The sequence below is a fragment of the Triticum urartu genome, chromosome 2A (genome assembly GCF_056163025.1).
Source record: "Triticum urartu cultivar PI428250 chromosome 2A, HENAU_Tu73, whole genome shotgun sequence".
Lineage (NCBI taxonomy): Eukaryota > Viridiplantae > Streptophyta > Magnoliopsida > Poales > Poaceae > Triticum > Triticum urartu.
In genome coordinates this window covers 63,931,093-64,003,181 of record NC_141874.1, presented here as the reverse complement: position 1 = coordinate 64,003,181, position 72,089 = coordinate 63,931,093, and the positions used below count along the sequence as shown (strand labels likewise).

Genomic DNA, 72,089 nt, shown 5'->3' with positions numbered 1-72,089 from the left:
CAGTTGGGTATACCTCCTGTCTCAGATCCGAAAGCAATAGGGATTGTTTCTAGAATCGGGTCCTTTCTCGAGGAAAAGTTTCTCTCGAAAGAATTGAGTGGGGGGATGGTGGAGACTTGATGAGGTTATTGAACCGTCACTTCAACTAGTGTGTAGCAGGGCACAGAAGTTGTTCCTGTGGCACCTACACCAATTGAAGTGGAAGCTTATGATAGAGATCATGAAACTTCGGATCGTCACTACCAAACCTCGTAGGACGACAAGGATGCGTACTACTTCAGAGTGGTACGTAATCCTGTCTTGGAAGTCATGTTGCTAGACAACAATGAACCTACGAGCTATGGAGAAGCGATGGTGGGCCCGGATTCCGAAAAATGGCTCGAGGCCATAAAATCCGAGAGAGGATCCATGTACGAAAACAAAGTGTAGACTTTGGAAGAACTACTTGATGGTCGTAAGGTTGTTAGGTAAATATGGATTTTAAAAGGAAGACGGACAATGATGGTAAGTGTCACCATTAAGAAAGCTCGACTTGTCGTTAAGATGTTTTCCAACAAGTTCAAGGAGTTGACTACGATGAGACTTTCTCACTCGTAGCGATGCTAAGAGTATGTTGGAATTATATTAGCAATTACTACATTATTTATGAAATCTTGCAGATAGGATGTCAAAAACATCGTTTCCTCGACGATTTTCTTGAGGAAAGGTTGTATGTGATAAAACCAGAAGTTTTTGACAATCCTAAAAGATGCTAACAAGTATGCAAAACTCCAGCAACCCTTCTAAGGACTGGAGTAAGCATCTCGGAGTTGGAATGTACGCTTTGATGAGATGATCAAAGATTTTGGGTTTATACAAAGTTTATGAGAAACTTGTATTTCCAAAGAAGTGAGTGGGAGCACTATAGAATTTTTGATGAGTATATGTTGTTAACATATTGTTGATCAGAAATGATGTAGAATTTCTGGAAAGCATGCAGGGTTATTTGAAAAGCGTTTTTCAATGGAAAACCTGGATTAAGCTACTTGAACATTAAGCATCAAGATCTATAAGGATAGATCAAAAACGCTTAATGGTACTTTCAAATAAATACATACCGTGACAAGATTTTGAAGGAGTTCAAAATAGATCAGCAAAGAAGGAGTTCTTGGCTGTGTTACAAGGTGTGAGTATTGAGTAAGACTCAAGACCTGACCATGGCAGAAGAGAGAGAAAGGATGAAGGTCGTCCCCTATGCTTTAGACGTAGGCTCGACAGTATGCTATGTTGTGTACCGCACCTGAAGTGTGCCAAGCCATGAGTCAGTCAAGGGGTACAAGTGTGATCTAGGAATGGATCACAGGACAATGGTCAAGGTTATCCTTAGTAACTAGTGGACTAAGGAATTTTCTCGATTATGGAGGTGGTAAAAGAGTTCGTCGTAAAGGGTTACGCCGATGCAATTTTTTACACTAATCTGGATGATGCTGAGTAGTAAACCGGGTGGGGCCACCTATCCCGGAGGGCCCCATGGGCTGAAGGGGCGTGGGAACCAGCCCTTGGTGGGCTGGTGCTCCCCCCTTGGGCCTCCCATGCGCCTAGGGTTGGAAACCCTAAGGGGTGGGGGCACCTCCACTTGGCTCCCACTCCCTATATGGGATCTAGAAGGGGCTGTCGCCCCCCTAGGCCCCTATATATAGTGGAGGGGAGGGACGGCAGCCGCACCTGAAGCCCTGGCGCCTCCCTCCCTCCCGTGACACCTCTTCCTCCCCGCTTGCGCTTGGCGAAGCCCTGCCGGGATCCCGCTATTTGCACCACCACGCCGTCGTGCTGCTGGATCTCCATCAACCTCTCCTTCCCTTGCTGGATCAAGAAGGAGGAGACGTCTCTCCCAACCGTACATGTGTTGAACACGGAGGTGCCGTCCGTTCGGCGCTAGGATCATCGGTGATTTGGATCACGACGAGTACGACTCCATCAACCCCGTTCACTTGAACGCTTCCGCTTAGTGATCTACAAGGGTATGTAGATGCACTCTCCTTCCCCTCGTTGCTAGATGACTCCATAGATTGATCTTGGTGATGCACAGAAAATTTTAAATTTCTGCTACGATCCCCAACAATCCCAATACAGGGGCGCCGCACACCCCCTATGTTTCACCGATGAAGTGCTGGATCATGAATTCCCAGAGGGATTCAAACCGGTGAACATAGAGGCGTACGACGGGACCACAGACCCTGGAGTCTGGATAGAGGACTTCATCCTCCATATTCATATGGCTCGTGGAGACGACCTCCATGCCATTAAATACTTGCCCCTCAAGCTTAAAGGGCCAGCTCGGCACTGGCTGAAAAGTCTCCCCGAAAACTCAATTGGAAGCTGGGAGGAGCTCGAGGACGCTTTCCGGGCCAATTTTCAAGGGACTTATGTCCGACCTCCGGATGCGGACGATTTAAGTCATATAGTCCAACGGTCCGGAGAGTCCGCCCGAAAGCTTTGGAACAGGTTCCTCACCAAGAACCAAATCGTTGACTGTTCGGACGCCAAAGCCTTAGCAGCTTTTAAACACAGCGTCCGAGAAGAATGGCTCGCCAGACACCTCGGCCAAGAAAACCCAAGAACGATGGCAGCCCTAACAAGCCTCATGGCCCTCTTTTGTGCGGGCGAGGACAGTTGGTTGGCTCGTAGCAGCACCAGCGACCCAAGCACATCCGAAGTTAGGGACGGCAATGGTAAACCACAACGCAACAAAAACAAGCGACGAAATAAAGAAGGTAGCCCAGATAACACGGCGGTAAACGCCGGATTCAGGGGCTCCCGACCAGGTCAGCGGAAAAAGCCTTTCAAAGGCAGCAGAGAAGGACAATCTGGCCTAAACAAAATTCTTGACAAACTCTGTCAGATTCACGGCACCCCAGACAAACCTGCAAATCGTACCCACAGAGAATGTTGGGTCTTCAAGCAGGTCGGTAAGCTAAACACCGAACACAAAGGGGAAGAGACACCAAGCGAAGACGAGGATGAACCTCGCCAGCAAAGCGCCGGAGGACAGAAAAAGTTCCCACCAGCGGTTAAAACAGTAAACGTGATCCATGTGACAAAGAGGAGAAGCAATCATGCACTCCGATGCACACGGGCCAAGAGCCCGTCACCCCTAGGTTCAACCCCTGGTTGGCCTGCGCGATCAATTTTGATCGTAGGGATCGCGATACAAATATTCGGCGTGAAGGACTGACGGCCTTGGTGTTAGACCCAATCATAAATGGGTACCATTTCACACGAGTCCTCATGGACGGTGGCAGTGATCTAAATCTGATATATCAGGACACAGTCCGCAAAATTGGGATAGACCCGACACAAATAAGCCACAGTAATACTACCATCAAGGGAGTAATACTAGGCCAAGAGGCCCGCTGTACGGGCTCTCTACTACTAGAGGTGGTATTCGGTTCTCCTAATAACTTCCGAAGCGAAACATTAACTTTTCACATCGCTCCATTCCGAAGTGATTATCAAGCACTACTCGGAAGGGCGGCTTTCGCCCGTTTTAATTCAATACCGCATTATGCTTTTCTCAAGCTCAAGATGCCCGGTCCACGTGGCATCATCACAGTTAGCAGAAATACCAAATGTTTTTTACGTACGGAAGAGGATGCGACAGCTCTAACAGCCGCGAACTAGACGGCCTCACTAACTAGAAAAATGGCAGGTCGTCAAGACCACGGACATGGTCAAACGAATCCGGCGTTCCACCATATATACATAAAGATTGGTTTGGTGATCAAACCCTCATAAACGATACCAGGGGCTTCCCGCATGTAATCAGGGCCAGCCCGGCTCAACTTGGCTTCTCTTGAATTTTGATAGTTCATTGATAATAACCAACTCTTCTTTTTTGGCACGGCAACTTTCACCTAAGTTCTTTCCTTTTGCAGATGACAATCGTGCTACACCCGTCCAGGACACGGCACAACGGAGACACGGGCGCAGACGTGCAGCAGGGACCCGCCCAAAGGTTTCTTTTTAGATTAAGACCCTGCGTAAACCTTTTTTACTGTCTCTTGTTGCTCACATCCTCCGGATACTCCACACAACCGAGAAGGATGCTGGCATTATTGGCATGTGGCCACACCAGGATTTTGCACGTACCTGGACACATGGGATTTCTTATTAAGGGCATTGTTTAGCCCGGTATATGTTATAAAGACCGAACACCTTAGGGAGTGTTCGGCGTCGCGAGTTTGTCCCTATATGCATCAGCTCCGAATCATGCCTTTGGTCAAATGTTGGGTTTGCCCGGCTCCCACGTTTGGGTACCTTACATTCCATTATATCGGCTAAGTTAGCATTGGGACAACTACTGTGATTGTGTCCTGGTTCATCCGGATGAGCACCTCAGTAGAGAAAGCCAAAAACTGACTGTCATGATATAGCGAGAGACTGGTCAACCACTCGATGACTCATCGGAATCTTCGGGATTCCTCCGCATTAACGAAGGGTCGTTTCCCAGTCATGTACGTACACGCCCCGTATTCGGACGAGCGCAGAAGTACCAGGGGCTATATAGTAGCCCCACTGTCAAACTCCTATGGCTAAGTGAAAGTGTTAAAGCAATATAGTCTGATTGCCTCATTCGCTACGCTATCACCTCCTTAACGGACCAAGACGTTGGATCCAGTGTGGATATGCATCTTTTGCGAACACCCCCGCATTATATGCGTGGGGGCGGAAGCCGACGACTGCAAACTTTCAGGTTATACACATATATACATAAACGGCCGTGATACGTCTCCAACATATCTATAATTTTTGATTGCTCCATGCTATATTATCTACTGTTTTGGACTATATTGGGCTTTATTTTTCCACTTTTATATTTTTTTGGGACTAACCTATTAACCGGAGGCCCAGCCCAGAATTGATGTTTTTGCCTATTTCAGTGTTTCGATGAAACGGAATATCAAACGGAGTCCAAACGGAATAAAACCTTCGGGAACGTGATTTTCTCACCGAACGTGATCCAGGAGACTTGGACCCTGCTCCAAGGAACAAAAGAGGCGGTCACGAGGGTGGGGGGCGCCCCCCCTAGGGCGCGCCCCTTGCCTCGTGGGCCCCTCGGTGCTCCTCCGGCGTACTCCTTCCTCCTATATATACCTAAGTACCCCCAAACGATCAGAACAGGAGCCAAAAACCTAATTCCACTGCCGCAACTTTCTGTATCCACGAGATCCCATCTTGGGGCCTGTTACGGAGCTCCGCCGAAAGAGGGCCGTCATCGCGGAGGGCTTCTACATCATCATAGCCTCTCCGATGAAGTGTGAGTAGTTTACCTCAGACCTTCGTGTCCATAGTTAGTAGCTAGATGGCTTCTTCTCTCTCTTTGAATCTCAATACAAAGTTCTCCCCCTCTCTTGTGGAGATCTATTCAACGTAATCTTCTTTTTGCGGTGTGTTTGTTGAGACATATGAATTGTGGGTTTATGATCAAGTCTATCTATGAATAATATTTGAATCTTCTCTGAATTCTTTTATGTATGATTGGTTATCTTTGCAAGTCTCTTCGAAATATCCGTTTGGTTTGGCCAACTAGATTGGTAGTTCTTGCCATGGGAGAAGTGCTTAGCTTTGGGTTCGATCTTGTGGTGTCCTTACCCAGTGACAGAAGGGGCAGCAAGGCACGTATTGTATCGTTGCCATCGAGGATAACAAGATGGAGTTTATTTCATATTGCATGAATTTATCTCTCTACATCATGTCATCTTGCTTAAGGCGTTACTCTATTTTTAACTTAATACTCTAGATGCATGCTGGATAGCGGTCGATGAGTGGAGTAATAGTAGTAGATGCCGAATCGTTTCGGTCTACTTGTCACGAACGTGATGCCTATATACATGACCATGCCTAGATATTCTCATAACTATGCTCAATTCTGTCAATTGCTCAACAGTAATTTGTTCACCCACCGTAGAATACTTATGCTCTTGAGAGAAGCCACTAGTGAAACCTATGGCCGCCGGGTCCTCATCATATCAACCTCCATTACTTTAATCTTGCTTTGCATTTTTACTTTGCCTTTACTTTTTACTTTGCATCTTTATACCAAAATACCAAAAATATTATATCTATCAGATCTCACTCTCATAAGTGACCTGAAGGGATTGACAACCCCTAATCGCGTTGGTTGCGAGTAGCTATCGTTTTGTGCGGGTACGAGGGACTTGAGCGTGGCCTCCTACTGGATTGATACCTTGGTTCTCAAAAACTGAGGGAAATACTTACGCTACTCTGCTGCATCATCCCTTCCTCTTCGGGGAAAACCAACGCAAGCTCAAGACGTAGCAAGAAGGATTTCTGGCGCCGTTGCCGGGGAGTCTACACAAAAAGTCAACATACCAAGTACCCATCACAATCCCTATCTCTCGCATTACATTATTTGCCATTTGCCTCTCGTTTTCCTCTCCCCCCAATTCACCCTTGCCGTTTTATTCGCCCTCTCTCTCTCTATCCTCCCTCTCTATTTGCCTCTTTTGCCCGTTTGCTCTTGTTTGCTTGGGTGCTAGTTTGTTTGGTTGTCGTCATGACTAGTCTCATATCTTCTCCGTTGTCTCCCGAGAGTGAAGTTCTAAATTTTAAAATAAAGGGAGGGAGAAAATCTAAAAGATGCTTGGTATAGAATTTGCAATGCTCAAAATAGATCTACCAGGAAGCAATCTACCTTAGTTCTTCTTCGCAATTTTTATGTAGGTGTTAATCCTTGGTATAGATATATCCTCAATACCATTACCGGAGGGAACTTCTTGGGTAGCCATACTTTTGATTCTTATAATGCTATGCTAGATTTATTTGGCTCACCACCTCTTTTGGTTAATGGAACCATGTTAACTTTGGAGCATGTTATGCAAAGACTTGAAATTATTGAAAATAAAGTTGCTACTATTGAATCAATTGAAAATCTAGATAAATGATCTGCAATCAAATTACTCAATATGGATCTAAGGTAGGAATGACTTTGAAAAATATTAAGGAAAAAGAACCCATAGTTAATGAGAAAATGAACTTAGATTCTACTAGAATTGATAAACTTGAGGGTATCATTACAAACTTGGGAACCGCTTTTTCTTCCGTAAAGAATACTCCAAGTCCTCCTACTAAAATTGCCAAGCTTATGTATGTTCCTAAAAATAAGGGTGAATCATCTAAGGAAACTGCGGATCTTAAATCTATAAGTATTCATCCCAATCTTTTTGATATCATTAAGGAACCAATTGCTACACATGAATTTTTTGATCTTGTGACTAAAAGTTTAATAATCACTAGAAAGAAACAAATTCCTAAGGGAAACATATGCCTCATCGAAGAATTGCCTACCAAAGATGGCAATACCTAGATCTATCCTCGCTTTTATGCCTAGCTAGGGGCGTTAAACGATAGCGCTTGTTGGGAGGCAACCCAATTTTATTTTTATTCCTTGCTTTTTTCTCCTGCTTAGTAATAAATAAATTATTTATCCTCTGTTTTGGTTGTGTTTTTTGTGTTTAATTAGTGTTTGTGCCAAGTAGAACAGTTCGGAAGACTTGGGGAAAGTCTTGTTGAACTTACTGTAAAAAACAGAAACTTTAGCGCTCACGAGAACTTCTGTCATTTTTTTGAAGAGTGCTATTTAGTTAATTATTTTTGCAGATGATTAATAGATAAATTCATCACGTCCAGCATTTTATTTTAGAATTTTTGGGGTTCCAGATCTTGCGCTAGCTACAGATTACTACAGACCGTTCTGTTTTTGACAGATTCTGTTTTTCGTGTGTTGTTTGCTTATTTTGATGAATCTATGGCTAGTAAAATAGTTTATAATCCATAGAGAAGTTGGAATACAGTAGGTTTAACACCAATATAAATAAAGAATGAGTTCATTACAGTACCTTGAAGTGGTCTTTTGTTTTCTTTCGCTAACGGAGCTCACGAGTTTTCTATTTTGAGTTTTGTGTTGTGAAGTTTTCAAGTTTTGGGTGAATTCTTTTGATGGATCATGGAACAAGGAGTGGAAAGAGCCTAAGCTTGGGGATGCCCATGGCACCCCCAAGATAATCCAAGGACACCAAAAAGTCAAAGCTTGGGGATGCCCCGGAAGGCATCCCCTCTTTCGTCCACTTCCATCGGTAATTTACTTGGAGCTATATTTTTATTCACCAACATGATATGTGTTTTGCTTGGAGCGTCTTGTATTATTTGTGTCTTTGTGTCTTAGTATGCCACAATCATCCTTGCTGTACACACCTTTTGAGAGAGCCATACATGAATTAAAATTTGATAGAATACTCTATGTGCTTCACTTATATCTTTTGAGCTTAGTAGTTTTGCTCTATGTGCTTCACTTATATCTTTTGAGCGTTATAATTTTGCTCTAAGTGCTTCACTTAGATCTTTTAGAGCATGGTGGTGGATTTGTTTTAAAGAAACTATTGATCTCTCGTGCTTCACTTAAATTATTTTGAGAGTCTCTTAATAGCATGGTAATTTGCTTAATAATAATATGCTCGGTATTCAAGATTTGTGAAACTTTTTTTGAGTGTGTTGAATACTTAGAAAAGATTGAAGCATGATAATTGTTTTGAGATATGGAGGTGATAATATTAAAGTCATGCTAGTTGAGTAGTTGTGAATTTAAAGAATACTTGTGTTAAAGTTTGTGATTCCCGTAGCATGCACGTATGGTGAACCGTTATGTGATGAAGTCAGAGCATGATTTATTTATTGATTGTCTTCCTTATGAGTGGCGGTCGGGGACGAGCGATGGTCTTTTCCTACCAATCTATCCCCCTAGGAGCATGCGCATAATACTTTGCTTTGATAACTTCTAGATTTTTGCAATAAGTATATGAATTCTTTATGACTAATGTTGAGTCCAAGGATTATACGCACTCTCACCCTTCCACCTTTGCTAGCCTCTCTAATACCGCGCACCTTTCGCCGGTATCATACACCTACCATATACCTTCCTCAAAACAGCCACCATACCTACCTATTATGGCATTTCCATAGCCATTCCGAGATATATTGCCATGCAACTTTCCACCATCTAGTTCATCATGACACACTCCATCATTGTCATATTGCATATCCCGGTACACCGCCGGATGCATTCATATGGAGTCATATTTTGTTCTAAGTATCGAGTTGTGTAATTGTTGAGTTGTAAGAAAAATAAAAGTGTGATGATCATCATTATTAGAGCATTGTCCCAGTGAGGAAAGAATGATGGAGACTATGATTCCCCCATAAGTCGGGACGAGACTCAGGATGAAAAAAAGAGGCCAAAGAAGCCCAAATAAAAAGAGGCCATAAAAAAGGGAAAGGCCCAAAAAATATATAAAAAATGAGAGAAAAAGAGAGAAGGGACAATGTTACTATCCTTTTACCACACTTGTGCTTCAAAGTAGCACCATGATCTTCATAGTAGAGAGTCTCTCATGTTATCACTTTCATATACTAGTGGGAATTTTTCATTATAGAACTTGGCTTGTATATTCCAATGATGGGCTTCCTCAAATTGCCCTAGGTCTTCATGAGCAAGCAAGTGGGATGTAGACCCACTTAGTTTCTTTTTGAGCTTTCATATACTTATAGCTCTAGTGCATCTGTTGCATGGCAATCCCTACTCACTCACATTGATATCTATTGATGGGCATCTCCATAGCCCGTTGATACGCCTAGTTGATGTGAGACTATCTTCTCCTTTTTGTCTTCTCCACAACCACCATTCTATTCCACCTATTGTGCTATATCCATGGCTCACGCTCATGTATTGCGTGAAGATTGAAAAAGTTAGAGTATGAAACAATTGCTTGGCTTGTCATCGGGGTTGTGCATGATTTAAATATTTTGTGTGGTGAAGATAGAGCATAGCCAGACTATATGATTTTGTAGGGATAACTTTCTTTGGCCATGTTATTTTGAGAAGACATAATTGCTTTATTAGTATGCTTGAAGTATTATTATTTTTATGTCAATACAAACTTTTGTACGTACACGCCCCGTATTCGGTCAACCACTCGATGATTCATCGGAATCTTCGGGATTCCTCCGCATTGACGAAGGGTCGTTTCCTAGTCATGTACGTACACGCCCCGTACTCGGACGAGCGCAGAAGTACCAGGGGCTATATAGTAGCCCCACTGTCAAACTCCTATGGCTAAGTGAAAGTGTTAAACCAATATAGTCCGATTGCCTCGTTCGCTACGCTATCACCTCCTTAATGGACCAAGACATTGGATCAAGTGTGGATATGCATCTTTTGTGAACACCCCCGCATTATATGCGTGGGGGCGGAAGCCAACGACTGCAAACTTTCAGGTTATACACATATATACATAAACGGCCGTGATACGTCTCCAATGTATCCATAATTTTTGATTGCTCCATTCTATATTATCTACTGTTTTGGACTATATTGGGCTTTATTTTTCCACTTTTATATTATTTTTGGGACTAACCTATTAACCGGAGGCCCAGCCCAGAATTGCTGTTTTTTGCCTATTTCAGTTTTTTGAAGAAACGGAATATCAAACGGAGTCAAAACGGAATAAAACCTTCGGGAACGTGATTTTCTCACCGAACGTGATCCAGGAAACTTGGACCCTGCTCCAAGGAACAAAAGAGGTGGTCACGAGGGTGGGGGCGCCCCCCTAGGGCACGCCCCCTGCCTCGTGGGCCCCTCGGTGCTCCTCCGGCGTACTCCTTCCTCCTATATATACCTACGTACCCCAAACGATCAGAACAGGAGCCAAAAACCTAATTCCACCGCCGCAACTTTTTGTATCCACGAGATCCCATCTTGGGGCCTGTTCCGGAGCTCTGCCGGAAGAGGGCCGTCATCACGGAGGGCTTCTACATCATCATAGCCTCTCCGATGAAGTGTGAGTAGTTTACCTTAGACCTTTGGGTCCATAGTTAGTAGCTAGATGGCTTCTTCTCTCTCTTTGAATCTCAATACAAAGTTCTCCCCCTCTCTTGTGGAGATCTATTTGATGTAATCTTCTTTTTGCGGTGTGTTTGTTGAGACCGATGAATTGTGGGTTTATGATGAAGTCTATCTATGAATAATATTTGAATCTTCTCTGAATTATTTTATGTATGATTGGTTATCTTTGCAAGTCTCTTTGAATTATCCGTTTGGTTTGGCCAACTAGATTGGTAGTTCTTGCCATGGGAGAAGTGCTTAGCTTTGGGTTCGATCTTGCGGTGTCCTTACCCAGTGACAGAAGGGGCAGCAAGGCACGTATTGTATCGTTGCCATCGAGGATAACAAGATGGGGTTTATTTCATATTGCATGAATTTATCTCTCTACATCATGTCATCTTGCTTAAGGCGTTACTCTCTTTTTAACTTAATACTCTAGATGCATTCTGGATAGCGGTCGATGAGTGGAGTAATAGTACTAGATGCAGAATCGTTTCGGTCTACTTGTCACGGACGTGATGCCTATATACATGATCATGCCTAGATATTCTCATAACTATGCTCAATTCTGTCAATTTCTCAACAGTAATTTGTTCACCCACCGTACAATACTTATGCTCTTGAGAGAAGCCACTAGTGAAACCTATGGCCCCCGGGTCTATTCTCATCATATCAACCTCCATTACTTTAATCTTGCTTTGCTTTTTTACTTTGCCTTTACTTTTTAGTTTGCAGCTTTATACCAAAAATACCAAAAAGGTTATATCTATCAGATCTCACTCTCGTAAGTGACCGTGAAGGGATTGACAACCCCTAATCGCGTTGGTTGCGAGTAGCTCTCATTTTGTGCAGGTACGAGGGACTTGAGCCTGGCCTCCTACTGGATTGATACCTTGGTTCTCAAAAATTGAGGGAAATACTTACGCTACTCTGCTGCATCATCCCTTCCTCTTCGGGGAAAACCAACGCAAGGTCAAGACGTAGCAGCCCGCACAGGAGGCACCATAGTACTTTCGGGCAAAAGTATAAATACAGCCTTGATAATTTAGTAAAACATTGTTTTTACAATGGGAATACATGTCACTTGAACATAACATTCTTCGAGCACTGAGCCTCTATCGAACGAGCGCCTTCAAGAACTTCTTCAAAGTAGTGCTCGGCAGCCACCCGGCCTACGGCCGAACCCTGTGTCGCAACAGTGGTGGCCTCTATGCACGCCGGTCTCTTTACAGCATCGATGCGCGGCACAGCACCAAGGAACTGTTGCACTGAGCTAAAGTAGTTATTCGGCCTTGGCCCTCCCGGCCACAGGTGATCCACAACGGACCTCATGGCAAGTCCGGACAACCTATGGAGCTCGGCCCACTCGGCCAATCGCTCATTCAACAGCGGCGAATGGACTGGAGCGTGAAACTGTGACCAGAACAGCTTTTCCACTTCGGGACCTTTCTGATCCTTAAAGTACTCGGCCGCATCAGCAGCACTTGCAGCCAAATCCATGTACGCGTCCGCAGAACTCAATAGCCGGTCCAGAGGAGCATACTTCGGATCTCCGAACTTAGTCCGCAACAAGAAGGGCTTCCCAGACACGATATCTGCAGCTTGATTCAGCTCCTCCTTCGTCGCTCTAATTTTGGTGCGGGCTTCCTTGGCAGCCACCTGGGCTTTCTCCAGGTCCGTCGCCTTCGCCCGGTTTTCTTCTTCAAGAAGCTGGTAACGGTCAGCGGTATCTTTTAGCTCTACAGCCATCTTGGCTATTTTTCCTTACTCTCGCAATGCGCGGCCTGTTCGGCCCTTAACTCTTCGGCCGCCTTTAGAGCAGCCGCATTGCTACTCCTTGCTTGCTCCTTGGCTCGGGCAAGCTCCGCCCGAAGGGTCTCCACGGTGGCAGCTCCATCTGCAGTCACAACACATTAAAGATACTGACATCATGCTACTCTTATTATGTGACAATCACCAGAAAAATCACTCACCCTGTGCCTCGTCAAGCCGCTTGTTGACAAGCACGATGTCGGCGTCTGCCGCATCAAGTTGCCGCTTTAGCTCGGCAAACCCATCAGTACGGCTAGCCACCGGAGCTTTAGGCACCTGCACATAAAAGCGGTCTGGTTGTTACCTGGGACTATGATCCTCTGTTTGCTGCCGTTTTCGATGACAACCAGAGTCTCAGGGGCTACTATCTGCATAGGGCATACCTAACGTATGCGGTACTGTTAAAAACATACACTATTTCACGTACCGCGAAGCCTTTCAGTAGACTCATAAAGACTTCATGCAAACCGCTTTCAGCAGATGAAATCCTTTCAATTACCGTACCCATTAGCGTACAATGCGCTTTCGAGACGGCCGCTTGCCCCAGAAGATCCTTCGACCCTTGCTATTGCTCTCTTTAGGAGCCGGATACTGGGAATCCCGGGTAGCCAAAGGGTAATCCTCCGACCTGAGTGGATCCAGAGATACCCTTTGCGACGACACTTCAAGGTCGCCCGCTTCGTGAGGCGGGGTGTCGGGGGGAGGCGTTTCGCTCTCCATCATCTCCGGAAGAAGATCCCCTGAAGACAAACTCTGTCGTGACGGGCTACGATCCGGACTACAATTTATAATCACTGGTTATTGTCTTCGTAAGTAAGGTAGGATATTTCCACTATTAAAGTACTTTTCGATTACTTACGGCTCGGTAGAGGGCTGATCTCCGCGCGGACACTTTGCGGCAAGAATATTCTCCGAGGCAGGACCCTCTAATGAAGATTTCTTTTCCTGTTTGGAAACCTTAGTTTCCGGATCTTCAGAGGTAGTCCTCTTCCTTCCCCCGGGGGAGAGAATGTTAGATTCCTCCCTTTGATTGTCCTCCCTCGCGGAGGTGCTCATTCCTCCGGTTGGAATAAGTAGCGAGTGAGGCCCGCTTTTGCCCTCTTTATTCCCCCCATCCTCTTCCTTTGAGGACACTGGATAAGGCGCTGGCTCGAGCATCTTGTCCAGTACCGGATTGTCCAAGCCCTCAGGAAGGGGGGCCGAACACCTGATCATCATCGCCTTTGTTATCCAGTCCTGGTCGAAAGGCGGCTCTTTAGAATGATGTCGTGATGAATAAAAGGACAGCAGGTTCGGCATGGGATTACTTACTTTGGCAGCGGGGCAGTTGCAGCTCAGGCCCACGTCCTCGGTGGTGTCCGGACACTCTATTTGGGGTCCGAAGAACAATTTGTACATCTCTTCGTGCGTCATGCCGAGGAAATGCTGAATAACACGCGGTCCTTCCGGGTTGAACTCCCACATGCGGAGGGGCCGACGTTTGCAAGGTTGGACTCGACGAAAAAGCATAACTTGCATTACCATAACCGGACTGAAGTCTCCCTCGAAGAGATCTCGGATACAGCTCTGCAGTATTGGCACGTCCTTGGCTGGACCCCAGCTCAGCCCCCTGCTGATCCATGACATCAGTTGTGGTTGGGGGCCCGAGCGAAAGGTGGGGGCAGCTACCTGATAACCCACAAGTATAGGGGATCACAACAGTTTTCGATAAGTAAGAGTGTCGAACCCAACGAGGAGCTAAAGGTAGAACAAATATTCCCTCAAGTTCTATCGACCACCGATACAACTCTACGCACGCTTGATGTTCGCTTTACCTAGAACAAGTATGAAACTAGAAGTACTTTGTAGGTGTTGTTGGATAGGTTTGCAAGATAAGAAAGAGTACGTAAATAAAAAGTAGGGGCTGTTTAGATAAAGAAACAATAAAGTAAATATAGCGAGTGTGGAAAAGTGGTGGTAGGAGTTGCGGAATTGCCCCTAAGCAATTGACTACTTTACTAAACCGATAGCAAGTATTATGTGGGAGAGGCCACTGCTAGCATGTCATCCCTGACTTGGAATTCTATGCACTTATGGTTGGAACTGTTAGCAAGCATCCGCAACTACTAATGTTCATTAAGGTAAAACCCAACCATAGCATTAAGATATATTGGTCCCCCTTCAATCCCGTATGCATCAATTTCTATGCTAGGTTGAAGCTTCTGTCACTCTTGCCCTCCAATACATAGTCCTATCAACATACAACTAACCCTATGGTGTGATCCACGCGCGCGCTCATATGATGCGCACCAAAGGACAGCAACATAACCACAAGCAAATTAAATCAATCATAGCAATTCATCAACCACCGATAGGACAACAAAAATCTACTCAGACATCATAGAATGGCAACACATCATTGGATAATAATATGAAGCATAAAGCACCATGATACGTCTCCAACGTATCTATAATTTTTGATTGCTCCATGCTATATTATCTACTGTTTTGGACTATATTGGGCATTATTTTCCACTTTTATATTATTTTTGGGATTAACATATTAATCGGAGGCCCAGCCCAGAATTGCTGTTTTTTGCCTATTTCAGTGTTTCGGATAAACGGAATATCAAACGGAGTCCAAGCGGAATAAAATCTTCGGGAACGTGATTTTCTCACCGAACGTGATCCAGGAGACTTGGACCCTGCTCCAAGGAACAAAAGAGGCGGTCACGAGGGTGGGGGGCGCGCCCCTCCCCCTAGGGCGCGCCCCCTGCCTCGTGGGCCCCTCGTTGCTCCTCCGGCGTACTTCTTCCTCCTATATCTACACTTGTACCCCCAAACGATCAGAACAGGAGCCAAAAACCTAATTCCACCGCCGCAACTTTCTGTATCCACGAGATCCCATCTTGGGGCCTGTTCCAGAGCTCCGCCAGAAGAGGGCCGTCATCACGGAGGGCTTCTACATCATCATAGCCTCTCCGATGAAGTGTGAGTAGTTTACCTCAGACATTCGGGTCCATAGTTAGTAGCTAGATGGCTTCTTCTCTCTCTTTGAATCTCAATACAAAGTTCTCCCCCTCTCTTGTGGAGATCTATTCGATGTAATCTTCTTTTTTTGGTGTGTTTGTTGAGACCGATGAATTGTGGATTTATGATCAAGTCTATCTATTAATAATATTTGAATCTTCTCTGAATTCTTTTATGTATGATTGGTTATCTTTGTAAGTCTCTTCGAATTATCCGTTTGGTTTGGCCAACTAGATTGGTAGTTCTTGCCATGGGAGAACTGCTTAGCTTTGGGTTCGATCTTGCGGTGTCCTTACCCAGTGACAGAAGGGGCAGCAAGGCACGTATTGCATCGTTGCCGTCGAGGATAACAAGATGGGGTTTATTTCATATTGCATAAATTTATCTCTCTACATCATGTCATCTTGCTTAAGGCGTTACTCTGTTTTTAACTTAATACTCTAGTGCATGCTGGATAGCGGTCGATGAGTGGAGTAATATTAGTAGATGCAGAATTGTTTCGATCTACTTGTCACGGACGTGATGCCTATATACATGATCATGCCTAGATATTCTCATAACTATGCTCAATTCTGTCAATTGCTCAACAGTAATTTGTTCACCCACCGTAGAATACTTATGCTCTTGAGAGAAGCCACTAGTGAAACCTATGGCCCCCGGGTCTATTCTCATCATATCAATCTCCATCACTTTAATCTTGCTTTGATTTTTCACTTTGCTTTTACTTTTTACTTTGCATCTTCATACCAAAAATACCAAAAATATTATATCTATCAGATCTCACTCTCGTAAGTGACCGTGAAGGGATTGACAACCCCTAATCGCGTTGGTTGCGAGTAGCTATCGTTTTGTGCACGTACGAGGGACTTGAGCGTGGCCTCCTACTGGATTGATACTTTGGTTCTCAAAAACCGAGGGAAATAATTACGCTACTCTGCTGCATCATCCCTTCCTCTTCGGGGAAAACCAACGCAAGCTCAAGACGTAGCAAGAAGGATTTCTGGCGCCGTTGCCGGGGAGTCTACGCAAAAAGTCAACATACCAAGTAACCATCACAATCCCTATCGATCGCATTACATTATTTGCCATTTGCCTCTCGCTTTCCTCTCCCCCCAATTCACCCTTGCCGTTTTATTTTCCCTCTCTCTCCCTATCCTCCCTCTCTATTTGCCTCTTTTTGCCCGCTTGCTTTTTGTTTGCTCGAATGGTTGGAATAGTTGTTTATTTATTACTAAACAGAGAACCTAAGATCTATGGATCCTCATCCGCTTTCTAATATTTTTAAGAGATCCAGTTATGTTGAACCAATTGCTAGTGAGTTTTGTGTACTAGATTATCTTTCTGAGGTTTTGCTTGAAATTCGTGAATCTGAAAAGTGTGATGAATTACTTCATGAAGTGATTCATGATAGATCTTTGAATAAAAAGCATGATTGCAATGATGATAGTATAAATTCTATTAATATAAATTGTGCTAATAATATGCAAAACCCTAAGCTTGGGGATGCTAGTTTTGATATGTCCTCTACTTGTAGCAATGATCATGATTGTGGTGATTCTTCTTATGATCTTGAAAATTTATTTAAGCCCCATGATGAATATGAGATTGATTATAATGTTTGCAATAATATTGAAAGTGGGTTCGGAAGAATGTCAACTTTAGATCCCACATATTTGGAGAATGTTCAATCTTATGAAGTTTTTGATAAAAGTGCGTTTGGAAAGGTCATGACTTTAGTTAATGTTAATCCCACTATTTTGGAAGAGTGTCAACTTTACATGCATGTGGATCATGTTGAAAATATTTTATGTGATAGCTATTTTGTTGAATTTTCTTATGATCCTACATGTAATTACTATGAGAGAGGAAAATATGGTTGTAGAAATTTTCATGTTACTAAATTACCTCTCGTTATGTTGAGATTGCTATTGTTTCTTTCCTCTTCCTTGCATATGCTAGTTTTTGCTTGCCTTAATAATTTGTTTGTCTATGATATGCCTATGCATAGGAAGTATGTTAGACTTATATGTGTTTGTCACATGCTTTATGATGCTCCTTTTGTGCTTCAGTTCTTGTCTTTCATGTGAGCATCATTAAAATTATCATTACCTAGCTATAAGGCTTTAAAGAATAGCGCTTGTTGGGAGACAACTCAATATTTTTCCTTGCTGTTATTCAATAAATAAATTATTTAGCCTCTGTTTTGGTTCTGTTTCTTGTGTTTAATTAGTGTTTGTGCCAAGTAGAACCGTTGGGAAGACTTGGGGAAAGTCTTGTTGAACTTGCTGTAAAAAACAGAAACTTTAGCGCTCACGAGAACTGCTGTAATTTTTATTTGAAGAGTGCTATTTAGTTAATTATTTTTGAAGATGATTAATAGATAAATTCCTCAGGTCCATCAATTTATTTTAGAATTTTTGGGGTTCCAGATCTTGCGCTAGCTACAGATTACTACAGACTGTTCTGTTTTTGACAGATTCTGTTTTTCGTGTGTTGTTTGCTTATTTTGATGAATCTATGGATAGTAAAATAGTTTATAATCCATAGAGAAGTTGGAATACATTAGGTTTAACACCAATATAAATAAATAATGAGTTCATTACAGTACCTTGAAGTGGTCTTTTGTTTTCTTTCGCTAACGGAGCTCACGAGTTTTCTATTTTGAGTTTTGTGTTGTGAAGTTTTCAAGTTTTGGGTGAATTCTTTTGATGGATCATGGAACAAGGAGTGGCAAGAGCCTAAGCTTGGGGATGCCCATGGAACCGCCAAGATAATCCAAGGACACCAAGAATTCAAAGCTTGGGGATGCCCCGGAAGGCATCCCCTCTTTCGTCCACTTCCATCGGTAATTTACTTGGAGCTATATTTTTAGTCACCAACATGATATGTGTTTTGCTTGGAGCGTCTTGTATTATTTGTGTCTTTGTGTCTTAGTATGCCAAAATCATCCTTGCTATACACACCTTTTGAGAGAGTCATACATGAATTAAAATTTGATAGAATACTCTATGTGCTTCACTTATATCTTTTGAGCGTAGTAATTTTGCTCTATGTGCTTCACTTATATCTTTTTGAGCTAAGTAGTTTTGCTCTATATGCTTCACTTATATCCTTTGAGCTAGATAATTTTGCTCTATGTGCTTCACTTAGATCTTTTAGAGCACGGTGGTTGATTTGTTTTAAAGAAACTATTGATCTCTCATGCTTCACTTAAATTATTTTGAGAGTCTCTTAATAGCATGGTAATTTGCTTATTAATAATATGATTGGTATTCAAGATTTGTGAAACTTTCTTTTGAGTGTGTTGAATACTAAGAAAAGATTGAAGCATGATAATTGTTTTGAGATATGAAGGTGATAATATTAAAGTCATGCTAGTTGAGTAGTTGTGAATTTAAAGAATACTTGTGTTAAAGTTTGTGATTCCCGTAGCATGCACGTATGGTGAACCGTTATGTGATGAAGTTGGAGCATGATTTATTTATTGATTGTCTTCCTTATGAGAGGCGGTCGGGGACGAGCGATGGTCTTTTCCTACCAATCTATCCCCCTAGGAGCATGCGCATAATACTTTGCTTTGATACCTTCTAGATTTTTGCAATAAGTATATGAGTTCTTTATGACTAATGTTGAGTCCATGGTTTATACGCTCTCTCACCCTTCCACCTTTTCTAGCCTCTCTAATACCACGCACCTTTCGCCGGTATCATACACCTACCATATACCTTCCTCAAAACAGCCACCATACCTACCTATTATGGCATTTCCATAGCCATTCTGAGATATATTGCCATGCAACTTTCCACCATCTAGTTCATCATGACAAACTCCATCATTGTCATATTGCATATCCCGGTACACCGTCGGAGGCATTCATATAGAGTCATATTTTGTTCTAAGTATTGAGTTGTAAGAAAAATAGAAGTGTGATGATCATCATTATTAGAGCATTGTCCCAGTAAGGAAAAAATGATGGAGACTATGATTCCCCCATAAGTCGGGATGAGACTCCAGACGAAAAATAAATAAATAAATAAATAAATAAGAGGCCAAAGAAACCCAAATAAAAAGAGGCCATAAAAAAAGAGAAAAGGCCCAAATAAAAAAAATGATGATGAGAGAAAAGAGAGAAGGGACAATGTTACTATCCTTTTACCACACGTGTGCTTCAAAGTAGCACCATGATTGTCGGTGTACTAAAGTAGGGGTACCCTTAGTACCCCAAACTTGTGCACGGGCAGTCGCAGCGTCCCGCGGCAAGGCCTGCCAGGTCACCGCCAAGAACCTCCGTGGTCCCTTTGAAGACCATTCAAGAACAAAGTACTCAAGACAAGACCCCGGCAAGAGGAGCTTGCCGGGAAGAAGGCAAGGCCCCGGCAAGAGGAGCTTGCCGGGAAGGCCATCAGAAGCATCCCAAGGCCCCGGCAAGAGGCGCTTGCCGGGAAGGCCATCCAAGGCATTCCAAGGAACTTGCCGCGGCGCGCTACGCGCCCCGGCAAGGCCCGGTGAGCAACAAGCTCCCGGGAGCGACGAGTCGGCGGCCGCGGCAAGGCGCTTGCCGCGGCAAGCCCCCACTCCACGCCCGTGCTCCAGCACATCCACCCACGTGTCGCTCCGGGGCCCCTCCCGAGCGCACGTGGCAGGAGGCTGTGCAGCTAGGGGCGTGCGGTGGCATGCAGGCGCTGACAAGACAACCATCGTGGCAAGACGGTGGCGTCCCTAGCGGTCCCTCTCGGTGCTGTCTAGGCGACACAGACGGGCATTTAATGCCCTTGTCCCCTGCCGTCAGGGTTAGGTATGATAGCACTGTAGCAGCTAGCTGTGCCTACTACAGCACCTAGCTGTGCCTATCCACGGCACCTTTTCCACTTTTGCCCTCCGTTGCCCTATGTCGGTAACCCCTTGAGCATATAAAAGGAGGCCCGGGGCAACGTAGATGGGGGTCGGCCATCTCGAGATCTCTCGCGAGGTTCAGCAATTCCACACACTCACGCTCGGTCTCGCTCCTGAGCTAGAAATCAATACCAATCCACAAAGCAGGAGTAGGGTTTTACGCATCCGTGCGGCCCGAACCTGGGTAAACCGCCCGCGTGCTTCGCCTCGATCTGCTCTTTGCGCAACCTCCGCCCCCGCCGAACCAAAAGGGACCCGGACCGCCGGTCCCATAGGTGCCCGTGGATCAGAAACCCCGGCATCTCTGGCGCGCCAGGTAGGGGGCGTCGAAGTTGTGTGAATCAGATCCGGCGTTCTTGCGGGCTAGATCTTCATCTTCTTCATCGATCTTCACCATCTTCATCAACATGCCGCCGAAGAAGAAAGTTTCGGAGGCAGCCGCTCCGTCCGCGCCGAGCCACCCGCCGCCGGAGCGAATGGATGGTGGGGCAGGCGCCGGCGGAAGGGCACGCACCGACGAGGGAACTCTTGGTGCTGCCAGGTCCCAGGGCAAGGCTGCGCTGCCCATCGGCGGCGTGGCGGGCTCCCACAACGACCGGGCGCACTCCGAGACCTCGACGTCCGTGCATGCACCGCGCCCATCTCAGGAGGCGCGGGACCGGCAGCATCATGGTACTCACGGTACCATGCGCTCGCTGGATCAAGATCGAGCTGGTGGATCCCGGAGCGCCCAGGACCACCATGCGCGTCAACAAGCCGGCGCGAGCGAGACGCGGTCGCCTGGACGGGATACTGCTCCTCCTAACGTGGTTAGGAGTGCGAGCGTATCCCGCTCCTCGCACCGTTCGCTACCGCCGCCCGCCACCGCAGCGGAAGCTCTGGCACGAGCTCAGCTGCTACTAGACTACCCTCCAGCGGCGGACAAGATCGACGAATGGAGGGCCACTATCCAGAGTCTCATCGGCTTCGCCAACGGCGACACTCCTCGGCAGCCGAGCACGTTGCAGCCGCAGCGAGTCAGCCAGGCGCAAACCGGTGGAGACAAGACTGGTGGGGGTGCAACTACTGTGCACTCCCCACCCCGAAGGCCAAGATCACCGACCCGCCGGATCCGCCACGACAGCGACTCCACCGCGTCGTCGGATCCGCGAGCTCGTCGCGACCAACGACAAGTTCTTCAAGAACGGCAGCGGGAAGACGCTCGTACACGCATCGAGCGCCGGAGAGAAGCGCGACGTCAGTCAGACCAGCGCGCTGGGCCCTCTGTCGACATGCATGCGCCAGGGGAACCAGGCGACTTGCCGTACCCGGTAGGTTGCCCTGCGTTCACTCGTGAGCTGAGGCAAGTCCAATGGCCCAGTACGAAGAACTTCAAGCCCGACGTACCAGAGAAGTACGACGGCAAGTTGCATCCGTCCGAGTTCCTCAGCATCTACACCATCGCGGTGCAGGCTGCTGGGGGGCGGGACGACAAGATCCTTGCCAACTACTTCCCGTTGGTACTCAAGCCCAACGTCAGGTCCTGGCTCATGCACTTGCCGGACAACTCCATATCCTCTTGGGCTGAGTTGTGGCATCAGTTTGTTGGCGCCTTCACAGGCGGCCACAAACCTCATGGCCAAGAGAGCGATCTTCATATGCTCGTCCAGAAGGAAGGAGAGCCCCTGCGCCAGTATATCCAGAGGTTCAGCCGTGTACACCACAACATCCCAAATATCCACCCTGCCGCGGTAATCAGCGCGTTCCATCAGAACGTGCGTAACCGCAGAATGCGGGAGGAGTTGGCGATGTGCAAGATTCGGGACGTCAGTGAGCTTTATGCCCTGGCCCACAGGTGTGCACGCGCTGAGGAGGGGAGGAAATTCCCCGGGGAAAGCACTGGAGCAGGAGGATCTGACAGTGAGGATGCCGCCCCGGCAAAGAGAAGCCGGCGGCGCAACAACAGGAAGAAGCAGAACAGCGAGGTGCTGGTCGTTGAGCAGTCCAGCAATGAAGGTGACGCCATGAAGGCTACAGTTGGTAGCTCCGGCAAGGAAGTTGCCGCGTGCACCAACTGTCAGGCTGTGGCGGTCGCCGACAAGCGGGACGGCTCCGGCAAGCAATACTGTAAGATTCACCGCACCAAGGGCCATGACCTCCAGAACTGCAAGAAGGTCCAGCAACAGAGGGCTGAGTACGAGCGGCGCGACAAGGAGAGAGCCCAAGGGGGTGCCGAGAAACCTGGCCAGAAGCGCACCGGCCAGGAAGGACGTCGCGGCAAGGCCAAGCAGCGGCAAGGAGACAGACCTCCCCGCGGTCGCGACAACGACGAAGACGACGGTGGGGATGAAGACATGGATGACGGTGAGACCAGTGAGCAGGAGTTTCAGAAAGCCACAGAGGTCTTGTGCGTTGACGGGGGTGCTTCCCTGCATACCTCGCACCGCCAACTCAAACAGTGGGTGCGGGAAGTCAATGCAGCGGAACCACCCATCGAATCGCGCAAGCTTCTGAAGTGGTCCAGCACGCCTATCATCTTTGACATTGAGGACCACCCTGATCGCACAACCGCGGTCGGGTGTCTGCCGATGTTGGTTTCACCAACCATCCACAACCTCAAGGTCACCAAGATGCTAGTCGACGGCGGGGCCGGCTTAAACCTGATCTCCTCCGCTGTGCTCCGAAAACTCCAGATCCCTGACGGCGAGCTCGAAGAGACCGGCACATTCCAAGGAATCAACCCGGGAAGGAGCAAGCCGAAGGGGAAGGTCACGCTGCCAGTAACGTTCGGCAGCGAGTTAAACTTCAGGACTGAGAGGGTCACGTTCGACGTTGCCGATATCCCGTTGCCTCACAATGGGATACTCGGCCGTCCAGCACTCGCCAAGTTCATGGCGGCCTCTCACTACGCGTATAACGTGCTGAAGATGCCAGGCCCAATAAGCGTCATTTCCGTCCCTGGCGACAAGAAGGACGCTCTTATCTGTGCCGACAAGATCTACTGGGAAGCAGCAGCCACGACAGATCGCCATCCACTTGCCGCTGAAGCTCCCGGGGGAAAGAGGACCAAGCCCGGCAAGAGCTCTGATGCCCACTCCGGCAAGCGCACCTCTTCGGAGTGCTGCGCTGCCATCGAGGACGCACCATCGAGCTCCACCGGCAAGAAGGCCAAGTCTGGCAAAAGCTCTGATGCCCACTCCGGCAAGCGCGCCTCTTCGGAGTGCTGCGCCGCCGTCGAGGACGCACCATCGAGCTCCACCGGCAAGAAGACCAAGTCCGGCAAAAGCTCTGGTGCCCACTCCGGCAAGCGCGCCTCTTTGGAGTGCTGCGCTGCCGTCGAGGACGCACCATCGAGCTCCGGCAAAAGCTCTGATGCCCACTCCGGCAAGCGCGCCTCTTCGGAGTGCTGTGCCGCCGTCGAGGACGCACCATCGAGCTCCACCGGCAAGAAGACCAAGTCCGGCAAAAGCTCTGGTGCCCACTCCGGCAAGCGCGCCTCTTCGGAGTGCTGCGCTGCCGTCGAGGACGCACCATCGAGCTCCGCCGGCAAGCACAAGAAGACGATGGCAGCTCCGCCGGAGACGAAGAAGGTGTCCGCCAAGGAGGATGGCACTGGTGGTACCTTCACCATCAGTGCCGCGCTTGATCCTAAATAGGAAAGCGCGCTCGTTGCTTTCCTGCGGGCGAACGTCGACGTGTTTGCATGGCAACCGTCCGACATCCCCGGTGTTCCTAGGAAAGTGATTGAGCACCACCTTGCCATCTGTCCTCATGCGCGGCCCGTCAAGCAGAAAGTCCGGAAGCAGGTGGTGGAGCGCCAAGAATTCATTGCGGAGGAAATCAAGAAACTGGAAGCAGCAGGCCTCGTCAGAGGAGTGCTCCATCCCACGTGGTTGGCCAATCCTGTAGTCGTGCGCAAGGCAAACGGGAAATGGAGGCTTTGCATCGATTTCACCGATGTTAACAAAGCTTGTCCCAAAGACCCATTTCCTTTGCCACGCATTGACCAGATTGTTGACTCCACAGCTGGATGTGATTTGCTTTCGTTTCTTGATGCGTACTCCGGGTATCATCAGATCTTCATGGCAGAGGAGGATGAAGAGAAGACCGCATTTATTACTCCATGTGGCACGTACTGCTTCGTACGGATGCCTTTTGGATTAAAGAATGCTGGTTCGACATTTGCAAGAGTAGTCCATATTGCTCTTGAGCCACAAATACACAGAAATGTGGAAGCATACATGGATGATATAGTGGTCAAGAGCAAGGACAGAGCAACCCTGATCCAAGACTTGGACGAGACTTTTGCAAATCTGCGCAAGATCAGCCTCAAGCTCAACCCAGAGAAGTGTGTGTTTGGAGTTCCCTCTGGCAAGCTTCTCGGGTTCTTCGTGTCTCAGTGGGGGGTTGAAGCCAATCCCGACAAGATCAAGGCCATTGAGCAGATTGAAGCACCGAAGCGCGTCAAGGATGTACAGAAACTTGCCGGTTGCGTGGCTGCTCTCAGCAGGTTCATCTCTCGGTCTGCCGAGCGCGCCTTGCCATTTTTCAAATTATTGAAAAAGGCAGGTCCGATGAAATGGACTCCGGAAGCGGAGGCTGCGCTGCAAGACCTGAAGAGATACCTGTCCTCCCCTCCAATACTTGTCGCGCCTAAGCCACAAGAGAAGTTGCTGCTGTACATAGCGGCAACCAATCAAGTCGTTAGTGCTGCGTTAGTGGCAGAGAGGGAGGCGGATGAGGAGCCAGCAACCGCGGCAAGCGCATCCAGCGACAAGCAGGGCGCTTCCCCGACAAGCTCCGGTCCCGACAAAGATGAACCTGCGCTGATACACGAGGAGACACGGAAGAAAACGGTGCAGCGCCCAGTTTACTTTGTCAGTTCCCTCTTGCAGGGGGCTAGGTCAAGGTACTCTGGTGTGCAGAAACTGCTTTTCGGCCTTCTCATGGCCTCGAGAAAGCTGCGCCATTACTTCCAAGCACATGAGATCATAGTGGTCACTCGCTTTCCGCTGAAGAGGATACTGCAGAATCCTGAAGCGACAGGCAGGATTGTTGAGTGGGCACTGGAACTGTCAAGCTTTGGTCTCAAGTTTGAAAGCACTTCAACTATCCAGAGCAGAGCATTGGCAGAATTCATAGCGGAATGGACGCCAACTCCGGACGAAGAAATCCCGGAGACGAGCATCCCCGACAAAGAAGCGAGCAAAGAGTGGCTGATGTACTTTGATGGTGCTTTCTCGCTGCAAGGCGCCGGCGCTGGTGTGCTGCTTATCGTGCCCACTAGAGAGCACCTCAAGTACATAGTCCAGATGCACTTTCCCAAGGAGCAAGCAACAAACAATACTGCAGAGTATGAGGGATTGCTTGTCGGTCTCAGGATCGCGGCAGACCTTGGGATTAAGAAGCTCATTGTCAGGGGTGACTCACAGCTTGTCGTCCGCCAAGTAAACAAGAATTATCAGAGTCCGTTGATGGAAGCTTACGTCGACGAAGTGAGAAAGCTAGAAGAGCGCTTTGACGTCCTGCAAATGGAGCACGTTCCGAGAACTCAGAACGCCATTGCTGATGGCCTGTCAAAGTGCGCCGCACTTAAGTTACCTGTGGAACCAGGGACCTTTGTGCTCAAGCTGACTCAACCGTCCGTAACACCATCAACTGGACAAAGCAAGAAGAGGAAGTTGATTCCTGGTGACTACCTGCCGGCAGAGCTTCCCGAAGCCGCCGCCAAGAAGGTCCCCAAGATCAACACCGAAGGCGCTGAGGAGCGAGATGCTCCGGCAAACCCCAAGGTTTGTTCCGTTGAAGCAGAAGCTCCTGGCAAGTTTGTCGCGGGATGTCACGCTCCGGCAGAGACACAGCTTCTCGCCGTAGAAGCAGATACTCCCGCAGCAACCTCCAAGATCAACGCCAAGAGCGCCGGTGAGCCAGATGCTCCGGCAAGCCCTAGGGTTTGTTCCGTTGAAGCTGAAGCTCCCGGCAAGCTTGTCGCGGAACGTCAAGCTCCGGCAGAGACACAGCTTCTCGCCGTAGAAGCGGACGTTCCCGCAGCAGCAGAGTTGCCTTTAGTCCTTGTTGTCGAGCCACGGGCTCCAACATGGGCGCAGCAGATTGTCCGTTTCCTTCAGACAAGAGAACTTCCCGAAGAGCAAGAAGAAGCCGAAAGAGTAGCCCGGCAGTCAAGTATGTACCAGTTCGTCAACAAGACGCTGTACAGAAGAAGACTCAACGGTGTGAAATTGAGGTGCATTCCCCGGGAAGACGGACAGAAGCTGTTGGCAGAGATACACGGAGGCATATGTGGTCACCACATTGGCGCAAGAGCACTCGTCGGCAAAGCCTTCCGGCAAGGTTTCTTCTGGCCAACAGCCCTCCAGGATGCAACTGCACAAGTAACCAAGTGTGAAGTGTGCCAGTTCCATTCCAAGCAGATACACCAGCCAGCTCAAGCTCTCCAGACGATCCCTTTATCCTGGCCATTTTCGGTCTGGGGGCTCGACATCCTCGGCCCCTTCCCCCGAGCTGTCGGGGGCTTTGAGTACTTGTACGTCGCAGTCGACAAGTTCACAAAGTGGCCGGAAGTGGAACCAGTGAGGAAGGTGACCGCACAGTCAGCCGTCAAGTTCTTCAGGTCGATTGTTTGCCGCTTCGGGATCCCTAACCGGATAATCACCAACAACGGCACACAATTTACGAGCCACACCTTCATGCAGTACATCCAAGATCTCGGCTCCAAAGTCTGCTTCGCTTCTGTTGCTCACCCAAGGAGCAACGGTCAAGCGGAGAGGGCAAATGCTGAGGTGCTGCGCGGGCTCAAGACCAGAACTTTCGACAGGCTGCGCAAGTGCGGAAGAAACTGGATCGAGGAGCTACCGGTGGTTCTTTGGTCGATCAGAACGACGCCAAATCGAGCCACTGGACAGACACCCTTTGCTCTAGTCTATGGAGCAGAGGCAGTTACCCCCAAGGAACTCGTATACGGGTCACCTCGAGTGCTCGCTTATGACGAGCTTGAGCAAGAGCGGCTGCGGCAAGATGACGCGCTGCTCCTTGAGGAAGATCGTCTCCAGGCTGCCGTGCGAGCTGCTCGCTACCAGCAAGCTCTGCGCCGCTACCATAGCCGCAGAGTCAGTGCCAGGAGTTTCGAGGAAGGCGACCTTGTTCTTCGGCGCGTTCAGTCGGCCAAGAATTCCAACAAGTTGACGCCGAAGTGGGAAGGCCCTTACCGGGTGAAACGAGTCACAAGGCCTGGCGCTGTCCGCCTTGAGACCGAAGATGGCATTCCAGTGAGCAACTCCTGGAACATCGAGCATCTTCGTAAGTTTTACCCGTAAGGCGCGGTTGTCGGACCCCGTCCGGCAACCACCTTTCTGTACGAGTCTTGCCGCTGTTGCATGTGATCCTCTGTACAGAGCCAGGCGCAGACCCTGAGCACCAGTAAATGAAGCGCTGCATACCCCGGGGGCTATAGCATGCATGCTAGGTTGAGTCTGAGTCTCGTCCTTGGTTAGGGTCGATAGTCCCTAACAGCGGCTAACCCCTAGCTTAGAGGTCGAGTGTCCGTCCCTTTGCTTTTCCTTCATTCGCAGGGCTTGCACGTCCTGGCCAGACCACCTGGAGACGAAAAGGAGAAGAAGAGCGCGCCGGCACCTGGGCCCCGGCAAGAACGCCGGGGGCTGCGGATGCCAAGATGTCACCCTCAGCAAGCCAGAGTTGCCGGGGGCTGCGATATCAGATAAGTCTTTCATCCCTCTTCATGCATCCTCCTATGGACTGGGGAATGTGAAACCGCGTTTCTTCCCAAAAACTGCCGTGCTCCCCCGACTCTAGGCCCTGGAGCGCGTTCCCGGGGCCAAGTTTGGTCGTAGCCGCGGCAGCGAAGGGATGAAACGAGGAGGCCGCACCCACCTCGTTCCCGCCTCCGTCAAAGGCGCGAGAAAGGTCGAGCGACGTGGGAAGGCGGCAGGGCCTGTTGCCGGGAACGTCTGTCTGAGAGTCACCAAGGTTCAACCCGCGAGGCAAATAACCTGGCAAACTTCCCCTTTTCATTAAAAAACATCCCATACAGGTACAGTCCATAGAGGATGAAAAACATGAAAGAGAGGATTACAAGTTTTAGATACAGCTAAGGCCCGAAGGCTTACAATTAAAAAGATAAGGTGCCCGTAATCCTTTTCCTGTCCCTCTCTTCAGGAGGTAGAACAAGCAGGCGAAAAGGGGAAAGGGGCGCCAAGGCGAGCTACAGGTGCCAGAAGACACCAAGAGAACATCCCGGGGGCCGGACGGTAATGGCGACGCCGGGAGAAGGGTGCGAAGGAGGGGCGGCAGGACGTCAGCACGCTGTCGAGGGCACCACGCCCTCGTACTCCGACCTGACGGCCTTGTCGCCAGCCCTCTTCCCCTTCCGCGACCTCCCTACGCCAGCCGCCCAAGGAGACGCCCCCGGGGAGTTCAAGAAGCCGGCGCCGCGGATGATAGGCTCGCCGGTGCCGCACGAGACGGCGCCCGACACCTAGTCGGAGTCGCCGTCCTGCCGCCCGCCACCCTCACCATCACTGCCACTCTCCTCCTCATCACTCTCGCTCGAGGAGGAGCCTTCGCTATCGGAGGAGCTGTCCACGCAGCACTTCGCCCGGGTGCTGAAGCACCCAAAGACCTTGACGGAGAGGAGATCGCCCTCCACCAGCTTAAAATGGAGGGTGAGTCCCCCCGTCAAGCTGTGGATGCGGGCGAACGTCTTCCACCCTCGATCGAGATACATCACACTAGGGGCTGGGAACACCATGCGAACTCGCGTGCCGCTGATCCCACAGCCCCTCATGTGTAATCTCAGAGTTTCGGGCGGGTCCGACTCCATCGCGCTCGCGAACGGAGCTGGAAGTCGGAGGCGACGACGAGGCGCCCGACGCAGCTTGACGAAGAACTCGCAAGGGTTGTCCCCTATATGGACCGCCGCGGGGGGAGGAGCCGCCGGCGGGGGCGAAGCTGGCGCGTCGCCCCGTCCGCCTCTTCCCCGAGCGCCTTGACCTCGTCCACGACCTCGCCCCCTCCCTCTTCCCCTCTTGGCTGGCTCTGCCACCACGAGCGAGGAAAAGGGGAGGGTGCGCTGTCTGGCGGCGACCCTCGCCGCCACCGATGAAGGCCCAGGATTCCCTTTCTCCATGGCGAATGAGAGAAAGGGGAGCAGAAGCTGAAGAAAGGAGGAGACGAGAGAGTGCAGGCTTCGGTGCTCCCTTCCCGCTCCTAATAAAGGAGCGAAGTGGGAGCCCAGCCGCCCCGCTCAGCGAATCAAGGCACAGGAAGAGCAGGGAGGCGGGCCGACCCACCCCCTCTGCTCGCAACGGCCCAGGTTCCCGCTCCCGCCGTCCGCGATCCCAAGTGCATGGGAGCCGCGTGGCGGAAATGCAGAACTGAGGCGACGGATGGGGCGGCCTCGCCCTACCCCGTGATCTCGGGGAGTGGGCGCTTCGGAAACCGCGCACCGGCCCCGTCCAGTAAATGCGCCACGCCCCCACGCCTACCTCCGTTTGGAGAAGAGGGCGTGGGCCATTCCCCTTCATCATGGCTGGACGCATGCTCGCGGGGCTCAGCCCCACGCGCGCGCGCCACTCGCGTTACCCACGACGCTGCGTTTGACGCGCGCCGTTCCGAGCGTGCGTGATAGAAGCGGAGAGATATTCGGCGTGAACTAGGCCGCGCGTGCCCGTGCACTGTTTTGGGCCTGGCCCAACAGCGCTCGGCACCGTGTCTAGCCCAGGCCCGGGGGCTCCTGTCGGTGTACTAAAGTAGGGGTACCCTTAGTACCCCAAACTTGTGCACGGGCAGTCGCAGCGTCCCGCGGCAAGGCCTGCCAGGTCACCACCAAGAACCTCCGTGGTCCCTTTGAAGACCATTCAAGAACAAAGTACTCAAGACAAGACCCCGGCAAGAGGAGCTTGCCGGGAAGAAGGCAAGGCCCCGGCAAGAGGAGCTTGCCGGGAAGGCCATCAGAAGCGTCCCAAGGCCCCGGCAAGAGGCGCTTGCCGGGAAGGCCATCCAAGGCATTCCAAGGAACTTGCCGCGGCGCGCTACGCGCCCCGGCAAGGCCCGGTGAGCAACAAGCTCCCGGGAGCGACGAGTCGGCGGCCGCGGCAAGGCGCTTGCCGCGGCAAGCCCCCACTCCACGCCCGTGCTCCAGCACATCCACCCACGTGTCGCTCCGGGGCCCCTCCCGAGCGCACGTGGCAGGAGGCTGTGCAGCTAGGGGCGTGCGGTGGCACGCACGCGCTGACAAGACAACCATCGTGGCAAGACGGTGGCGTCCCTAGCGGTCCCTCTCGGTGCTGTCTAGGCGACACAGACGGGCATTTAATGCCCTTGTCCCCTGCCGTCAGGGTTAGGTATGATAGCACTGTAGCAGCTAGCTGTGCCTACTACAGCACCTAGCTGTGCCTATCCACGGCACCTTTTCCACTTTTGCCATCCGTTGCCCTATGTCGGTAACCCCTTGAGCATATAAAAGGAGGCCCGGGGCAACGTAGATGGGGGTCGGCCATCTCGAGAGCTCTCGCGAGGTTCAGCAATTCCACACACTCACGCTCGGTCTCGCTCCCGAGCTAGAAATCAATACCAATCCACAAAGCAGGAGTAGGGTTTTACGCATCCGTGCGGCCCGAACCTGGGTAAACCGCCCGCGTGCTTCGCCTCGATCTGCTCTTTGCGCAACCTCCGCCCCCCGCCGAACCAAAAGGGACCCGGACCGCCGGTCCCATAGGTGCCCGTGGATCAGAAACCCCGGCAATGATCTTCATAGTAGAGAGTCTCTCATGTTACCACTTTCATATACTAGTGGGAATTTTACATTATAGAACTTGGCTTGTATATTCCAATGATGGGCTTCCTCAAATTTCCCTAGGTCTTCATGAGCAAGCAAGTTGGATGCACACCCACTTAGTTTCTTTTGTTGAGCTTTCATACATTTATAGCTCTAGTGCATCCATTGCATGGCAATCCCTACTCACTCACATTGATATCTATTGATGGGCATCTCCATAGCCCGTTGATACGCCTAGTTGATGTGAGACTATCTTCCCCTCCTTTTTCTCTTCTCCACAACCACCATTCTATTCCACCTATAGTGCTATATCCATGGCTCACGCTCATGTATTGCGTGAAGATTGAAAAAGTTTTGAAAAAGTTAGAGTATGAAACAATTGCTTGGCTTATCATCGGGGTTGTGCATGATTTAAATACTTTGTGTGATGAAGATGGAGCATAGCCAGACTATATGATTTTTTAGGGATAACTTTCTTTGGCCATGTCATTTTGAGAAGACATAATTGCTTTGTTAGTATGTTTGAAGTATTTTTTTTATGTCAATATAAACTTTTGTATTGAATCTTTCTAATCTGAATATTCATACCACAATTAAGAAGATTTGCATCGAAATTATGCCAAGTAGCACTCTGCATCAAAAATTCTCTTTTTGTCATTTACCTACTCGAGGACGAGCAGGAATTAAGCTTGGGGATGCCTGATACGTCTCCAATGTATCTATAATTTTTGATTGCTCCATGCTATATTATCTACTGTTTTGGACTATATTGGGCTTTGTTTTCCACTTTTATATAATTTTTGGGACTAACCTATTAACCGGAGGCCCAGCCCAGAATTGTTGTTTTTTTCCTATTTCAGTGTTTCGGATAAACGGAATATCAAACGGAGTCCAAACGGAATAAAATCTTCGGGAACGTGATTTTCTCACCGAACGTGATCCAGGAGACTTGGACCCTGCTCCAAGGAACAAAAAAGGCGGTCACGAGGGTGGGGGGCGCACCCCTCCCCCTAGGGTGCGCCCCCTGCCTCGTGGGCCCCTTGTTGCTCCTCCAGCGTACTTCTTCCTCCTATATATACACACGTACCCCCAAACGATCAGAACAGGAGCCAAAAACCTAATTCCACCGTTGCAACTTTATGTATCCATGAGATCCCATCTTGGGGTCTGTTCCGGAGCTCCGCCGAAAGAGCGCCGTCATCACGGAGGGCTTCTACATCATCATAGCCTCTCCGATGAAGTGTGAGTAGTTTACCTCAGACCTTCGGGTCCATAGTTAGTAGCTAGATGGCTTCTTCTCTCTCTTTGAATCTCAATACAAAGTTCTCCCCCTCTCTTGTGGAGATCTATTCGATGTAATCTTCTTTTTGCGGTGCGTTTGTTGAGACCGATGAATTGTGGGTTTATGATCAAGTCTATCTATGAATAATATTTGAATCTTCTCTGAATTCTTTTATGTATGATTGGTTATCTTTGCAAGTCTCTTCAAATTATCCGTTTGGTTTGGCCAACTAGATTGGTAGTTCTTGCCATGGGAGAAGTGCTTAGCTTTGGGTTCGATCTTGCGGTGTCCTTACCCAATGACAGAAGGGGTAGCAAGGCACGTATTGCATCGTTGCCATCGAGGATAACAAGATGGGGTTTATTTCATATTGCATGAATTTATCTCTCTGCATCATGTCATCTTGCTTAAGGCATTACTCTGTTTTTAACTTAATAATCTAGATGCATGCTGGATAGCGGTCGATGAGTGGAGTAATAGTTGGCGCCCACCGTGGGGCCAGCGCACGGTGGATTTGAGTTCTTGAAGGGCACCTTCGAAGGGCTCAAGGGATACGCAGTTGGCCAGATGACCAAGAGTCATCGCGGCAGGATCTACATCAACGACAAAGGCTGGGGCCCCGACGCCGGCTCAATTGAGTACGAGTACCGGGTCCCCTTTGGCGAAATTCACGTCTTCATCGGCCGGATTGGTGAGCCGGGCCCTGAGCCGGACAGCTGCACCGACCTTGTCGAGACGGCTCAGCATGCGAAACCCGCCCGAGCTCAACCCGTCGTGAAGCGTGCCTTTGTGGGTTGCATCCATGGAGGTGAACTTTCTGAAGGATCTGAAGGTGATGGTGAGCCGGCCATCCTCTCTAATGGTGATTCGTCCGCCGGCTCAACAGATTCGTTGTATCAAGTTCAAGATGGTGTGCTTGGGGGCTGTTCCGATGGCAGCACTATTCCGGACCCCTCAGAGTCGCCAAACTGGGCAGGAGTCTTCATGGCTGGTACTCAACCCGGCCAAAATTCTACGGCCTCAGCGGCGATAACGTCCGGGTTAGGAGCAGCCGGGGCAGGAGGCCCTGTGCGCTCACCGGCTCAGGTGCTGATGGATCTCATGGATAAACTTACGGCCTTGTTAACTGCTACAATCGTCCCTGCGAACCAATCTGAGCATGAGGCAGAGGTGGCACAGGTTCGCGGTGAGATCGCCCGGGCCAAGGAAACCTTAGCAGCTGAAGATACTAGATTAGCCACAGAGCGGGCGGCTTTGGACGTACGGGCGCAGCAACTTCAGGCAGAGGCCTTTCAGCTCACGTTGATCTTGAACGCATCTAATGAGGTAATGAGGAGGAGACATCAGAAAACTCTGTCCCGTTTACCTTAGATTTATGATCCTCGGAATCTCTTTGCTACACCCGGGGCCGGCCCAAGTAACCCACCAGGTGCAAATCAGTTTATGACATCCGGAGCGGGAGGCCCAGTCCAGCCCCATTATGTACCAATACCACAGGGTCACTTCTCCAACCCCATGGAGAACTTAATCGCAGCATCAGCATGTTTGGCAGCTCTCCCAGTAGATGGTGATGATCCGACAGCGATGGAAACCCGGAGGATCAAGGAACTTGTCCAAACAGCCCTGGCTCAGCAAGAGACCTACTCCTACAGCCGGGACAGGATTCACTCAACTCCTCCGCCCTGGTTAGCTCCGCCTCGTCGAAACCGGAGCCCGAGTTACAGTAGACACATGGAGTCAGAGGCCTTGTCAAGTAGCGCTCAGCGCCGGAACCAGCTCAGCGGGTATAACCCGGTTCAGGATCGGATACGTCAGGAGGACGAGCGGGCGGCTCAGCTAGCGGCTCAGCTAGCAGCCCAACAGGACTCACCGGCTTACCCGACGACTTCCGTTGAGGCGGGTGTTGCTACTAGAACCGGAGGAGTTCCTTGTCTGATGCAGAAGACCTGGTCAGTAAATGTGACGGATGTCAGAAATTCTCACGACGAGCCCATGTGCCGGCTCAAGAATTGAGGATGATTCTAATTACTTGGCCGTTTGCAGTCTGGGGGCATGATATGGTCGGGCCTTTCAAAAGGTCTAAGGATAAAAAGACGCACCTCTTGGTGGCGGTTGACAAGTTCACAAAGTGGGTGGAGGCGGAGCCAGTCAGTAGGTGTGATGCAGCCACGGCGGTCCAGTTTATGAAAAAGGTGATTTTTCGCTTTGGTTTTCCACACAGCATCATAACTGATAATGGCACTAACCTCTCCAAAGGAGCTATGGAAGAGTTATGTCAATGAGAGTATATCCGGCTTGACGTTTCAGCTGTGTCTCACCCTCAATCCAATGGTCAAGCAGAACGAGCTAATCAAGAAATCTTGAGGGGTATCAAGCCCCGGCTCTTGGTCCCCTTGCAGCGGACGCCGGGTTGTTGGGTGGAGGAGTTACCTTCTGTACTTTGGAGCATCAATACTACACCTAACAGATCTACGGGTTACACACCTTTCTTTATGTTGTATGGAGCAGAGGCGGTCCTGCCAAGTGACATCCGTCATGACTCACCCCATGTGGCGGCTTATGTTGAGGAAGACAACGAAAAAGCTCGGCAAGACGCACTTGACCTGTTGGATGAAGAGCGAGACTTTGCAATAGCCCGCTCGGCGATTTACCAGCAAGACCTGTGCTGCTACCACAACCGCCGGGTTAGGTCCAGAACCTTTCAGGAAGGCGACTTAGTGCTCCGACTCATCCAGGATCAATCTTACATGCATAAGCTATCCCCTCCTTGGGAAGGACCCTTTGTGGTCAGCAAGAATCTGAACAACGGATCATACTACCTTATCGACGTTCGGGAGCACAAAGACTCACGTAAGTCGGAGGAGGAGACCCGTCGGCCGTGGAATATCGCTCATCTTCGGCCTTATTATACTTGAGCCATCGGCTCTAATGTGTATATATTTATACTATGTAAAGCAATAAAGCAGGACATCTGTCCTTTTTCCACTCCCAAAAAAGGTTTATGTGTTTTCTTTGTCAGGAGGTGGAGATAACTAAGGAGAAGCGGATCATATCTGAATCCGGATTTCCTTTGGTCCGGCTTATGATCATATCTGAATCTAGTCGTGATCACTTGGGGGCTTCCTATTCAAACATAGGTCGTATTCGAACCAAAGAGAACATAGCTGTCGATACCCACTTGATCGGCATACTGCCAAACCCACTTGGGGGCTTCTTGATCATATTTGAATCATAGCTTAACCCCTTTGGGTCTGACATGGATCGTATTCGAATCAGCGTCATTAAACAACTCTTATGGTCACTTGGGGGCTTCCTGTTCAAACATAGGTCGTATTCGAACCAAAGAGAACATAGCTGTCGATACCCACTTGATCGGCATCGCCACAGCCACTGCGGGCTAACAGATCGTACCGAATCTTAGCTCAACCCCTTTCGAACGGTTCACTGATCGTATTCGAATCGGAAACCCTTTTGTTCATCATATTTTACATGTATCAACATTGGATATCTTGCGACCATCTTGAAAATACAATGGAGTACATTGCAATCCTCCAGGATAAAAATTGGTTACATCAGGTTGTTAAGTACCAGGTGAACTTTTATGTGCCAATTTTCAGAAGTTAAACTTACCCTCAGGGGTTGGCTTATATAAGCCGGAAAAGCAGCCGTAAGCATCACAGGGCAGTGCAAGACATTTCTGCAAAGGACATAACAAATTCATATAAACTACAAAGTGCATAGTGACGGCGGCTTATGCAAGTATTAAGGGCCATAAGCATGCGCAAAAGCATAGCAAAACTCAAAGTATTTTCTACTATGTTACAAGACTCCCCGAGTCTAAATGATGCGGCATTGTTTTTCTACAATGACATAAGCAGGTGGCGCCTGGCAATCTACTCTTGGTGTTGACTTGAAGCCTCCGGGTTATCCTTCTCCGCCTCTCCGCCGGCTGCTCTGTCCTGGAAGGATGATGAGGCCCAATCAATGCCACTTAAGGCCTCAAACTCAGCTTCATCATCTATTAAACCGGTTGGGTCGACTTCAGGGGCAAAGGTGTGCTTACGGATTGGAGGGATCAAGCTGACATCGTCATAATGCGGCATGGGGATTCTCCGATTCTCCTTGTCATAACCCAGCTGATACTTGGTGAGGTCAGTGTCGTTTCCAATTTGAGTGGCCACATGGCGTATATCCCTCACGCAGGTGGTGAAATCATTTTCATCAAATGGAGTGTCATCCTCCTTTAAACTTGGATACCCAAGAGCGATGTCGGCCGGGTCTAACTCTGGTAACCAGGCTTTGGCCCGACTCAAAGCGGCTATTGCTCCGGCTCTTGCTTGGGCCCGTCTCAACTCTTGAATCTGCTGAGGAAGTACAGCAAGCCGTTGTAACACATCTTGCAAGAGGTGGGGTACATCATTTGATAAGGCTACAATGGCCAAGGCACGTTGTGACCCGATGTACAGTTGCTCTACTAGAGTATACACCGCCTTCAATTTGATCAGCATATTCTGCTTGAGGTTTGTGCTCCTGGGGCCTGTATTGGTAAGTATAAGGTAAACCTCAGGTAACAATTGAAGGAATGTTTACAATATTTAATGCTTGCTTAAGATAACTTACCAAAGATCGCTGAGACCATCCGAGATATCTGGCGTTGTAAGACAGTCAGTTCGGCTGTTGCATTTGCCAGCGACGCCTCTGCTATCTCGGCCCGGGTCACCAGTCCGGCCTTTTCGTCAGTCCAAATTTTCTTCTCCGACTCAAAATTTTTCTTCAGCTTCTCTTGTTCAGAGACGCTGAATTCAAATTTGGAGTTAGTCTTTTGAATTTCAATCTCCTGGGCTGCCAGGCGGTTCTTCAGGTCAGCAATCTCCGATTCAAATTGACTTATGGTGGCCTGCATTGCACCGGATAGTAGTCAAGATTACAGTAAATAATATTAAGTCCCAAGCACTTTGCAAGCAAAGATACTTGACACTTGGGGGCTAATGTATACCGAAGCTTTCTAAATTATTAAGCCGGTCCTGGATATTAAGTCCCAAATACTTTGCAAGCAAAGATACTTGGCACTTGGGGGCTAATGTGTATCGCAAGTTAAAGGTATTGTGTTACATCCGGTTTAAATACTTTTCTTCAAGCCGGGCAAGCAGCTCTAACAATTTTTCTAAGTCTACAGCATATTTATTCATAAGCAATAGACTTGGGGGCTGGTATAGTAAGTATGATTGAAAGTAAGGAAGCATAAGTCATACCTCAGATTTTTGCTGTATTTGCTTCACCATGTCAATTTCCAGGTCACGGCTGTTTTGCACCTGGTTGATATAGCCCGAGACGATCTCTCCAATACTCAAATGAGTATAGTCGGTGATATCCATCTTGGCCTTACGGCGTTCTAGCAACTCCTCTTTAGCCGAGCATTTGGCAAGGACGGTGGGCCTGGCCGGCTCAACGAATTGAGCCTTGAGAAATTCCACTTCTGGGTCAGCCGTTTTGACTGGGCTAGGTGCCTCCGGGTTAACAGAACCATCAAGAATATCTTCAGCGGGCGGGTCAGAAGTTGGTGCTGCAATGTCTTGAGCCGGCTTAGGCGGCGGTTGATGTGTGGAAGAGTCGGGAGCAGCTATACCCTGTTCCGGTTCAGTCACCACAGGGGTTTGGGCCGGTTTATCCTTCTTGGTTTTCTTCCTGGGCTTAACCTACACGCTATGGGCAAAGCAGAGAAATAAGTAAAGAAACATGAAGAAAGAAAAACATAAGGTGAATAAATTGATATTACCCAGGGGCAGTCTTAAAAGCCGGCATGTTTGATTGCATGGACTCGCCGGATGAAGGAGAGGTATCCTGGTAATTGGAGTCAGAGGAATTGAGAGGTTGACGGATTAGACCCACCAAAGGTAAAAAAGGGTATAAGTTGGAGATAACCTCAGTTCGACGCTTCCGGGTTGTGTCAGGCAAGCCGGAGGATAGCTCTGCATCCTTGCTGGTCCGGGTCTGCCTCCGGTTTTCAAATTGTTGTTGCTTCAAAAGAAAGTCAGGACCTTGGTAAGCCAAAGGGTGTGAAAATCTTACTTTCCGGGTTACTCTTCGAATTTTCTGACGCGGCCGAAGCTCGGAGTCGGAGGAGATTATAGTTACCTCTTCCTCGACGGGTTGGCTGTTGCCCGTGTCTTCCTGAAAGAAGGTTAATATCAGTAAGGTAGTGATAAAGGAGAAAGGGAAATTAAAAAGTTACCTCTTCCTCATTATCATCAGAATCATCAAGCTGAAACAGCTCAGAAGCGCTTGGCTTCCTTTTCCTTGAAGTGGTGGGCTTGGCGGTTTTCCTTTCGGCTCTCTTGGCCGCCCTGGCTTTGTTAGCCGCCTCATGATCATATTGGATTTTCCAGAAGTTATCATTTGCCTGTAAAAGGTTATAAAGGGTTATGCGTAGGAATACAGTATAACATGATAAAAATAACCCGACGGCTGGAAACTTACTGCAGGGGCCGGGTTCTTCTTGCAAAAAGGTAGTAAGCCAAAAGCGTTACTATTCACTGTGCCCTCTTTCAACAAAGACTGAGTTGTAGCTTCCACTACGTCATCTGGTAAGTCGTCAGGACTATGACGCTGAGGGTCATCTTTCTCTCCTGAATAATTACACATTAAGCCGGGGCGGCGACTTAACGGAATTATTCTCCAAGCAACCCAGACTCAGACCAGGTCAATGCCATCTAAGCCGTTCCCTAAAAGAGCTTTAATCTTCTTGATCTTGGGGGTGAGTGGCAGACGTTTAATAGCAGTCAACTTATCCGGCAGTGGGTGAGTAGGTTCAAGGCGCAATGCACGGAAGCCGGGCAGCGGGTTTTCACCAGCCGGAGAAGTATCTTGGCAGTAGAACCATGTCTGGTTCCAGTCCTTTGGATGACTCGGCAATTCAGCATAAGGGAACAAGTAGTCTCTCCGCCTTTGAATCGATATGCCACCAAGCTCCAGACTGGGCCCGTGGCCCGCTCATTTTGCCGGTTCAAATAGAACAATTCCCTAAACAAAAGTAGGTTGGGTTCTTCTCCAAGGTAGACCTCACAGAAAACTTGGAAGTTGCAGATATTTGACATGGAATTGGGCCCGATGTCTTGAGGTCGTAAGTCAAAGAAGTGCAAAACGTCTCTAAAGAATTTTGCACCGGGAGGAGCAAATCCCCGGCTCATGTGATCGGTAAAAATGATCACCTCCCCTTCCTTGGGTTGAGGTTTCTCTTCAGACGGGTCAGGAGCACGATAAGACATGACATCCTTCTTGGGCAGATGGCCAGACTTTACAAACTCGGACAGTTTGCTCTCTGTAACAATGGATGGGATCCAGTTGCAGGTAACCGGAGGTTTAACAGCTTTGGGTGCCATTCGGTAAATTGAAGCCTACAACAAGATAAAGGAAATTTTCCGGTTTATTATAACCCGGAGAATAAACATTATTGGGTTATTTAAGATGGCGGCTTAAGAAGGGGCCTAATGACATACAGGTAACTATGTGATAATGTTTAATAGCTACAGGTATTAAAGATGATTAAGGTTTTCTTAAGTCGCCAGAGGCAAGCGGTGCTGACAGCCGGTATTATCTTAAACCGGTTACACGGACTACTATGGCTGAAACAGAGTCAACAGACATAGTTTTTGGCTAAGTGTGGAGCAAATAGGTTTGACAAATTGCAATTATTATTTTGGATCAAACGATGCTCTGGAAAGGAAAAATTTCTAGACCTAAAACAGTATAGGGAAGTTCATATACTCAAGGAGGGCTTCCAAAACAAGGAAATGAGATCTGTTTTCATATAGAATAAGCACACAACATCCTCCGCAGCAGTTCTATGTGGTTTTTACGATCTGAACAAGGTATTAGAGGTAAGAACTAATGGAGGTTGCGTCGGGCGATGATGAACGTCGACGAACTCAAGACAGTACTAATGCAGATCTGAGAAAGGGGGGAAAGAGAACTCACCGATGTGGAAGAACTACGGAGGGTTGCCGTTGTTCTCTGGTCAAAAAACAGGGTGATGCAGCGGCCTGAGTCGGTGAAGACGAGGTTTCCGACGGTGGCGGCGGCGGAGCTCGAGCGGCAGAAGAGGGAGTGCGAGGAAGAAGACGACCGGAGGAAATGAAAAAGACCTAGGTCGCGCCTATTTATAAGGAGGACCGACTGAGATGGCGCGAGAAACGAGGAGACCAAGACATCATTATCCAGCGGCCCCGACGCCTCGATTTTCGGGAGGGTCAGTAAAGGCAAAGATCCTTTGAAGATATGATGAATTAAAATATAAGTTTTATTGAAGATGACGTCACGATGATTTAACCCAGAGCCAGAGGATGACATCATGGCGGGTTACAATTTTCACGCAAGACAGAAGACTAAAGGCTAGTTCGTAAGGTTTTCAAAGATTGACATGAACCGGTTCAAATCAATCTAGGGCCTAATGTTGGGGATATGACTATTTGTGTAAGCCATCCAGGAGAGGCCGGGTTACGCAAATAGAGGTTCATCAGAAGCCCAAGACCAAGGCATGAAGATGGCAGTTCACTAAAAGACTTAAAGGCCCACAGGCGACTCTAAGGCCCGTAAACATAAAACGTCATGATGATATAACTTGTACTAAAAGGTAGAAGTAACTAGTCGCCGAGCCGGACCCTGTTTATGAGCCGGCCGGGACTCTGTAGGCCGCAGGGCGTCAACCCGTGTATATAAGGGGACGACCCGCCAATGGCTTAGGGCGAAAAAACAAGTGATCGAGAGCCAGGCATAGCGTATCTCGCTCCCTGGTCATCGAAACCTCAAGCAATTCCAACCCAACTAGACGTAGGCCTTCCTTCACCGTAAGGGGCTGAACTAGTATAAACCTCGCGTGTCCTTGTCCCGATTAACCCCTTTAAGCTTCCTAGTTGCGATGGCTCCATGACTAAGTCCTTGCAAAAGGACATCTGCCGTGACAATTCCACGCCATGATGCCTATATACATGATCATGCCTAGATATTCTCATAACTATGCTCAATTCTGTCAATTGCTCAACAGTAATTTGTTCACCCACCGTAGAATACTTATGCTCTTGAGAGAAGCCACTAGTGAAACCTATGGCCCCGGGGTCTATTCTCATCATATCAATCTCCATCACTTTAATCTTGCTTTGCTTTTCACTTTGCTTTTACTTTTTACTTTGCATCTTTATACCAAAAATACCAAAAATATTATATCTATCAGATCTCACTCTCGTAAGTGACCGTGAAGGGATTGACAACCCCTAATCGCGTTGGTTGCGAGTAGCTATCGTTTTGTACAGGTAGGAGAGACTTGAGCATGGCCTCCTACTGGATTGATACCTTGGTTCTCAAAAACTGAGGGAAATACTTACGCTACTCTGCTGCATCATCCCTTCCTCTTCGGGGAAAACCAACACAAGCTCAAGATGTAGTACACCATGTTCAAGTAGAGGGTACAGCGGGTTGCAGGAGAGTGGACCGTTGTAGATAGAGGGGGGAAGGTGATGGAGATGTTGGTGAAGGTGGCGGAGGTGTTGGTGAAGATCGCGGTGATGATGATGATGGCCACGGCGGCGTTCCGGCGCCACCGGAGGAGAGGGGGAGAGGGGCCCCCTTCTTCCTCTTCTTCCTTGACCTCCTCCCTATATGGGAGAAGGGTTTCCCCTCTGGTCCTTGGCCTCCATGGCATGGGAGGGGCTAGAGCCCCTCCGAGATTGGATCTATCTCTCTGTTTCTCTCTGGTTCTGCGTTTTGTCCTGGCTCTGTTTCACCGTTTCGTATATATATGGAGATTCGTAACTCCGATTGGCCTGAAACCTTCGCCGTGATTTTTTTTTCTAAATATTAGCTTTCTTGCGGCAAAAGAAGAGCGTCAACCGCCTTACGGTGGGCTCACGAGGGTAGGGGCGCGCCCTAGGGGGGGCCTGCCTCGTGACCACCTCGGGCACTGGTTCACATTGATTTTCCTTCCGAATTTTCCATATTTTCGAAAAATAAGCTCCGTCCGTTTTTATCCCGTTTGGACTCCGTTTGATATGGATATTCTGTGAAACCAAAAACATGCAACAGACAGGAACTGGCACAGGGCACTGGATCAATATGTTAGTCCCAAAAATAATCTAAAAAGTTGCCAAAAAGTATATGAAAGTTGAATAATATTGGCATGGAACAATAAAAAATTATAGATACGAGGGAGACGTATCAGCATCCCCAAGCTTAATTCCTGCTCGTCCTCGAGTAGGTAAATGATAAAAAAAGATAATTTTTGATGTGGAATGCTACCTAGCATAATCTTGATCATATGTCTAATCATGGCATGAATATTAAGACATGAGTGATTCAAAGCAATAGTCTATCATTTGACATAAAAACAATAATACTTCAAGCCTACTAATAAAGCAATCATGTCTTTTCAAAATAACATGGCCCAAGAAAGCTATCCCTACAAAATCATATAGTCTGGCTATGCTCCATCTTCACCACACAAAATATTCACATCATGCACAACCCCGATGACAAGCCAAGCAATTGTTTCATACTTTTGACGTTCTCAAACCTTTTCAACTTTCACGCAATACATGAGCGTGAGCCATGGACATAGCACTATAGGTGGAATAGAATGGTGGTTGTGGAGAAGACAAAAAGGAGAAGATAGTCTCACATCAACTAGGCGTATCAATGGGCTATGGAGATGCCCATCAATAGATATCAATGTGAGTGAGTAGGGATTTCCATGCAACGGATGCACTAGAGCTATAAGTGTATGAAAGCTCAAACTGAAAACTAAGTGGGTGTGCATCCAACTTGTTTGCTCATGAAGACCTCGGGCATTTGAGGAAGCCCATCATCGGAATATACAAGCCAAGTTCTATAATGAAAATTCCCACTAGTATATGAAAGTGAAAGCATAGGATACTCTCTCTATAAAGAACATGGTGCTACTCTGAAGCACAAGTGTGGTAAAAGGATAGTAACATTGCCCCTTCTCTCTTTTTCTCTCAATTTTTTATTTTCTCTTTTTTTGTGGGCTTCTTTGGCCTCTTTTTTTATTTGGGCTTCTTTGGCCTCTTTTATTTTTTGTAAAGTCCGAAGTCTCATCTCGACTTATGGGGGAATCATAGTCTCCATCATCCTTTCCTCACTGGGGCAATGCTCTAGTAATGATGATCATCACACTTTTATTTACTTACAACTCAATATTACAACTCGATACTAGAACAAAGATATGACTCTATATGAATGCCTCCGGCGGTGTACCGGGATGTGCAATGATCTAGCGTAGCAATGACATCAAAAAACGGACAAGCCATGAAAACATCATGCTAGCTATCTTACGATCATGCAAAGCAATATGACAATGAATGCTCAAGTCATGTATATGATGATGATGGAAGTTGCATGGAAATATATCTCGGAATGGCTATGGAAATGCCATGATAGGTAGGTATGGTGGCTGTTTTGAGGAAGGTATATGGTGGGTTTATGGTACCGGCGAAAGTTGCGGTACTAGAGAGGCTAGCAATGGTGGAAGGGTGAGAGTGCGTATAATCCATAGACTCAACATTAGTCATAAAGAACTCAAATACTTATTGCAAAAATCTATTAGTCATCGAAACAAAGTACTACGCGCATGCTCCTAGGGGGATAGATTGGTAGGAAAAGACCATCGCTCGTCCCCGACCGCCACTCATAAGGAAGACAATCAATAAATAAATCATGCTCCGACTTCGTTACATAACGGTTCACCATACGTGCATGCTACGGGAATCACAAACCTCAACACAAGTATTTCTACAATCCACAACTACCCACTAGCATGACTCTAATATCACCATCTTTATATCGCAAAACTATTGCAAGGAATCAAACATATCATATTCAGTGATCTACAAGTTTTATGTAGGGTTTTATGACTAACCATGTGAATGACCAATTCCTGTCATCTCTCTAAATAGATATAAGTGAAGCAAGAGAGTTTGATTCTTTCTACAAAAGATATGCACACGCTCTAACAAATATAAGTGAAGAAAAAGAGCATTCTACAAATGGCGGTTGTCTATGTAAAGAGAAACAGGCAATCCAAACTTCAAATGATATAAGTGAAGCACATGAACATTCTATAAAGCCATACTCAAAAGATATAAGTGAAGTACAATGAGCATTCTATAAATAAACCAAGGACTATCTCATACCAGCACGGTGCAAAAAAGAAACATGAAAACTAAAGCAAAGATGCTCCAAGATTGCACATATCGCATGAACGAAACGAATCCGAAAACATACCGATACTTGTTGAAGAAAGAGGGGATGCCTCCCCAGCATCCCCAAGATTAAACGCTTGAGTCTCCTTGAATATTTACTTGGGGTGCCTCGGGAATCCCCAAGCTTGAGCTCTTGCCTCTCTTCCTTCTTCTCACATCGATACCTTCTCGATCATCGAACACTTCATCCACACAAAACTTCAATAGAAAACTCGATAAGATCCGTTAGTATAATAAAGCAAATCACCACTATAAGTACTGTTGCAAACCAATTCATATTTTGTTTTTGCATTGTGTCTACTGTAGTATAACTTTTTCATGGCTTAATCCACTGATATAAATTGATAGTTTCATCAAAACAAGCAAACTATGCATTAAAAACAGAATCTGTCTAAAACAGAACAGTCTGTAATAGTTTGAACATTCACCATACTTATGATACTTGAAATAATTCTACAAAAATTAGTAAAAATAAAAACTTTGTATATTAAGACAGTGCAAAAAGAATCAGAACCATTTGACGTTCCAGCTAAAAATGTAAAATCGCGCACTACAGCCAAAGTTTCTGTCCTGCACCGTACAAACCATCAAGCAAATGTAAACATCCTAAAGGCAAACCTTGGCACATCATTTTTATAATACAATGGAATTGTACAAGGGGATAATTATTTTTGTTGAAAAGTTTCTGTAATCAAGATTCACAAAGTTGCCGTGAGCATGAACAAAGTTCAAGGCTAGCTCCCACTTCAACAATGCTTGTCTCTGTCACTTTCACTTTCCTTTTTGAAAAAGTTTTGGGTTCCCCTCTTTATTTTTCTTGTTTTTAAACTATATAAAAGCACTCAACAGAAATAAATGACTCTCTAAAACTTCCGGGTTGTCTCCCTGGCAGCGCTTTCTTTAAAGCCATTAAGCTAGGCATATAGTGCTCAAGTAGTGAATCCACCCGGATCCCAAGGTATATCAAAGCCAATTTTAATTAGCAATGATTTGTAATTTAGTAATGAGCACAAAGCAACATATATCATGTAACGACGAAGTCTAACTCTCTTCATACGCATCGGCATGTCATAAAAGAACAATTCATGCACACATAGTAAAGGCCAATGCATAGTATAAATGGTTTCTTGCAATTTTGTCATATTGGAAACATAGAGAGGTGGAGATGTAGTTCCTCTCTCATAATAATTGCAAGTAGGAGCAGCAAGCACATGCATACTATATTCATCAAAATCATCATGTGCAACGATAAAAGGCATCCCATCAATATAATCCTTAATAAGTGCAAACTTCTCCGATATAGTATAATCGGGAGAATTCAAAAAGATAATAGGACTATCATGCATGGTTGCAATAGCAACAATTTCATGTTTAACATAAGGAACTATAGCAAGTTCATCTCCATAAGCATAATTCATATTGGCATCTTGGCCATAGGCATAGCAAGCATCATCAAAAAGGGGCATTTCAAAAGAATCATAGGGATCATAACAGTCATCATAGCAATCATCCTTCGGTAAGCACGAAGGGGAATTAAACAATGTATGAGTTGAAGAGTTACTCTCATTAGAAGGTGGGCACGGGTGATCAATCCGCTCTTCCTCCTTTTGTTCTTCGCTCTCCTCCTCATCTTTTTCATCCAATGAGCTCACAGTGTCATCAACTTCTTCTTCCATAGATTCCTGCAAAATATTAGTCTCTTCTTGGACAGCGGAGTATTCCTCAATATATTGTTTAACATAGGTATTAGAAGCATAATTATCATAGCAATATTTAAGTATAGCAAAATTTTCAGATTTGTGAAAAGTAGCATCATACTTTTCAATCAAAGAAGCAATTTCATAAGCACCCTCAAAAGCAACAAATTCTTCAATTTGTTGAACATCATAGTAACTATAAACACCTTTAGCATAAGAAGATAAGATTCCATTATCAATAAACTCACATTGGTAGGGAAGGTGTTTCTTAGGGTTTTGAGAACAGCAAATAAATCATATAATTCACATAAATTCCAAGCATAGCATTGCAAACGTTGAATTTGACTCCATAATAATTTCTCTTTTTCAGATATACGGTGTCGCACATAACAAGCATGCTCATCTAAAGATTTGCCCTCAACTAAGCTAGTTGGGGTTTCAGCACGAGCACATATGGATCGAAGATGATCCAAGTAATAGGCTTCAGCAGTGTGATAGATTTTGAGTGGTTCTTCAACCATTGGTTTAGTAGGTACAACTAATTTTTTTGGTATTTTATGTTTCCTACCCATAACTAAAGATAGAAAACAACTAAGAACAGCAAATAAAAATTACTTAGTGATAAAGCAAACAAGCACACACGAGAATATTCACCCCACGCTATTGCTCCCCGGCAACGGCGCCAGAAAAAGGTCTTGATAACCCACAAGTATAGGGGATCGCAACAGTTTTCGATAAGTAAGAGTGTTGAACCCAACGAGGAGCTAAAGGTAGAACAAATATTCCCTCAAGTTCTATCGACCACCGATACAACTCTACGCACGCTTGACGTTCGCTTTACCTAGAACAAGTATGAAACTAGAAGTACTTTGTAGGTGTTGTTGGATAGGTTTGCAAGATAATAAAGACTATGTAAATAAAAAGTAGGGGCTGTTTAGATAAAGAAACAATAAAGTAAATATAGCGAGTGTGGAAAAGTGGTGGTAGGAGTTGCGGAATTGCCCCTAAGCAATTGACTACTTTACTAGACCGATAGCAAGTATTATGTGGGAGAGGCCACTGCTAGCATGTCATCCCTGACTTGGAATTCTATGCACTTATGATTGGAACTATTAGCAAGCATCTGCAACTACTAATGTTCATTAAGGTAAAACCCAACCATAGCATTAAGATATATTGGTCCCCCTTCAATCCTGTATGCATCAATTTCTATGCTAGGTTGAAGCTTCTGTCACTCTTGCCCTCCAATACATAGTCCTATCAACATACAACTAACCCTATGGTGTGATCCACGCGCACACTCATATGATGGGCACCAAAGGATAGCAACATAACCACAAGCAAATTAAATCAATCATAGCAATTCATCAACCACCGATAGGACAACGAAAATCTACTCAAACATCATAGGATGGCAACACATCATTGGATAATAATATGAAGCATAAAGCACCATGTTCAAGTAGAGGGTACAGCGGGTTGCGGGAAAATGGACCACTGTAGATAGAGGGGGGAAGGTGATGGAGATGTTGGTGAAGATGGCGGAGGTGTTGGTGAAGATAGCGGTGATGTTGATGATGGCCACGGCGGCGTTCCGGCGCCACCGGAGGAGAGGGGGAGAGGGGCCCCCTTCTTCCTCTTCTTCCTTGACCTCCTCCCTAGATGGGAGAAGGGTTTCCCCTCTGGTCCTTGGCCTCCATGGCATGGGAGGGGCGAGAGCCCCTCCGAGATTGGATCTATCTCTCTGTGTCTCTCTGGTTCTGCGTTTTGTCCTGGCTCTGTTTCACCGTTTCGTATATATATGGAGATCCGTAACTCCGATTGGCCTGAAACCTTCGCCGTGATTTTTTTTCCGAATATTAGCTTTCTTGCGGCAAAAGAAGAGCGGCAACCACCTTACGGTGGGCTCACGAGGGTAGGGGCGCGCCCTAGGGGGGGCGCCCTCCTGCCTCGTGACCACCTCGGGCACCGGTTCGCGTTGATTTTCCTTCTGAATTTTCCATATTTTCCAAAAATAAGCTCCGTCCGTTTTTATCCCGTTTGGACTCCGTTTGATATGGATATTCTGCAAAACCAAAAACATGCAACAGACAGGAACTGACACCGGGCACTAGATCAATATGTTAGTCCCAAAAATAATATAAAAATTTGCCAAAAAGTATATGAAAGTTGAATAATATTGGCATGGAACGATCAAAAATTATAGATACGACGGAGACGTATCACTACCCACTTGGCATTTCGGGGAGCTGTGATGTAAAACCACTCCCGCTGCCACAATCCGGACACCTCTGGGAAGGAACCCTCTGGCCACGGAGCGTCAGCGATTTTGCTTATTAAAGCACCTCCGCACGCTGCGTGCTGCCCCTCGATCATCTTCGGCTTCACATCGAAGGTCTTGAGCCACAGGCCGAAGTGAGGGGTAATGCGGAGGAAGGCCTCACATATGACAATAAATGACGAGATGTGAAGGAGGGAATCCGGGGCCAGATCGTGAAAATCCAGCCCGTAATAGAACATGAGACCCCTAACAAAGGGATCCAGAGCGACGCCTAGTCCTCGGAGGAAGTGGGAGATGAACACAACGCTTTCGTTGGGTTTGGGAGTAAGGACGACCTGCCCTCGAGCGGGCAGCCTATGCGAAATTTCGGCGGTCAGATATCTGGCCTCTTTCAACTTCTTGATGTCCTCCTTTGTGATGGAGGAAGGCATCCACCGACCTTGAAGGTTGGATCCGGACATAGTTGAAGGTCCGAAGCACCTGACCTGAGCTTTGGGTGTTAGAACTCGAGGCAGGGGAAGGATTCGATTGAGCGCGGGAGGGAAAAAATAAAAAGCCTTGTCCCCTTTATAAAGAGGTTGAATATCAGGCGTCCTCCTCGTGGCCGTTTGAGACTTACCTAAGATCTAGGAGTCATACCAACAGGCACGGTTGGGTTACCATGTTTGTATTGATTAGAATCCCGTGATAAAGGGAACACGATCTCTGCTTTGTAAAGACATGTCAAGGAAACCGCGTCGCGTTATGTGCGGAGCTGGTTAAGAAAAACGGTTCGATTAATGACTGGGTCGTGGCGTGATGTCATGATGTCAAAACATGTCAGCTGATTAGATTTGTGGAAATATTATTCTCTCTACGGTGGTATGTGGAACTTATTTTGCAGGGTCGGACACTATCCTTGAATTCAAACTCTTCCATGGTGTATTCGGAGGAGGAACCTGCCTTGCAATGCCGAAGACAACACTGCGCGCCGGATTCATCGTCATTGAAGCTTGGTTCAGGGGCTACTGAGGGAGTCCTGGATTAGGGGGTCTCCGGACAGCCGGACTATGTCCTTTGGCCGGACTGTTGGGCTATGAAGATACGAGATTGAAGACTTCGTCCCGTGTCCGGATGGGACTCTACTTGGCGTGGGAGGCAAGCTAGGCAATACGGATATGTACATCTCCTCCTTTGTAACCGACCTTGTGTAACCTTAGCCCCCTTCGGTGTCTATATAAACCGGAGGGTTTTAGTCCGTAGGACAACATACAATCATACCATAGGCTAGATTCTAGGGTTTAGCCTCTCTGATCTCGTGGTAGATCAACTCTTGTAATACTCATATCATCAAGAACAATCAAGCAGGACGTAGGGTTTTACCTCCATCAAGAGGGCCCGAACCTGGGTAAACATCGTGTCCCCTGCCTCATGTTACCATCCGCCTTAGACGCACAGTTCGGGACCCCCTACCCGAGATCCGCCGGTTTTGACACCGACACCAGTGATGTTGTGTGGCTTCATCCCTGAGGATGAATGGCTAGTACTGGCAAAGCTGAGCTATTTCTTCCGTGTTATTTGTGCGAAAGAACTATCGCCTGGCCTCCTAGAAGAAATGTAACAGTTGGCGTCGGAGTTGATCTGGAAGTTAGAGATGATCTTTCCGCCAAGCTTCTTTAATCCAATGCAACACTTGATTTTGCATCTCCCGACCGAGGCATGATTGGGGGGCCCATGCAAAATCGTTGGTGCTACTCAACTGAGAGGATGCAGAAGTCGCTTCGAACAAAATGTAAAAATAAATGTAGAATAGAAGCATCGATGGCCGAGGCATTCATCATTGAGGAGGCGGCAAACTTCGTGACAGCACACTACGAAGCCAAAAATCATCATTTGCATAATCCGAAGCCTCGGTACAATGCTGATGACCCTAAAAAGGGTCAATCCAACTTCAGCCTATTGAAAGGGAATCTCGCACCAGCCAGTGGTTGGAAACCAGTATTGTTGGATGTTGAATGGCAGACCATTTCGTTGTATCTCTTCAACAACCTAACAGAAGTGCGGCCGTACATCGAGTAAGATCTCGGTACATTGTTTCGCAACTTCTGATTTCTTTGAATTGCTCTTATTCCTGGATATTTGATGCAGTCGATACGTCGGCATATTCTCGTATGGAGCGGTGATCCAAAAGGATTCCGTCGAAGAGTATGAGCTTCTGGCAAAGCAAGGAGCCGAATATCCTGGTTTCATCTCTTGGTTCAAAAAAACGGTAATTTCCATTAGACCCTTTCATTTCTTTGGCTAATTTGCGACTAATGCAACAATACTTTCATATTAAACTTGTAGGCTAAATATTATGGATGCCGAATTGAGACAAGTAGCTGATGGTTTTGACTGTATGGTCCGTTCATTTGACAAATACGACATCAACGGGTATCGCTTTCGTACCTATGGCAAAGAGCTATCTATGGCCGACCGAAAGTCTACAAATTGTTGTGTCTCTGCTATCGGCGAAGGAGGTATCGAGTATTATGGAAGAGTTGAAGCAATTTATGAACTTCAATTCTATGGTGAAAACCCACCGAACATCGTAGTCTTCAGATGTTATTGGTTCCAGCCGAGGGAGACTAGAAGGACTCATGAACATACAAGGCTAGTCGAAATCAAACAAAGCACCCATTTGGATGTTCCCGATGTCTACATTACGGCTCAACAGGCAACCCAAGTTTTCTATCTACCGTGGGCCTGTCAAAGTGATCCAAATCTCAGTGGTTGGGATGTCGTTTATGAGGTGCCTCCACGTGTTAGACCACCTCCCCCCAATGAAGAGGATTATGAACCTCACATTAGCCAAGACACATATGACGAAGGAGAATTCTTCCAAGAAACACGTCTTTCCAAAAAACATTTCAAGAACTGCTCTACTCCACCCCAGAACATTGAAGTAGACAACGATAGTGAATCCAACTTCACCCCTGAGCCGGAACAAGAAGAGCCGGAAGAAGAAGAAGAAGTTACTGCTGCAGATGACCTGTCAATGCTTGAACGATTACGTAAAGGTGGCCTTCCACATGATGATGCATTTATTAATGATGATGATGAGCACGTCATTATCGATAGTGATGATGATGATGGATGTATTAATGATGATGATGAGCATGTCATTACCGATAGTGATTATTAGGTATTCAAATTTTTATGTTGTACTTGATTTATATAGTTATTTGTATGATTGTATGATTTATATAGTTGGTATGTATAATTTTCTTACTTTTGTATGATTGTTTCTTATACATAGTGCCATGGTCTTGATGTCCGTCCCCGTTGGCCCTCGCCCGCTTTATGATTTGGATGTGGTAAATTCTATTTCATAACTATTTATTGCATTTCGCATTTATGACAATTATGGCCATCAAGTTGACATAGAGATATTTTAATCTAGGAGGTATGTGAACCGGAATTTGAAACCGACCCTCTTGTCAAGAAGTTAAATTTAGTTTAAAAATAAAATGAGTATTTGAAAGAAAAAAATAAAAGAATTGAAGAAGAGAAGATGACATTGGAGTTGTATGTTGTCGATGTCATCGATGATCACAAGATGAAGATGAATACAATGCGCTTGAATATGGATGCAATGCGCCTAAAGCTTAAGAAGAGTAGAAAATATGTCATTGATAATGAGGCTTGGTATCATTATGCCGTTGGATCAATTGTTACCTTAGTTGCGATCTTCCTCACATTTGTTGTGATGAGGGTAAGTTTTCTCTAGTGTTTTGCTTTACAAATGGATACTTAGCTTATTTTCCTCCTAAATGGCATAATTACCTAAGTTAGATAAAAAATGAGCTATACTTAGCTTATTCAGTTCATTATGACATACTTAGCATACTTAGGTCAAAAATGTCATGATAATCTTTGTTACCTCCAAAATGATATAGACTTAGCTTATTTTCCTCGAAAATGACATAATAACCTTACTAAGCTCCAAAATAACCTATTTACCTAGCTTAGCTCTAAAATGACCTACACTTAGCATTTTTACCTAGCTTAGCAATAAAATGGCATTTTTACCTACCTTAGTTAGAATAAGAAGAAGATAAAGGAGAGGAGAGGATAAAAAGAAAGAGAAGAAAAAAAATCTTCTTCTTCTTCTTCTTCTTCTTCTTCTTCTTCTTCTTCTTTTTCTAACTTTCATCTTTCCCAATTTGCAGATTGGCTTTACATGAGGAAGCTTGGATTCATGGAGTGTACTATTCTTCTGATGCTTCCTTGTTGTTTATGAAAACTTGTTTGGATATGTATGTCTATATGGATATGTTGTTGGAAACTTGTTTCTGGTTATGTATATATGGATATGTTGGACTTTGTTGAACTATGTTGTTGGATTTGATGAAATATGTTGTTGGACATGCTGTTGGATATGTATGCATGTACATCTGTGTTTGAAACCATGTCTAATTAATTGGATTTAAATAAAAATAGGGGATATATAGCCTCTTTGCCGTCTACTAGCAGACGGCAAAGAGGACACGTGGCAGTCATCTGTGCAAACTGGGAACACTGGCTGCCTATTTGGTCATTTTGTCGTCTACTGGCAGACGGCAAAGTGACCAGCTAGGATTCAAACCTCTTTGCCATCGGCTGGCAGACGGCATAGCTGGACACATGGCAGCTTCTCGGTGCTGGCCGAGCTGAGCTCTTTGTTTTTCGTCAGCGGACGGCAAAGAGCGTCGTTAACCCCCTAACGGCTCTCACGCCACCGCACTATCGTCCGTTGTCTTTGCCGTCTGCTGGCCTCGGATGGCGGACGGCACAATCCTTTGCCACCTGTTTCCGGGAAGCGGTCGGCAAAGAAGGCCTTTATTGGCACGTGTTCAGCCGGACAGTTCGACGTCCACTGGCAGACGGCAAAGGTGTTTGCCGTCCGAGATCTATGCCTTTGCCGTCTGCCATGGCAGACGGCAAAGAAGCTGATTCCAGTACTGCACAAATGAGAAAACTTTCAAAGGAACCTTGACCACCTAGGATTCTTCACAAACTTCTCAAAGAGATCATGAAGTTAACACCACCAAATCATGTAGGAGATGTTGGCCTCCAAGAGTAATAAACTCGTAGGATGTCACTTGAAGAAATTGATGCATGGAGCTCAAACCAATGCAACTATGCAAAGCCCTTAAATAGCCCACCCTAAAAAAACTAGTCATCGGCTCAAACGACACTTCTGTGGACAACCTGTGTCCCGGATGAAACACCATGCCAACGGCCTACCCAGAGACAGCCCACATCAATAATGTAAAACATGCATAACTTTGTCATGCGAACTCCGATTTCGATGATCATGGGCTCTTATTCAAACTATGGACAATCCTAAGGTTATCACATAGAGAACCACCAAATCTAAACAATAAATAATGATGTAAAACATGCAAAGGTTTGAGCTCTTTACATACAACTTGATCAAGTTAATCGCCTGAAAGCTCATTTTGGTTGTACAGTTATCAAACCTATAATCTGGTCTCCCACCAAGCACCATGAGATAGGTAAAACTAAGAAACCTAGCTAAGTTATACCTTTGCCCTGTGCTTTCTACTTGAGCTTGTTGACAACGTTAATGCTTGCCTTAAGTTGAAATCCTTTTCTTTACCACGATCAGTTAAGATTCTTGAATTGCTTCCCCATATTGAAATGAGGGAAGCCTTCACTTAAGCACATATTCACATGTACATTATCACGATGTGGACTGCAAGCTTCAAAGAATATAACCTCCAGATGCTCATCTTGCACTTGCACTTCTCGATGACCATCACCACTTGATGTCGTCCTCACATAGACTAATTGAAATGTTTGCTCTGACACAAGCCCATGATAAACACATAACTCATATCGTCATAAAAAACACACAGTATGGGTTAGTTCAAAAAACATAAATCAGAATTACTTATCATATCCTAGATCACTTGTCCCATGCGGTACATTATTTGCGCTTGCGTGTTCACCATCTAGATACAACACTTGTGTGTTCATCATCTAGATACAATCTTCGCTCTTCTTCTTGGTCAACCAACATCTTTACTTCATGCTCCGTCTTGGCTTCTTGAAAGTCACAATGAACTCTTCATTCCACTTCATTGCTTCAAGACTGGATAACCAAAGACTCTTTCATGAGCATATCAAGTTTCACCATGAACATCAGATTGGTCACCACTTGCTCCTCTAAATGCTCCATCACAATCTCTTGAGATGCACAATAAATTCTTCACTAACCTGTCGTGGACTTAACACGGCAGATGCCCTAGCGAAAGGACTTAGGTGTGGAGCCATCGCCGCTAGGTTAGCTTGAAGGGGTTAAAACAGGACAAAGGACACAGGAAGTTTACCCAGGTTCGGCCCCTCTCAACGAGGTAAAAGCTACTCCTGCTTTAGGTTGTATTGCTTGGGTTTTGATTACCACGGAGCGAATATGCTTGACCTAGTTCTCGATCAATTGTTTCTTGAGTTAACCCGCCGTCGGGTCACCCCTTTATATACACAGGTTGATGTCCAGCGGCTTTACAAAGTCCCGGCCGGCTCATACACAACGTGTCCAGCTCGATAACTAACTAAGCTTGCCTTACAGTACAAGTTTAACATATGGTGGCTCACGTCCATGGGCCTCAAATCGTCCTCGGGTCTTGGGCCTTCAATGAGCTTGCTCTATGAACCGCCATCTTCATATCTTCTCGGGCCTTCATCTTTAAGCCGCTAGTGGCATGACCCAGCCCCTCCTGGGCGGGTCATACCCAGTGGTTATATCCCCAACATTAGGCCCCAGGTTGATTTGAACTTGTTCATATCAATCTTCCGTGCTTGACTTAGCAAATCTCGCATCGTCAATTTTTATGAACTTGCTATAACCCGCCATGACGTCAGCTCACAAAATCGCATTGACCTTCCATGACGTCATCTCGCATTAACTTCGCACGAATCCCAGAACATCTCAATATATCTTCATCTTTAATGGACCTCCCGAAAATCGAGGCGTCCGTGCAGCCACAAGACCATGGGCGGTTCACAATCTCTTGAGAGGCACAATAAATTCTTCACAAACCCAAGGCATGAGCTCATTATGATCTTGTCTTGAAACCATAACTTGAATTCTTCTATTTAATTACTCTCTCGGGTCCTTGATCCTTATAAGCCCAAATATGTCAACCTTTGAGATTCTCCAATGACTTTCACCTTGAGAATATTTTATTAGACACTGAAATTAATTTTGGTGGCTTCAATATATATCTCCAAAGACCAACTAGTATCCACATTAGACATGAGACCCGACAGCCAAATTTTAGGCCCCGTGCGCATGGGGTATCCATAGAGTTCAACACTTAACCCTGTGTGCATGGGGGTTAGGTGGCCCATGCCCACGGGGTGTCCAGAGAGAATTCCTTGGACCCCGTGGGCACGGGGTAACCAAAGGGGGATACCATGAGGACTTCTTTGTGGGCCTTTTGATGGATTCTTCCCAAATCAACCCAATATACTTCATGCATCATTCTAGAGCATATCTTCACAAAAAACTCAATGCACTTGACACTCCATAGGAATTGTCATTCAATACCAAAGTTTAGAGCATATGTGTCTTCATCTTTATGCCATTCATCCTTGAATCGATTTAATATCCTTAAGGCGCCACCTATGGAATATTCCTTCAAATATACAGGGGAAGAAAGCCTGCCACGCCTCGCTGTGCTGGCGTCCGGTTGAAGCCCGTCATCGTTCTCGACAGACCAAAAATGGCATAGGAATCGTATGCTCACTAGAGACAATTTAAGTAAGAGACAACATATTGAAGATTTGAATGTTTATTTTATGATGAACATGAATCTGTCTAACACCTTTTTGTTTGGTTGCATTGTTGCCCGTGTTGTTAGTGATGTGATTGTTGATATCTTTCACTTCCCCCTTCCCAATTCTATGGATGATCTTTGTGCTATGTGGCCTAAACTTAAGATGGTTGTTCCTAATTTGTCATGTGTTGCTGCCTTGTGGAGCTTACGAAATATGCGTAATGCAATGCATTTTCATGCCTTGGTCTGGAAAGATGCTCAAATTCTTTTGGCAAGGGTTAGCGCTCTGCTGCGCCAATGGAAGATCATGTGTGACGACTCCCGATATGTGTTGCTTCAAAGATGCTTGTTGATTCTGGATTGGCAAAGAGGAGAGCTCCATATCAACCCATCGTTGGATTTGCAAGATGCCAGTCTAGCTAAATTTGTCATGTCGACGATTGGCTCCTGATGTTTGGCTTGTAGGCTCTATTTGTTGCTTAAAATACCGAAATCTTGTCAATTTGGCCCTGCTACTTGGCCTGTGTGCCTCACTTATAATAAAATGGGACGGGGAAAACCCTTTCTTTCAAAAAAATGGCATATAGGAATTCTAATCAACACCAGGATTTGGTGATGGGGACCATAAGGTTGGGTGCTTTGGTTGCTTTGAGATTTGCAAAGCCACGTGCCATCTGATAGATGGGGTCTACTGAGATGAAGCGTACAAGCAGGTCATATAAGAATTCTTTTTCGTCCAACGTGCGCCATCACGGACGTGAAGATCCTGAAGAAGGGTCGTGAAGAGCAGGCTTAGAACTGAGGAAGCATGTGATGGTTGAGGCCGCCCAGCACGGACGCCACGGCCTGCCAGCCATTCGCCGACTGCGGCGGCGCATCGAAGCACGACCCGTTGAGCTTCTTGGCCGACGGTTGGTGCGTGCCGCGTTCTTCCGGGCTCACCGCCTTGCGTTTCCTGGCGCTCCCGCCGCTAGCGTCTGGAGACGACGTCGACGGCGCGTAGTACGACGGCTCCACTACGTGCCTAGTGTCGCCGACGGGGAGGAGCTGGTTCAGGGAGGGGTGGACGGCGAGGTGGTGGGTGGCGCCGTGCTCGACGTAGGTGTCCAAGTTCTGCGCGAACGGGTAGTCGTCGAACAGCTCGGAGATGGACGGGAACGTCGGGAGCCTCCCGGCGTGCGGCTGCTGGTGATTCTGCTGCTTGATCAGGGGTCTGCAGGTGGCGTAGGTGAAGGCGCCGCCGCTGGAGAGGTCGTCGTGGTCGGCCATGTGGTCGTAGTCGGCGAGTGGCGGCACCATCGGCGACGCCAGGCCTGTCTTCTTGTAGATCCGGCAGAGCACCCAGTCATCGAGCTGCAGACATATGAACAACATAAATAAATCAATCAATATCGGTACCGGTACCACCATGCCTATCGCTGTCGAAAGCTATTGAACTTGACGAATCAATGGCTGCCACTAGCTAGCTACCCATCAATCGCGAAGCTGTTCTCTTCTCCAATCAAAGCAGAGGAAAACAAATTAAGCATCTCTCGTGCTCACTCATAAGGTATCATTCATCAAAGTACAGCTCGATGTGATATGATACTATTAGCATGATAGTACTACTAATCACAGTCATCTCAGGTTAGAGGGTAATTCAGTCATTAAATAAAGGTGGATGCATTTCTAGCGATCAACGCTGCAACGGCACGGCCGGTGCAACCGTGCAACAAAGCAAACGCGTGGGCCGTGGCGCCAAGAGGATCAGGATAGGATGCGTGACACTGTTGCACGCGGGTATGGCCGGCGCCGCCGGTAACGAACCAAACGATAACTAATTTATGGAAGCAAGTGGGATGGACGTCACGTACCCTCATGGAGACGTTGCGGAACTTGATGGGCTTGTAGGTGTTGACGGCGGCGGCGAGGCGGTACTCGTGCATGATCCAGGCCGTCTTGGTGCCCTTGGGCGGGCGGCCCTTGTAGAAGACGAGCGCCTTCTTGACGCCGACGCCCTGGCCGGTGGCGGCGTCGTGGATGGGCTTGTCGGTGCCGGTGGCCTTCCAGTAGCCAGAGCCGGCGGCGCGGTTGGGGCGGATGCCGTTGGGGTACTTGCGGTCCCGCGGGCTGAAGAAGTACCACTCGCAGTCGCCGTACACCGCCTGGGCTGCAGTTCCATTCATCATCAGAGCCGAACCATGGTGAGCAGAGCAGGGACTACATACAGCGGTGATCGGTTGATTGGTTGAGAACTTACAAGGGAGGTCCCATGGATCGAACTTGTAGATGTCAACGTCGGCGATGATGGGGACCGGGCACGGCGCGGCGGCGGCGCGGTTGCGGAGGTAGTGCAGGATGAGCTCCTCGTCCGTCGGGTGGAACCGGAACCCCGGCGGCAGCGACGTCGCCGCGCCCTGCCCCTGCTGCGCCATCGACACGCACGCTGCACACACGATCAAAAGAGGAAGGGAGACGCTCACACACACACACACTGGACCAGACCAGAATCTATCCTGGGGATCGAGTGGCCGGATGGGATGGACGGGCGGGCGTGTGCTTATATGGTCCAAGGTATCCTGTCCGTTAGCGCTGGGTGGCAGGGACCTGTGGTTGTTAGGGTTCTCCAGGGGTAGAAGCGGCAGCTGCATGTACAGGGAGGGGGAGGGGTCGCGTCCCACCGGCCGGCCGATTATTCCGGCGTGAGTGTGTGGTGTCAGCGAGGAGGTCGGGGGCGGGCGTGCGCCAGTCCCGTTTGCGTCGATGAGCTGTGCGCAACCGTATCTGCTAGCCGCCGCTCACTGCTCTCCGACTCTTGAATCCAGCGTTCATTCTCTCAAGAAAAAATCTGGCGTGCATGAAAAATCTAGCAGCATGTAGAGTATCTAGCTGTGCAAGTGCCAGTGTGGAATCTTTCTTGCACACCGGCCGGATGAGGTGTGCATGGGTGCGTTGGCTGGGTTTCTTTTGTCGATGGAGTCCTCGCTCATGTGATATCTCCCCTTCTTAAAAATCTAGCATGCATCGTCTTGAGAAAAAGGGGGAGAAATCTAGCATGCATGAAAAATCTACTCCCTCCATTTTGTCGACCGAGTTGTTTCTCTCGTCGTTGGACACTTGGTTTCATTTATGGAAGTTTATTTTTTGCGAAATATTTATGGAAGTTTTTTGAAAGGCACAATTGCTACGAATAAAAGTTTGATTCGTGAAAGTTTTTGAGAAGTTTAATCTTTCTTACTCACACTTTTGTCATCCGGCTTGACCGCTCATTTGTCGGGGTGGGTTATTCTCATTCGGAATGCAAAGAACCGAGTTATTTCTCTTGTTGTTTATAGACTTGGTTTCATTTATGGAAGTTTTTTTAAAGGTGCAATTGCTACAAATAAAAGTACTCCCTCCATTCTTAAAAATAAGATGTTTTGGATATTTCAAAATGGACTGCATATGAACTGAAATGAGTGCACCAAAACGTGTTTACATACATCTCATTTTAAAAGAAAATTAAAACATGTTATATTTGTGAATAGAGGGAGTGTAATTTATGAAATTTTTTTGTAAAGTTTAATCTAGGGGACTGACAAGTGATTTTTCTAAAGGTTTGATCTCTTGTTTGCCAAATTGTAAAAGTGTGGCCGCAAAAGTAACTTTTATTTCGGATTTCATATAAGTATATGAAACTTCACCAGGGAGAGACTGTGACACCAATTAATGAAAAAAGAGTTTGGAACATTAAAATAATCGGGCGACTGTGTTCTAGCATTTCTGTTAATTTATTTAACTGAACAAACCAGAATATAATTTTTTTGGAGGGGGGGTGGGGGGTTATATAAACACCAATTCCGAACATAGGGAGTACTCCGTATGATTGTATCCGAGTTTGAAACAAGTCCAACCTTCAGTTGGTATTGTGCAAGTCCTTGCATTTGGTTGTGGATGTGGTGTTTTTGTTGGCATTGTGCAAGTCCTTGCATCTGGTTGTGGTGTGGATGTGGTGTTTCTCGTTGGTAGTTTCGTAGTACGTTATGTCGATCCACATACTCGAGTACTTGGCCACTGGCCATCGCACTAGCTTCTCGATGAATTCATTGGCCATGCATGGCTCGTCCTTATCAACTGAAAGACCTGACTCAGGAAATCCAAATTGTGAAGTGGACGTGCCATATTCATTCCCCGATAAAATACATGATTTATTTCCAGTATTCCGCGCCGCTACTCATCAATAAAGCTACCCTAGAGTATGAAATGGCTGGTTAATGAATTGACCAACGTGTTCATGCCAGTGTTGGATGCCATCTAAGTCCATATGTGCATGCGGATCACAACTAATCGAATAGCTCATACAATCATACGGAGTACTCCCTACTTCAAAATTACTTGTCGCATAAATGATTGTATCTAGATGTATTTTAAGTTCTAGATACATTCATTTCTATATATTTTCGTGAAAGGGAATATATTAATATCACGGTGATACGAATTACACCCGGCCTTTGTACCAACAAGATGTTCAAAGACATCAAGGATACACACAACCAAAGAAAGAAATAAAAAGAAAGAAGAAAAGAGCCCCGCCACGGTGATCAGTCACTAGCAACAACAACCCTCTAACTACCACCAAAAACAACACCCGGCTTACAAAAAAGGTTCTCCAAAAGCAACGCCTTCTAGAAGGAAACAACGCATAAGCGTTATCGTTGCCCAATCGAAGATCTTGAGTTTTGACCATGCAAAAAGTCCGAGTTCACCGAAAAAACAATGCCTTCGACAAGGTCATTGCCATGTACAACCAATGAAGGCCAGACATTGGATTTCACTTAGGAATCGAGACTCGGTACTCGAGGAACACCACCGAAATTGCAGACCTCTAGTGTTGCCGCCCCCGCTTGCCAAGGCCGTTGTGCAATCCACCAAACACCTAGCACACAGTCTGCATCGCATCCAGTACACCTTTCCGCCAATGCTTCAAGACCTCCAATCGCAGCCGCAATGACATTCTCCACCTCTATCAATGTCTTGAAAATCTTGACTTAAACATGTCCCACGACTTTGATAATAAAGCGAAGCTTCGCGTCGCGCCCTTTTGAAGCCGTGTTGGCTGATAATATAACAGCGCGACCGGAGCCTTTCCGATCTAGATATCCAGAGACGACATTCGCCAATCCATATAGATCTCTGACAGGGAAGACCGAAATATGTCAGTGGCCAGATCGAAGAGGTCTACGTTCGATAGGAAGACGTCATGACAGACGGAGATTGCTAGGGCCAAACTAGCACAACCACAATTGCAGCCGCAACAGCCAAAGTAGCACCGCAGATCAAGGCCGTGACGGCTGAGCCCATGACGTAGCCTGCCATGCATCCACTTCGACAAGTAATTCGGGACGAAGGGAGTACTTCTTTTCGCAATAAAAACCTTGACTTGCTGGTCAGTCCCATATGTACGTCAACATGTATGAAGTTAGGTCCGTAGCCACTACTTTTACGGTGTGACAAGCAACCTGACACTAGCTATCATTAAGCTGTATGCTATGAAACTCGGCCAGTGTTTTTCTAAAGAAAACTAGGTAGAGTCGAGTTACTCAAGTCAAGCAGGCACGTAGGTGCACTAGTCGAGAGAACACCAACCAAACGTGTGTGACAAGTGACAGACGACAAACCTATATCTCGAACGAACTAGTCTACCAAACCCATCAACGCTAAGATTCGTCTTAATGACACACGGTCACTGCACATGCATATATCTATCAATCTGTGCACACACATCACATGCACGAACAAACGACTTTTTTTGTTTCCAGGCACGTACTGTAGGCCCGTAGCTTAGCTATAGGGTACCTTTGGGGTAGTGCTTGTCGGCCAAATTCCTATTTTGACCCTTTTTTCATTAGTTTAGCACGATTTGACATATGTGCATAATTGTTTTGGATCTGATCATTTGTATATCGTCATTGTTTTTGACGGTACAGTAACGCATCCTAATGCCATGGTCGATAAGATGCATTACCCTACCGTCATAGCCTATAGCAGTAGGGTTTTCATCTTTGTGTTATTGCATGTGTGCCCCTATTATCATTGCATGCATCTCCCTACAGCTAAAGACCATGACGATAGGGTCTTTTTCATACCGAGCAGGCGTGACAGTGTACGTAAGTTCTACCGCCAAAGACCTTGGTCATAGGATGTGCTAGCATACTGCCAAAGACAATGACGATAGAAAAATGGGCATATCCAAAAAAAATGCACATAGGATCAGATCGTGCTTTAAGTTAACCAAAAGGATTGAAATAGTGAATTTGTCCTACTTGTCTGCCAAAACAAATGGAACCAGACAAGCATCGGAAGAACAACGACGTGTAGCACATCTAGCGTGGCGTACGATCGAGCGCGCGCACGTCGCCGTTGACGTGAACTCGGGCGATGGACCTGGGCGGGCCGGGGTTTAGCTTTGCCGTCGCCCGTCTTGTCGCCGTCGTCGCACGTGTCGACGTGCGCGCGCCGTCGGCCGGCCGGCCCGCCCACCCGATCTCGAAACTGCTGAGAGAGATGGTGGTGGTCATCCGTCCTCGTGAGCCGTCACGATGACGACGGCGACGGACGCGCACGCAGCCAGAGCTAGAGCTGTAGGAACTCCTCCCGAGCACTCCACTTGCCGGAATTGACATGGAGCTCCGTGACAAACCTGGCGCGTGCAGGTCAGCTCAAATGATAAGCTCCCGAGCACTCCTAGCTAAGCTAGGTACGCAGTCCCTGCATCGATCGATCTCTTGACCATTCCGTATCACTGCCCTCGTTCAGCAGCCATATGAAAACGAAATGAAAACAATTGACTTCTGCCCTGAGTGGAACTAATTCAACGTGACCAGGTGCATCATACGTAAGCCTCGAAGTTTTCACGAGCTGGAAGAGAAAGTGTGGCAACACAAGTTCAGAGATGAGCTTGTGTGCGCATCCGAGCGTGCATTCCAGGGTGTAGAGAGCGGGAGGTGTATCCTTCCTTTTCGGGAAAAAGTTGGGAGAAAAAACTTGCACCGTTCTCCGAGCATGCAGGACCGGATATCTATACCAATCCACTGTGCCACTAGAACGGATGAGTAAATGAAACACGTTCTCTTGATGGCTTGACCCTTCAGGTAGCAGTCAAGGCTTTAGATATAGTAATTATTAACAACTTTTTATAACTTTCCTCCTTGGTTTATACCGTGCTTCTGATTACTGATGCAGTGTTTGTAGTGATTCTTCATTTGTCCGTGCAGTTCGGCCAAAACTCAAAAGCAGTTAAAGGATGATCCGGACAACCATAGAACAATAAGGGTGCATGCACACGACTGGATTGGTACGAGGATTGTTAAAAGGAACACAAGAGTGACGCTAAATTTGGCGCAACTTAAGATGAACAATTTAATTTTTCGTCTAGTTAAAAAGAGTGTGGCTTCTTTTTTTGCGGTTGAAAAAAAGTGTGGTTTCAGTTAAATAAAATCGAGGGAGCTTAAACCACACTGTGTTTGCTAGAAGAAAATTTGGCGCAATTTGAGATATACAATTTATTAATTTTCCCTATTAAACACTGCGGAATCACCTCATCTTATTGCATCCCGTGAAGATGGCTACCAAACTACTGTCTTTTGTCTACCTATATAGGAACAGATGAAGCCCCACCAATGATTAAGTTCATGCGGGAATTCTATACTCGTAAACTAGCTCGTTAGATAGATGGAACACTCTTATAAATTTTCCACTGATCAATAAAGATAGGTAGGAACGGTGTATGTCTATTACCCATCTTGTGGCCTGAACTTGGGGAAACTACCATCCCTCCTATACCACCGACATGATCCCTTGGGGCACCACCAATCTCTCTGCTTCGTTACACAACTCTACACAGAACGTAAGATCAATAGTGCATTAATCATCGACATATCCTAGAATCAAAAATGAAAACTGATCTAGTGTGAGACACCGTCAACTACAACTATTGCTTTGAGCCTCCACCGACTCCGCCGTCGTTCTCCTCCCAAAACTTCATTGCCATTGTTGTTGTTGTTGTTGTTGTTGTTGTTGTTGTTGTTGTTGTTGTTGTTGTTGTTGTTGTTGTTGTTGTTGTTGTTGTTGTCGTGGCTAGACGATGAGGAGGAGTAAGACATTATGCCACACATACTACTCTACATTTGTAGCGTCCTCGTGGGCATTGGCTTTGGACCTGGCAAGGATCAAATGGTCGCCGCCACGCTCGTCCTTAGGAAACTGATGTCCCGATCACCCGCTACCCGAGTTGGCACATTGCTCGAGGCAGAAAATAGATAATGTGGTCATGTGGGTGGTAGAATGGCTTGCGTCAGCGTGCTCCTCCTCTCGGACCCGATGTTGGAGCTAGATCAACATCATCGGCAATAACGATGCCATCACTAATTGCCCTCAATTCAAACTATGAGCGGTGATGCTTTTTTTACTAAAAATCACCATATGTTAGATTCGGCACTATAGGGCCCTCAAATGCTTGTCGTTGTGAGTAGTACTACCAGCGGGTTTTGCTTGCCCGATAGTGGTGAACGATCAACAAAGCGTGTTTTTTAGTAGTGTTATTTTTTATAGGAATTGCAATTTTATACGTGGATCCTAGTACTACAGATATCGTGTCTGAGGGAGCAGGTATAAAGGTGACCTTTTACACATATCTTTTTGCGGGCAGATACCCGCAAACTCACATGTTGGGCATGGACATAGATTTTGCACCATGGATACCCTCTGATACCAATCTGACATGTGGGCCTACATGGCAGTGCCCCTAAACCCATTGAAAAATGTAAACCCTAAGACAAATGCATATGTTTTTGTGTGAGAATTGGACAATTAAGTATTATGATGTGTTTGTTAAACTTCCGTGTTGTGTTACTTCTATCGATGTTACCAATGTAAGCAATTTTAGTCCATGGATACCCAGAGGGCATGTGCATGGAAAAAATTGTGTCCCACCTCTATCTTCGTAACTATAGTAATGTTTCTCTTGAAAATAATAAGTCTTTTACACCAGCTTCATGGCCAATCTGAGCGTAAGAGAAAACCAAACGAATGTATAGGGCTAAAATTTCAAATGATCACACTCGCAGTAATAAGCCATGCTCCACCTTCTCTCATAACTCCTGCCTACCTAAAATGTATTGTGTGGTATACTAGGTTGAGACGAAGACTCTCTTTTCCCCTTTCACTTCCTCTCTCGCCCAACTCCCGTTGGAAGTTGGCAAAGTTAGGTTGTCTCGCTCCCTCTTCTTCACTGATAGGTGATTCCGGTCGTCGTGGAGATGGGCGTATGACGTGTGAGTCCTTTGTTCATAGTAGAGCAATCATTACTAGGTTCAATGCTTGGTTTAGGTGGTTTGTCTTGATGGCTTCTTGCGTCATTTCATGTTGGTGCTTTGTCCTCACACTAGACCTCACCTGAGGTGCCCGCACGTGAAAATATATGTCTGAAACATGGTACAAACATAGAGGCGCGCACACACACACATCCCTAAAAAAGTAAGTAAGCACACCTTACCTTCGAGAAATTGCGTTGATAGATCTTGAGATAGACGAAATCGTTATAGATTCCATGTAATAGATGGACACCCATAAAGAATGTGCCAAAGAGTCAAAAATAAATCCCAAGGAATCATTGACGTGTGCAACAAGCAATCGTTGCTAGCAACATCTCCTCCCCAAGAAAAGCTTAGGGTTCCTTTGCCTCTCGCCGGCGCCGCCGCCGATCTGCCTCGTCTCCGGTGGCCTTAGGGCTATGGCGGCGCAATGGATCCCGGCGCTTGCCAGCGGGAGGGCTCCATTTTTAGATGTTTCTTCAACTTTTGTTAGGGTTTGTGTTCTGCTCAGGAAGACGAGACGGCGGCGGTTCCCTGAAGATGGAATAAGGTTCTCTCCGTCTAGTCCCCGTTCCGGTGGTGTGTCTAGCATCGTCGGTGAGCATGTGGAGGTGTGTCTCCGGCGGATCTATCCTTGGTGGATTTGCTCGGATCTGGTCGTAATTCGTCTATGTTTGTGTTTCTTCAGGTTGGATCCTTCTGATCTACGCTACTCTTCATCGGCGGCGGTTGCTGTTCTGCTGCGCTGGTCCTATTGGACCTTAGCACGACGACTTCCCGACTGTGTACTACAACAAGTTTTGCCCGGCTCCGGCGAGGAAGGGGCGATGACGGCGGCACGCCTTCGGCTCGCTTCAGTGCTTGTAATCGTCGCTAGATGGTCTACGGTTTTGAATGTATTTTTTTATTATTTTCGATGTTCGTTGTATTGTCATGATTGAAGATGAATAGATTGAAAGTTTTCTTAAACAAAAATACCAAGATTCCAACACAATGAATCTATCCATCCGAGCTATGCTGAGTGTAGAAGGGCAAGATGTGGGCTGTGCAATCGCGATGTATTGATCGGTGCACCATGCACGTATATATAAGTACAGAGGTGGGCCACAACCTCAACTATACAAAGGAAACAGGAGGTGGGCCCTATACACAAACATATACGTACACAATATACTCAACACCCCCCCCCCCCCCCCGCAGTCGAAGCGGCGCCAGTGACGCAGAGACTGGAACGAAACTCCTCGAAGGTGGAAGTCGGCAGTCCCTTCGTCATCACATCGGTGAACTGTTCTGCAGTCGGCACGTGGAGAACCCGAATGCGTCCAAGGGCCACCTGCTCGCGCACAAAGTGAATGTCCAGCTCAATGTGTTTAGTCCGGCGATGATGAACGGGGTTGGCGGAGAGGTACACCGCAGAAATGTTGTCCCAGTAGACAACTGTAGCCTGGGAGACATCGTGATGCAGCTCCTGAAGTAACTGTCGTAGCTAGGTGCACTCAGCAACAACATTAGCCACAGCTCGATACTCAGCCTCCGCGCTGGAGCGCGAAACCGTGGGTTGTCGCTTGGACGACCACGAAACGAGTGAAGGACCGAGGTAGACGCAGTAGCCAGAGGTGGATCGACGAGTGTCTGGGCAGCCAGCCCAGTCCGCGTCGGAGTAGGCCATCATCTCCAGAGAAATGGACTCCGTGAGGGTGAGTTAGAGGGTCATCGTGCCGCGAATGTAACGGAGGATCCGCTTCACGAGAGTCCAATGGGAGTCACGAGGGGCGTGCATGTGGAGACACACCTGCTGAATAGCATACTGAAGATCCGGTCTGGTGAGAGTCAGATACTGAAGAGCACCAACGATAGACCGGTAGAAAGGAGCATCCGACGCTGGCGAGCCCTCAAGAGCAGAAACCTTGGCCTTCGTGTCAACAGGAGTAGCAACAGGGTGACAGTTGAGCATGCCAGCACGCTCAAGAAGCTTATGCGCATACTTCTGCTGATGAAGAAAGAAACCGTCCGGGCACTGAACGACCTCAATGCCAAGAAAATAATGTAGAGCACCCAAGTCCTTGATGGCAAACTCGTCACACAGCCGAAGAGTAATCTGCTGAAGAAGAGCTGCGGCGGAGGCCGTCAGGATGATGTCGTCGACGTACAGGAGCAAATATGCAGTGGTGTCACCGTGGCGATAGACAAACAATGAGGCATCCGAGCAAGTGACGCTGAAACCCAGTGTTTGAAGAAACCTGGCGATCCGCTGGTACCAGGCGCGGGGTGCTTGCTTGAGCCCGGGATAGCAGACACACATGGCCAGGAAGAGATGCGTCGACAAAATTGGTGGGCTGCTCACAATACACCTGCTCCTCAAGATGGCCGTGGAGGAAGGCGTTGGAGACATCCATCTAATGAACTGGCCAGCCTCGGGACACCGCAAGCTGGAGGACGGTGCGGATCGTGCCCGGTTTGACAACCGGGGCAAATGTCTCAATGAAGTCAACTCCAGCGCGCTGTCGAAAACCACGAACCACCCAAGGAGCCTTGTAGCGCTCAAGGGTACCATCCGAGCGGGTCTTGTGGCGAAAAACCCACTTGCCGGTGATGACGTTGGCGCGAGGAGGCCGGGGAACCAGTGTCCAGGTACGGTTCCGCTGAAGAGCGTCGAACTCTTCCTGCATCACCGCAAGCCAATGAGGATCACGGAGGGCTGCGCGAGCGGACGCGGAAGAGGAGATGGCTCCGCGGTGGAGGCGGCAAGGAGGTACTCATCGCTGGAGTACCGGAGGCTTGGACGGTGAACGCCGGCGCTAGCCCGTGTAACAGGGCCAGTCGGCAACATCAGAGCGGTCGGCGTGACGGGCGGCGAAGCCACCGGCGAGGCGGCCGGCGACGTGGCCGGCGACACGGCTGGCGAAGAAGCCGGTGAGGCGGCGGCCGAAGGGGTGGCCGATCCTGGAGTGCCCTAGCCCGCGGCACCCGAGTCGGGGCGGCGGGTGAGGAAGGGGCGCCAGCCGCAGCGTCGCGGTCAGCCGAGGAGGCCGAGGGGGCAGGCGCCAGCGTGGGGGCGCGCGACGCAGCTCGTCCCATGATACGTCTCCAACGTATCTATAATTTTTGATTGCTCCATGCTATGTTATCTACTGTTTTGGGCAATATTGGGCTTTGTTATCGACTTTTATATTATTTTTGGGACTAACCTATTAACCAGAGGCCCGGCCCAGATTTGCTGTTTTTTTGCCTATTTTCAGTGTTTCGAAGAAAATGAATATCAAACGGAGTCGGAACGGAACGAAATCAACTGGAGAAGTTATTTTTGGAAGGAAAGCTATCGGAAAATCTTGGAGTGCACGTCAGGAAAGAAGGGAGGTGCTCACGAGGGTGGGGGGCGCGCCCACCCCCCTATAGCGCACCCCCCTGCCTCGTGGCCCCCCCTTCGGTCTCCTGACGTATCTCTTTCACCCATATATACCTACGTATCCTAAAACTTCCAGAAGACACGATAGATCGGGAGTTCCGCTGCCAGAAGCCTCCGTAGCCACCAAAAACCAATCTAGACCCGTTCCAGCACCCTGCCGGAGGGGGCAATCCTTCTCCGGTGGCCATCTTCATCATCCCGGTGCTCTCCGTGACGAGGAGGGAGTAGTTCTCCCTCGAGGCTGAGGGTATGTACCAGTAGCTATGTGTTTGATCTCTCTCTCTCTCGTGTTCTTGAGATGATACAATCTTGATGTATCGTGAGCTTTGCTATTATATTTGGATCCTATGATGTTTTCTCCACCCTCTACTCTCTTGTAATGAATTGAGTTTCCCCTTTGGAGTTATCTCATCGGATTGAGTCTTTAAAGATTTGAGAACACTTGATGTATGTCTTGCCGTGCGTATCTGTGGTGACAATCAGATGCCACGTGATTCACTTGATGTATGTTTTGGTGATAAACTTGCGGGTTCCTCCCATGAACCTATGCATAGGGGTTGGCACGCGTTTTCGTCGTGATTCTCCGGTAGAACTTTGGGGCACTCTTTGAGGTCCTATGTGTTGGTTGAATAGATGAATCTGAGATTGTGTGATGCATATCGTATAATCATACCCACAGATACTTGAGGTGACATTGGAGTATCTAGGTGACATTAGGGTTTTGGTTGATTTGTGTCTTAAGGTGTTATTCTACTACGAACTCTAGCGCTGTTTGTGACACCTATAGGAATAGCCCAACGGATTGATTGGAAAAAATAACTTTGAGGTGGTTTCGTACCCTACCATAATCTCTTCGTTCGTTCTCCGCTATTAGTGACTTTGGAGTGACTCTTTGTTGCTTGTTGAGGGATAGTTATGTGATCCAATTATGTTAGTATCGTTAAGGGAACTTACACTAGCGAAAGTATGAAACCTAGGCCTTATTTCCTATCATTGCAATACCGTTTACGCTCACTTTTATCACTTGCTACCTTGCTGTTTTTATTATTTCAGATTACAAATACCTTTATCTACTATCCATATACCACTTGTTTCACCATCTCTTCGCCGAACTAGTGCACCTATACAATTTACCGTTGTATTGGGTGTGTTGGGGAAACAAGAGACTCTTTGTTATTTGGTTGCAGGGTTGCTTGAGAGAGACCATCTTCATCCTACGCCTCCTACGGATTGATAAACCTTAGGTCATCCACTTGAAGGAAATTTGCTACTGTCCTACAAACCTCTGCACTTGGAGGCCCAACAACGTCTACAAGAAGAAGGTTGTGTAGTAGACATCATCCCACCGCGCGAGGACCGCCAAAGCCCGGAGGCGGTCCTAGGGCCTGGCAGGGCCGTCCACCTAACGGAGTCGCCGAAGGGCCGCCGGTGGCCGGCGGTGACAAGGCGACAAGGGGTACCTGCTGCTGAAACGAAAACACCATCTCATCAAAGTAAACGTGTCGGGAGGTGAAAACACGATGGGAGACAGGATCATAGCAGCGATACCCCTTGGTGTTAGGTGGGTAGCCGAGAAAGATGTAGGCGACGGAGCAGGGTGCAAGCTTATGAGGCGCAGTAGCGGCAATGCTAGGGTAGCAAAGGCAGCCGAAGATGCGGAGCTCATCATAAGAAGGTGGTGCACCGAAGATAAGGTGATGAGGTGCAAAGTTCCCGCGAGCGACATGGATGGATGTTAATGAGGAGTAAAGCGGTGGCGAGAGCGTCAGGTCAAAAGCGTGGAGGCACATTGGCATGAAAAAAGAGAGTCCGAACGCAGTCATTAAGAGTGCGAAGGATACACTCAGCACGACCGTTCTGCTGCGAGGTGTACGGGCAAGTGAGACGAAAAGTCGTGCCATGTGTGGTCAGAAGAGTACGAACAGCTAGGTTGTCGAACTCCTTCCCATTATCTGTCTGCAACGCGAGAATGGGACGACCAAACTGCGTGAGAACATAGGAGTAGAAGGCGGCGAGAGTGGATATGGCATCTGACTTGCGGCGCAACGGGAAGGTCCACACATAATGCGAGAAATCATCAAGTATGACAAGATAATAAAGAAAGCCCGTATTATTGGCAACAGGAGATGTCCAAACATCAGTATGAATTAACTTAGACGGGTACGATGCAACATGAGAAGAAGCCCTAAACGGGAGACGAGCATGTTTGCCGAGGCGACATGCATGACACGAGTGATCCTCGTTCTTATTACACGTGAAAGAAAAACTCCGAAGTATATGGCGAAGGGTGGCAGGATTAGGATGACCCAAGCGAGCATGCCAAAGATCCACTCCGGTGGCGAGAGCGACAGGGGCGACAGAAGTGGTGGAGGTGGCGGAGTGAACGGGGTAGACCTCGTCGGGGCTGTCACATCGGTGGAGCACCATCCGCGTGCGAGCGTCCTTAACAGAAAAACCACACTCGTCAAATTGAACGGTAACATGATTTTCACGTGTAAGAGAACGAACAGAAACAAGATTTTAATAATCTCAGGAGAAACTAAGACACTAGACATGGATATTGGAGTGGAGTTAGACGAAA

General features: G+C 47.4%; 2 protein-coding genes across 2 annotated transcripts; both read right to left on the bottom strand.

Annotated features, from left to right (window-relative positions):
- Positions 1–38,026: 38,026 nt before the first annotated feature.
- LOC147983777 (uncharacterized) lies at positions 38,027–39,367 on the bottom strand. The gene is made up of 4 exons (XM_087539592.1): positions 39,202–39,367; positions 38,957–39,124; positions 38,860–38,895; positions 38,027–38,742 (listed from the first exon to the last, which is right to left on the bottom strand). The coding sequence occupies exons 1-4, from the start codon at positions 39,364–39,366 to the stop codon at positions 38,497–38,499; spliced, it is 615 nt and encodes a 204-aa protein (XP_087395718.1). The 5' UTR covers position 39,367; the 3' UTR covers positions 38,027–38,496.
- A 17,946-nt stretch (positions 39,368–57,313) lies between these two features.
- LOC125535609 (NAC domain-containing protein 2) lies at positions 57,314–59,418 on the bottom strand. The gene is made up of 3 exons (XM_048698670.2): positions 59,013–59,418; positions 58,627–58,922; positions 57,314–58,126 (listed from the first exon to the last, which is right to left on the bottom strand). Exons 1-3 carry the CDS (start codon positions 59,401–59,403, stop codon positions 57,566–57,568), a joined length of 1,248 nt encoding a protein of 415 aa, XP_048554627.2. The 5' UTR covers positions 59,404–59,418; the 3' UTR covers positions 57,314–57,565.
- Between the last annotated feature and the right edge of the window lie 12,671 nt (positions 59,419–72,089).

What these genes read in the sequence shown, in the direction of transcription:
- LOC147983777 (XM_087539592.1), bottom strand. Translation starts at nt 39,366, where the DNA reads ATGTGTAATTATTCAGGAGAGAAAGATGACCCTCAGCGTCATAGTCCT. An exon ending in CTGATGATAATGAGGAAGAG is followed by an intron (nt 38,896 to 38,956) that starts GTAACTTTTTAA and finishes ACCTTCTTTCAG; the next exon opens with GAAGACACGGGCAACAGCCA. An exon ending in GCCAACCCGTCGAGGAAGAG is followed by an intron (nt 38,743 to 38,859) that starts GTAACTATAATC and finishes TTTCTTTTGAAG; the next exon opens with CAACAACAATTTGAAAACCG.
- LOC125535609 (XM_048698670.2), bottom strand. Translation starts at nt 59,403, where the DNA reads ATGCAGCTGCCGCTTCTACCCCTGGAGAACCCTAACAACCACAGGTCC. An exon ending in CGATCCATGGGACCTCCCTT is followed by an intron (nt 58,923 to 59,012) that starts GTAAGTTCTCAA and finishes ATGGAACTGCAG; the next exon opens with CCCAGGCGGTGTACGGCGAC. An exon ending in TCCGCAACGTCTCCATGAGG is followed by an intron (nt 58,127 to 58,626) that starts GTACGTGACGTC and finishes ATATGTCTGCAG; the next exon opens with CTCGATGACTGGGTGCTCTG.